Genomic DNA, 72,089 nt, shown 5'->3' with positions numbered 1-72,089 from the left:
TGCTGCCTGGTGGAAGAAGACTGGTCGTCTTCAGAAGATGAAGACGAAGGACTCTCAAACCTTCGTACTTGCTGCCTGGTGGAAGAAGGCTGGTCATCTTCAGAAGATGAAGACGAAGGGCTCTCACCCCTCCATGCTTGCTGCCGCCTTGGAGTAGAAGGCTGCTTGTCTTCAGAGGATGAAGAAGAAGGGCTCTCACCCCTTTGTACTTGCTGCCTGGTGGAAGAAGGCTGGTCATCTTCAGAAGATGAAGACGAAGGGCTCTCACCCCTCCATGCTTGCTGCCGCCTTGGAGTACAAGGCTGCTTGTCTTCAGAGGATGAAGAGGAAGCGCTCTCACCCCTTTGTACTTGCTGCCTGGTGGTAGAGGGCTTGTTTTCTTCACAAGACAAAGAGATCTCACCCTTTTGCCTGCGCTCCTTCATGTTGGTGCCTACGTAGAACAAAGAGCTCACATCCTTTCGCCTGCGCTCCTTCATGTTGGTGCCCACGAGGAACAAAGAGTACACATCCTTTCGTTCTTGCTGCCTGGTGGAAGAAGGCTGGTCGTCTTCAGAAGATGAAGACGGAGGGCTCTCAAACCTTCGTACTCGCTGCCTGGTGGAAGAAGGCTGGTCGTCTTCAGAAGATGAAGACGAAGGGCTCTCACTCCTCCATGTTTGCTTCCGCCTTGGAGTAGAATGATGATTGTCTTCAGAGGATGAAGAGGAAGGGCTCTCACCCCTTTGTACTTGCTGCCTGGTGTTAGGAGGCTGGTCGTCTTCAGAAGAGGAAGACGAAGGGCTCTCACCTTTCCATGCTTGCTGCCGCCTTGGAGTAGAAGGCTGGTCGTCTTCAGAAGATGAAGACGAAGGGCTCTCAAACCTTCGTACTCGCTGCCTGGTGGAAGAAGGCTGGTCGTCTTCAGAAGATGAAGATGAAGGACTCTCACCCCTCCATGCTTGCTTCCGCCTTGGAGTAGAAGGCTGCTTGTCTTCAGAGGATGAAGAGGAAGGGCTCTCACCCCTTTGTACTTGCTGCCTGGTGTTAGGAGGCTGGTCATCTTCAGAAGAGGAAGACGAAGGGCTCTCACCCCTCCATGCTTGCTGCCGTCTCGGAGTAGAAGGCTGCTTGTCTTCAGAGGATGAAGAGGAAGCGCTCTCACCCCTTTGTACTTGCTGCCTGGTGGTAGAGGGCTTGTTTTCTTCACAAGACAAAGAGATCTCACCCTTTTGCCTGCGCTCCTTCATGTTGGTGCCTACGTAGAACAAAGAGCTCACATCCTTTCGCCTGCGCTCCTTCATGTTGGTGCCCACGAGGAACAAAGAGTACACATCCTTTCGTTCTTGCTGCCTGGTGGAAGAAGGCTGGTCGTCTTCAGAAGATGAAGACGAAGGGCTCTCACCCCTTCGTATTTGCTGCCTGGTGGTAGAGGGCTTGTTTTCTGCACAAGACAAAGGGCTCTCACTCTTTTGCCTGTGCTCTTTCAAGATGGTAGAAGGGTTGGTGCCCACGATGAACAAAGAGCTCACATCCCTTCGTTCTTGCTGCCTGGTGATAGAGGGCTGGTTTTCTGCACAAGACAAAGGGCTCTCACCACTTTGCCTGTGCTCCTTCATGATGGTAGAAGGGTTGGTGCCTCCACTAGACGAAGGTCTCTCACCCCTTCGTCCGTGCTCCCTCAAGATGGTGGGAGGGTTGAGGTCTTCAGGAGACGAAGGTCTCTCGCTCCTTCGTTTGGACTCTCCTGAAGACCGAAGTCTTGCAAAGAATTTTAGTCCAAAAATGGATCTAAACATTTTCTCGATGATTTCTCGTTTGTATACTGGCGTTGTGAAACTGCAAGTACAAACACACAAGCACACACAGCAATTACTTCACTGATCACATTATTGTTTCAATCAGCACACTAAGCAGGTTATTTCACTTAACTAAACCTTCTAACTGAACTTAAATAAACTGAGAAATATGCATCTGGTCACACATCATTATTGCACTGTGCTTGATAAAAAAAATGCAAAAGGTCTGCCACTAATATCACTTAGAATAATAATAATTATACTTATATAGACTTCAGACTACAGTATAATGTACTTTCAAATAAATCAATCAAGTATGAATGTATGTCAGACACATATACAGTACATATATCCATTGACATACTATAGCTGCAACTAGTAGGCTACAGCAGTGACGGACTGGGATCAAAAAACGGCCCTGGCATTTGCAACACACAGGCCCTATTATCAAACTACACCAACCCATAAAAATAAAAATGGATAGAAAGGCCATTTCCAATCAAATCAACGTAGCAGAAAGGTGTACCATTGCCATGGTAACTATAAACTTCAACAAACCGACGTTACGAGGCAGAGAACCAGCCGCTAAATGAGTCAAATTAACTTCATGCCATTTTATTTCTATGCACCAACGTCACACAAATGTTATAAAACATACAAAAAAAACAAAAATAAAAAAGCAAAAAATTGTTAACAAAGTTAAACATGTTAAAGCATCTGCAGACCACTAGGTGGCGGTGCTACGACATGATCCGCTCCACTAAAGGCACATCCACCACAAATACACCGGCTCGACGTTAAAGCACAGTAGCTAGCTAGCTAGCTACATCATACAACAGCTCCACCAAAACACGGAAAGAGCAATGCACGGCCTCAGTTCAAATTACAACAGTTTCACCAAAATATGCAGCTGCTAACGTTAATAGAAGCTGAAGCAACACACTATTTTTGTTTGGAAAATAAATCACTTAATTTAGCATATTTTTCACCAGAAGCCAACCGTGCTCTCTTTGTTTTCTCTCTCTTTTTCTCGGCTCCCCCTTTGGTCGTTTTCGTGCCGCGATTCATTTTCTTTTATCTTGGTTGTTGTCAGTGATAATGGATTCGGCGTTAAAAAAAACATTTTGAAACTATCATAGACTTCTATTGTAGTTGCTCGCTCTCGCCGTTTCCATGGCAACAGCTACTTGTACCAAACAATGACGTCGTTGTAACGCTTAGCATTGTGGGTAGTGTCGTTTTTCTCCATATGATCGCGAATAAAAATAACTTTTTGAAAAATAACAAGACAAATTATTGTTATTATTTGATTATTATTTATATATATATATATATATATATATATATATATATATATATTATTTTTTTTATTTTATTTTTTATCAGTAGCGGCCCATAGAGGATGGCCAGTCCGTCACTGGGCTACAGTGAGAATGATAATATTAGACAATATTTCTACTGTTAGTCAGAATAATAAAAATAATAAAAACACTACAATGAAAACGGTGTTTTCTACAACTAGCTCAAAAGACACCTTCACTGTAACACAACAAGACATGTTTGTTTTAGATCATCATTGTAAAACAGGGCGTATTTAGTCATACGTTTGAGAAATAATCTTTAATTCACATGTGATCTGTGATAGAAGCTGCAAATGTCACAAGTGCAGGGACTGCAAACCTCTTAGTCAATTTAAAGTGTCCTCGAGGGCAAGGAAACACTACACATGCAGTCAATGTTGTGCACATGCAATTTAGGCAACAGGTAACGCAACATTTAATAATTAAAATTGTTTTGTGCAAGAGACAAAGTGCATTTGCATTTCGTGATCACAGACAGCACATCTCATAGCTGGAATATAACTGATAAAAAAAGATATTTATTTGACAGAAACATGTGAGTAAAGTAAATGTACTCCTTCCCCAACACAATACGTCTCTACTAAACAGAAAGAGTTGAGTAAAAAAGTAGTTTGAGCTCTGCTGTGAAGTGCGACTTACCTTTCCAAAGGATTGTGTGGAAATGTACTGGAACTCTGTGTGCCACTGTAGAAGAGACTATCAGTGTTCTAGTTCTGTTGTTTTGTTTTGTTTTTGATTTTAAATAAAAGCAGAGGTTGAGTCTACCGTTGTGCAAAGTCTACGTTCAGTTACGCGTTCTGATTCGTCGACTGACCGTAGACTCCCCCAATTAAATCGCTCCGTTTGACTGCAGACTACCAATTGGAAACGTAGGATTCGCCGACCGCAGACTAACAATCACACGCCGACATTCAAAGCTGAACCTGCCGCTGCGGTCAACGGAGGTCTCCGGTGATCGTAGCCTACAGTATTTCTGGTAAAAGCTAATGCTATCAACTAAAGCTAGCTATAGCTAAGTTAACTAAAAGTCCCGTTGACAGGTAACGTTAAAGTTACCGCTAATCTTTCATTAAAATATTCTCAGCCGAGTCATTTTAAATTATACATTCAATTTTATTTGTTTATTTGTTACGCCGGTTACTTTAACGTTACTGCTAACGTCAGTTAGCTAGCTAAATGTCAGTGTCTCGGTAAAATCTCCGTCCTCGACCTACGTTAACGTTACTACTAGCCTAGCCTAATTTTAAACGGCCTTTTAAATTAGGCTATTGTGTTTGTTAAACATTAACGTTACAATATTTCTATCGAATAACGTTACAGTAGACCAGGGCGACCCTCCTCAGATACCTTCAGATTTCATTCATCATTCATTACCGTTATAGTAACGTTAACGTTACTAACTTCTCATGACAAACCATTGTCTGCATAGTTTTCATTAATGCCATAACCACCGGTGTAAAAATCATGTTGTAGATTAAAGTTGTTGTTGCTGTCACAACACTATTTACTAAACTTGGATAGTGGCCCAGGACGTCTTCCTCTCCAAATAAATGCTGCCTTCAGATGACTCTAAAGACAGTCACCAGAGTGAAAGAATCCCTCATTATAGTACTGTCATGACAGACAAAGCTGTAGTCAGCTTAGTTGTCATTAAATTCCATGACTACTGGTTGAAAAATCATGTTGTAGAATAAAGTTATTGTTGCTGTAATTATTCTTATTGTTGCTGTCACAAAACATGAACTTTTTACATATTACTAACCTAATTCATGTTTCTGTTCCTGCTGTAACCGCATGTGCCATCTCAGGAATGCATTTCATCGAATAGAAATTGTCAGACATGTTTTACTGGCAACTTTTGGGGCAAAGGATTTTTAACTGATTTTGAGTGTAAAGATGGCATACAAACGATGCCAGAGGGAAATGGGCTGACAAGTGGATAAAATGTCAACTTCAGAAGTTATATGAACTCTACCTCAAAGTTATCTTCATCTGAAGAGCTGTAATCAGGGTTGAGCAGTTGTCATCCTGCTCTGACACTTCTTCCTCGCTGTGTGATAAAAGGGTATCAATGACCTTTTGTACACTAACATGCATTGTTCTAATAGAAACTGAATACATAATATAAAAATGTTAAAATTAAAATAATGTGCCGTTACTGTGTTTAAGTGTATTTCAGTATCTCTAAGTGAAAATGGCAACCCCAGTAATCCGCATCGTCAATTAAAGAGGCCTGTTGCTGTCGGGAGAAAAAGATGGTCTTCCCAACCTCCACAGGAGCTGCTCTTCCAGGACAGCGCCCTGACACACGCAGAGAAGCTCCTTCGAGCAGAGGGCATCCCTGCACTGTTGCGTAAGCTGTGCCTGGGAAAGCTCCTAGTCCCTTTTGGCGAGTATGACAATGCACCCTTCCACTGGCAGCAAATTATGTGGGACACATGTAGTAGTATATTATATTCAATACCATTGTTGGCTGTGCATTTTTTTGATTGCATGTTTAAAATATATCTGTTTACACAAAACTACTTTATTCAGTGTTTATTATTTATCTATGCAAAGTTCTCTTTACTCATCTTAATTGCAGTATAACTCATGATGGTACTAAGTTGAAGTAGGGTATAAATACCATATAAACCCAGAAATAACTATTCATTCTACTATACTACTGTTTTTTACGGTGTGATGTTTAACCTACTTGTCACATAAGGACATTTTAATGTAAGCCAATCAGATTTGTCAATATTAAGTTATTGAAGCACATGTATTATGAACGTAAACCAAGATACAGATCCGGAAATTAACAATTTAGAAAATTGCAATTATTTCTCTGTAGATCAATTTAATAATATTAAAGTAGAAAACATTTCAATTGTCGTAGCCTAAATAAGAACTTCCAGGACATAGTTGATTACCTAAGTGAATTTAAGAGGCCTTTCAGTGTTATAGCAATTTCTGAAACTTGGATTGGTAATGGTAGGAGTGAGGAATATGAAATTCCAGGATATGGTTCATAACACATAAGCAGAACAAACAGCAGGAGGAGGAACAGCACTATATGTAGATAGATTAAACTATAGTGTAGTAGACAGGTTGACAGGGGCTGTGGAAAATGTTTGTGAATGCATAATTATAGAGATTGTTATGAGCAGGAACAGAAATATGATAAGCTTGTTTATCGAGCTCCGAGTTATGACATAACTATGTTCAAGGATTGGATGGAAAAAGTGTATGCAAAGACTGAACAGAAGGTCATGTTTATATGTGGGACTTCAATTTAGACTTACTGAACCCAAACAAGCAATCAGCAATAGATGATTTCATGGAAACTATTTATGCAATGAGTCAATATCCCACAATAACAAAACCAAGTAGAATTACATCACATTCAGCCACAATTATAGAGAATATATTTGTAAATAGTACGTGTTCTTGTGAAGGACATTACTGACCATCTACCAGTCTTTGCCATATACGACTAATCATAAATTAATGGAGAGCAACATTAGATACAGAAGAATATGAACTGTTGAAGCCGTGAATGCATTCAGAGCAGATCTCCTGTCTCACGATTGGAGTGATGTTTTACAGGCCAAGGACACAGGATACATTTCTTGACTCCTTCCTAGCACTTAACAAAAGCTGTCCAGTCATGCAAAGCAAATGGAAAACCAAAAGTAGGGATAAGTCTTGGCTCACCAGGAGTATATTGAATGCATGTTTTAAAAAAAAAAACAAAAAAAACAAACCCTTATGTACAAAGAATTTATTGAATATAGATCCACAGACAAAGAAATCAAATATAAAAGATACAAAAAAAAAAACTAAAAACCATAAGAAAAAGTAAAAGTATTTTGATAAACTTGAAATCAGTAACACTAAGGGAACATGGGATATACTAAATTAAAAAAAAAAAAAAAAAACACCCCACCAACAACTGGTACCACATATTCCAGTCATTTTATTAACAGAAAAGTTGTCCATGACATGAATGCAGTGGCAGAAGGTTTTAATAAGTTTTTTGTAACAGTAGGCCCCAATCTGGCAGGGGAAATTATACTGCCAGATGGGGGCAGTGTAGAACAATTTTATGGAGCCAGAAATTCTGAATCAATGTTCCTGAGAAAAGTGGGAGAGAATAAATTGGAAAAACAAAAATCAACTGGAATGGGGTAGACATGACAATAGTAAAAGAAGTCATTTCAGACATAGTGCATTTGTAACCCATCATTCCAATTGGGCTGTTTCCCTGACAAAATGAAAACAGGGAAAGTAATTCCACTGTTCAAGGCTGGAGATAAAAAATTATATACAAATTATAGACCGGTCTCACTCTTATCTCAAATTTTCAAAAATACTTGAAAAACTGTTGCAAAACTGGACTGCTTTGTAGAAAAACAATTTGCTTGTCAATATGGATTTAGAGAAAGATCAACATCGATGGCCTTGATGAACTTATGGAAAAACTTACAGGTTCAGTTGATAAGTTTACAGTGGGTGTGTTAATAGACCTCAGGAAAGCATTTGATACCATAGACCATATTATTAGGTTGGAAAAAACGGAAAGGTTTGGAATCAGAGGTGTAGGTCTGGAATGGCTGAAGAGCTACATCAAAAATAGGAGACAGTATGTACGTAAGTGGGAAATGCAATGTCCAAGTTAGTTATCACGTGTGGCGTGCCACAGGGTTCAATAATTGGACCAAAATTATTCATTATGTATATAAATGATATTTGTAACGTGTCCAATATATTGAAATGTTATTTTTGCAGATGATACTAACATTTGCTGTACAGACAACAGTTTACAAAAGCTAATGGACAAGGTGACAGTAGAAATTGAAACTGTGGTTTGATGTAAACAAGTTCTCTAAAATTTGAAAAAAAAAAACTAAGTTTGATTTTTGGAAATCGCAAAACACAACAACTCATGTAAGCTTAAGGATAGAAAGTGAAGAGTTAGAGTTTATGAACACACCTTTCTAGGGGTAATAATTGACCATAAAAATCAGTTGGAAATCACAAGTAAACCATGTAAGATCCAAAATTTCCAGAAGTATTGGGGTGTTGAGTAAAGTCAGACACTTCCTAAATTATAGATCTATGAACACTCTACAGCACGCCGATACTACCATATTTAACGTACTTGTCACGGTCTGTCAGGAATGGCTTGGACCCAAATGCAGTTTAGATGATTTATTAAACAAAAATGAAGTACATACCAAAAGTGTCCAGAAAGCAACAGGCAAAAACTAATTCCAGAACAAATAGAACAGGATCTCAAAAACCAGAACTCAGAAACAAAAGGTAAACTCCAGACACAGAACACACAGCAACAGAATACACAGCAACCATAATGCCCAGAAACATAAACATAATGCTCCCACACAAGACAAAGACAACACAGATACTAAATACACAGGTTAACAAGGACTAACAAGAAACAGGTGACATAACAGGTGAAACAAATCAGGGCAGAATAATCAAACAGGCGGGTAAACAAAAGACAGGAAGTAAACTAGATAGGACAAGGGAGACAAGACAGACTTCAAAATAAAACAGGAAACAGAACATCACAATCATGACAGTACTGTGTTGAGATTTGGGGCAATGCCTGTAAAACCACTCCACAGACAGTGTGCACAGTTCAGAAAAGAGCTATACGAATTGTGAATAATGTTGGCTTCAATTATCATACTAATTCTTTATTTCTTAAGTCAAACACACTGAAATTCATGGACCTGGTGAACCAAAATACTACGTTAGTTCTGTATAAGACCCGAAATAATCTACTTCCCCCCAACATTCAAACCATGTTTAGAGAAAGAGAAGGGGGTTACGCCCTCACAGGCGACCTAAATTGGAAACAACCTACCTGTAACACAATAATGAAAAGCAGGTGCATTTCTGTCTGTGGCGTAAAGTTATGGAACGCATTGCCACGGGAATTAAAACATATCGGGAATGTTTTTAAATTTAAAAAAGGGTTCAAAGATATGATACAAGATAAGTATAGAAATTGAGTAATATTATTGTGTGCGAAGGTGGATAATCATGTTGATGATGATAAGCATCATTACCATTATGGTTGTCATCATTAATTATGATATTATTTACCTTAAGGTGGCAATTGCAATGTATATAAGCACTGACACTAAATGGGTATATGTAGGTGTGTGTGTATGTATGTATGTATGTCTGTGGGTATGTATGTAGGTATGTATGTACGTAGGTATGATGTAGGCATGTTTTGATTCGTCTTTTATCTTTTTTGTCTTGTCGATTTTATTTCCTTGAAAATGAGTTTGTTATTTTAAAAATGTGACAAGGGGGGGCCTTATATAAGTTGAATCTTCCGACCCTACCCTTTGGTTACGACCAATAAAAAAATGAATTCATTCATTCATTCATTCATGGATGACATGTGCCTGCTGATCCCAAGGTGCAATAAAACTGAAGATATATCTTAAAATATTACTTAAGAACTACTTTTTCTTTTCAAATCAAACAGCATCATTACAGTAGCTGCACAGTGTGGTTCATACAGGGAGTGTTTACAGGGAGGGAACAATGTGAAATCTCTCATTTCTACAATGTTCACACACTACAAATGAGTGAGCACAACATCAATTAATTACATATATATATATATATATATATATATATATATATATATATATATATATATATATATATATATATATAACAGACAATACAATTTCAAATCACGCCACGATTATACCAACAACAAAAAGAAGACTCAGGTATTTGAATCCTAGATCACACAGGGGCAAATAGCTCAGTCAAAGCATTTACAACCTGATGTACCCTTCAACCTACTTTTGAAAACATTTAAAGAGACCAGCTCCACTAGACCAAGATCAGTGTTCAGCAGCAAATTCCAAGTCCCAGGAGCAGCATACATAGAAGCCTTTCTTTTGCATTTCAAGACGGACATTGAGGACAGAGAGATAGAGTAAGTCTTGCGAATTTGTCACAGAGTGGAGACAGGAGTCTCCAGCATTTTTCAGATGGATAAATGTACATAGATATGAAGGAAGCAAGAATTGGCAAGGCCAGTGATTAAGTTTCCTGATTGACAAAGCCGGCCAACCAGCACCAGCACACAGGGAGCAATGGTGAGTTAGGGCCTGAGATTTGAAATAAACCATAGTGCTCCATGGTGTCTAAGGAGTGAAGCCATTAATAAGATGCATACATATGTTAAAACATCGCCATAGTCAATCATAGACAAAAAGTAGCAGCAACAAGCTTAGAAACAAAAGCATGACTATTTCTGCAATAAAAACCAAGCCTCACATTACAAGACATGTTGGAAGTTTACCTTTTTTCTGCATTAATAAAGCAAAAAAGCTGGTCACTTTTTCAAATTCCATTTATGAAATAAAAGTGAAAACAGATATAAATTGGTTATAAACACCGAGACATTAGACTTTCATTTTACCTAAAATGGTCTCACTTTAATTGGAGCAGTATAAATTAAACATCTAAAAAGCGATGTTGGTGGGCTTAATAAGCACGTTTACCCTATATAATTTCAGCATGCTTGACAAGCACCAGTCAGAGGTCACAAACCCACATCGGAAGGGAGAGGTGGGGAACTGGTGGGTGAAAGACCTCCTCGCTGAATACGCTGAGAGCTTCCCACAAATCTCCTGTCACCTCGAAGCCAACATCAACGGGTGCATCTACGGCCAAAGAGGGTTAGAGGATCGCACCTTCCAGGAGATGTGGGAGCTCTACAGTCAGTACAATAAACAAAAAGACAGGCCAGGCGACTACAGCGAGGAGCAGAGGGAGGTAATACCTCCAATTCTGTGAGGAGATGGCTCAACACACCAGTCACCCACATCACCAGCGTGCCGATGAAGAGGTTCCAGAAATATATCAGTGACAAAGAACAAGTGTTGATTTGACTATTTATTTGTCATGAAAGAAGAAGAGCGGAATAGCTAATGACTACAATTTGGTTAATTTTTTTTAATGATATTTTATTCTGTTTGGATAAATGTGTATGTTTGCTTTTGGTATTTAAAAACTAGTAAATCATAAAATGTAGATAGTTACATTACATTTGTGGTCTAGCAACCGCAGGCAAGCCTCTCCAAGAAGGATCATTCCTTATGGCCAGGTGATGAGACTGAACTGTTAGCTGTAAGCCAGGCTGTGGAAGTTAAGTGAAATTGTTTAATATAAATCATTACGCATATCACAATTGCTTGGCATGGGGTACTTTCCATAAAATCATCTCTCTATCATCTCTTTATCAGGATCCTGATAAAGTTCCCTTGGCCTTTGGAATTAAAATAGCCCCACATCATCACATAACCTTCACCATACCTAGAGGTTGGCATGGTTTTATTTCAGTTAGCCTAATAGCTCTGATATATAGAAATAACTGGCCTTTAAAAATAAAAACCTGCCTGCCTCTATGGGTATTTAACATAGGGGTGTACTTACTTATGCCCCCTGTATTTTAAGGAAGAACATTTATTTATTTACGATACATTATTCATTCACAAAGAAAATTGGTGTCCTTAAAGGTTGGATTTTTTTTTAATTAAGGCATTAAGATCAATTTCCAAAAGATGATTTTTTTATTCCTCCTTTTAGTCAACTTTAGCATGGTTTCATAAACTTATGAGCACCACTGTATATCACAAAATATATATATTTTTTATAATATTAGATATTAAATATGAAGTGATAAGCATAATAGTGCAATATTGTAATGTGTGAGGTAATGAGATAGTTATTTCACACTAAGCTGTGAATTGTTGAATGATTTCTTGTAGCGGTCCGTGCAACATCGAAGCCTCTTGGAGAAGGTGCTCAGCTGGTGGACCAGTGTGGGGTGGAGAGGGTGGTCGGAGTTATCCATGATGGATAACAGTTTGTTCAGTGACCTCCTCTCCACCACAGCTTCACGTCGCCAATAACGGAGCCAGCCTTCCTGATCAGTTTGTTCAGTCTGTTTGTGTCGCTGGCTCCGATGCTGCTTCCATAGCAGAGGACTGAGGAGAACAGAGCGCTTGGCCACTACAGACAGGTACAATTTCTCGAACATTCTGCTGCACACGTTGAAGAATCTCAGCTTCCTCAGGAAATAGAGTGCTCATCCCTTTCTTGTGTACATACAGCCGTGCTGTTGGTTCTCCAGTTCAGCCTGTTGTCGATGTTAACACCTAAACACCCAGGTAACTGTAGCTACTCCGCAACGATATCCACATCTCCACCCAGAATGCAAAGGGGCTGCATTCTGGGTGTTTGAGTGCAAAGGGGCTGCATCCCTTATACACCCAACAACTGCAGAGTCATCAGAAAACTTCTGTAGGTGACATGACTCTGAGTTGTACTGAAAGTCTGTGGTGTATAAGGTCAACAGAAAAGGAGACAGCACAGTCCCCTGTGGAGACCCTATACCACTCACCACCATATCACGTCAGAGGGACAAACTGTGGTCTGCCTGTCAGGTAGTCAGTGATCCAGTAAACTGTGGACGCACCGACACCCATCATCTGCAGCTGAATGCACTGGAGAAATCAAAAAATGTGATTCTCACATTGCCGCCACAGCCATCCAGGTGCAAATGAGTTCGCTGCAGCAGATAAACGACAGCATCGTCCACTCCCAGACGAGGCTGTTAGGCAAACTGTAGAGGGTCCAGAGAAGATCTCACCTGCGGCCTCAGGTAGGCCAAGACCAGCCTCTCCAGCACCTTCATCACCTTCATCACATGGGATGTGAGAGCTACCGGGCGGTAGTCCTTGAGGCCAGATGGAATCGACCGGGACAAGGCAGGACGTCTTCCATAGCAGCGGCACCCTCTGCAGGCTCAGGATCAGGTTGAAGAGATGCTGGAAAACAGCAGACAGCTGGCTTGCGCAGGTGTTCAGGACCCTGGGGCTGATGCCGTCTCTGTGGGGGGAGATGAAATGTGCTGCAGTAGTGGGGGGATTGGGATAGGTGGGCAGTGCACACCACAGTTGAGTGAGGGGGGAGGTGTGGGAGCAAGGGAAGGAGGGGAGGAGGCAGTGAGGAGGTGTGGGGGGTTGAGAGTGTGGTAGAGGAGGCAGGGGATAGCTGCAAGCACCTGTTAGTAAAGTAACAGTTTATCTCATTTGCTCTATGACGGATGCCTGGTGTCTGTCTTCTTCTACCCCCACACCCGGTGATCTCTTTCATCCCCGTCCACACCTCTCTCACATTTATTGTTCTCTGTGGGATTTCCCTGCAGCATGCATATCATGATAGCCCAGGTTCTCCTGAAATAAATGATGTATATAACTTGATTGTGCATAAAAGGGTTGTATTTTCTTCTCATGTCACTTCCTACATCTCCTCAACCAAATTAAAAAAATATAAATTGTAATTTTTACCCTACTTTTTTAACTAATCAGAAGATCCAGAAATCTTACAAATTCAAAATGATGTTTGATGATAATAAAAGTTAAAGGCACCAAAGAATGTTATATAGTGGATACAGTATGTACAGTATTATATATATATATATATATATATATATATATATATATATATATATATATATATATATATATATACAGAATTACACCCTTCCTTCCAGAACACACATCTGCTGTTCATGTAATAAATTACACTAATAATAACTGCATCATTAGCTCTTCAAGGACAATTTAAGAACAATTTAAGCTTTATCACCACTGTGTAGGGAAGTTGATCAGATTTTCATTAGCATAATTTGCACGTCCATCTCGCTGCACTGTGTGCGATTTGAACACAAGATGGAGCTCTGTTCTCAGTAAAGATATGTACATGTACTGATGTTTCAGTACATAAAGCATGATAAATGTACAGAAAAAAACCGCATAGGATCTTTCAGATGCAAAACAAATGTAATCTGTTACAAAGCCTTAACCCTAAACATCCTTTATTAAGAGCCATAGTGAAGTGACTACAATAGTGAAGTAATCTGGAAATTTGGGATGCTTATAAGAAGTTGGGGTCAGTTATCATCAGTGTTGTCTTTGTCACTTATCTTCTGTACTTTTTCTATCACGTGACTCAGTAGTCCTCAGTTGTGTCCTAATATACGTCATAATAAGAACAACGATAAAAAAGAAGTTGTCAGTATGACATTTTCCTTTATTTTAATTAATTTCATATGTAAATTAATGAGTAATGTCAAATAGTTATAGTGATTAGGCTATTGTAATGTTACTAAATGTGAACGTATATGGCATTCTGTCCCATAGAAAACTATTTTCATTTATAATTTGACAGTTCTCAGGAGAACCAGTCAATAGGAGAGCCCCAACAAGCAACATATTGTATTGTATCCTATTATTTCATGTATATTCTGTATGTGTGCTGTGTGTTTGATATTTTGCTGCTGTAACACTGTAATTTCCCAATTTGGGATCAATAAACATCTATCTATCTATCTATCTATCTATCTATCTATCTATCTATCTATCTATCTATCTATCTTTCTATCTATCTAACAAAAGTTTACAATATTTTTTATCAGGTAGACATACAGACCTGGAAATTAATTGAAATAAAGGTAATTGCAATGTAAATGTCAATCTACAATGTCTGGACTGTTGCTAATGAAAATAAGAATGTAAAAAGAGATTATTGTGTATTAGGCTATTATGTGAATTCAGCTGAGTAGGCCTATTGATCAGCCCTCATATATAGTTTAGCTTTTATAAATAAAATATGAAATACATATTAAATAAAGTCCTTGCTATGTCTATGTTGTCAAATCTCCAAAATTGATCCTTAAAAAAAATTCAATCAGTCTGAAAAAGTAAGTTACATTTCTAAAACTCCACGTAGTCCACCTTAACACCAAAAAAAAATAAATAAATAAATATCAGACGACTTTAAAAATGAAAACTGAGGGGGCTCGGTCGAGTGACGTCTCTCCCGCTGATTTGTTGTATTTTCGAGGTATGCGGGTATGCAAATGAGCGAGGTAGACTCGTGGAAACGAGCATGTGACGTCAGTTCCCCTATTCGCAGAGAGCGAAACAACATGGCGATAGAGTCGAGTGGACGGAGGTTTACGCTAACTTTATTATTATTTTTTGGTGTTTTTGCAGGCAGGCAGGCTAAGGAGGCGGTGGCGGAGTCAAGAGTCGCGCCCCGGATACTCGGCATGAGACTGGAAAGGAGCGAGACGCCGGCCAAGACCACAGAGACAGGGGTAATTCAGGTGACCGAGGGCAGCGATACCTTATTTAGGTTCTACGGGCTTCACTTGCTCCCAAACAGCTCGGCGCTCATTAAGTTCACGGAACTTTACTCCAGCGATAAAGTGGATGATACTTTCGGCCATAACATGACCCCCTCAAATAGGACTTGTCCCAAACTCACAGAGGATATAGAAGTGAAGGGGTCCATGGTGGTAACGAACCAAAACACCTCCGGGGTGGTCAGCCTCCGGATCAAGCAGCTCCGCAAAAGCGAGGCGGTGAAGGTGTTCGGCTTGTGCGTCCGCGACACCCAGGAGAAAGATGAGACGTGGTACATGCTGGACGATAAAGACGGCAGAGTGCGTGTGGTGGAGGTGGCGAAGTCCATGCTGCCCATCTGGCTGCAGGTGATCCTCATCGCCTTCCTGCTAGTGTTGTCCGGCATGTTCAGCGGGCTCAACCTGGGGCTGATGGCGCTGGACCCGATGGAGCTCCGCATCGTGCAGAGCTGCGGCACCGAGAAGGAGAAGAAGTACGCGCGGAAGATCGAGCCCATCCGCAGGAAGGGTAACTACTTGCTGTGCTCGCTGCTCCTCGGAAACGTCCTGGTCAACACCACCCTCACCATCCTCCTGGACGACCTCACCAAGTCCGGGATCGGCGCTGTGGTTTCCTCCACAATCGGCATCGTTATTTTCGGCGAGATCGTCCCGCAGGCGCTTTGCTCCAGGCACGGTCTGGCAGTCGGGGCGAACACAATCCTTGTTACCAAGTTATTCATGCTGTTAACTTTCCCACTGTCGTGGCCCATCAGCAAGCTCCTGGACTTCGTCCTGGGTCAGGAGATCGGCACTGTGTACAACCGGGAGAAGCTGGTTGGGATGCTGAAAGTCACCGAGCCATACAATGACCTGGTGAAAGAGGAGCTAAACATGATCCAAGGCGCACTGGAGCTCAGGACCAAAACAGTGGAGGATGTCATGACGCCGGTCAGCAACTGCTTCATGATCCACAGTGACACCGTGTTGGACTTCAACACCATGTCAGAGATCATGGAGAGCGGATACACGAGGATACCTGTGTATGAGCAGGAGCGGTCCAACATCGTGGACATCCTGTATGTCAAGGACCTGGCTTTCGTTGACCCGGACGACTGCACCACACTCAAGACCATCACCAAGTTCTACAACCATCCTGTCCACTTTGTCTTCCACGACACCAAGCTGGACTCGATGCTGGAGGAGTTCAAGAAAGGTTTGTGGAAATAATTTGATGCTTTAACGGTGTGATGATAAATAGACCTATTCATTTTGTGGTTACTCCAAGACAGGTAGCAGGGATTTGTATCATGTGTGAATATTTTTCTTACCTGGAAAATAGAGGAGTGACAGAAATATTGACACCATACAGTAACCTGCAGTTCATTTTGACTACGCTCATAGTATTTGCTTGTTTATGAGACTGTCAGAGGTTATGGTTGAACCTGATGCTTATTTTTAAGGCTTTAGTTTGTAGTAGTGTGTTACGATTACTGCTCCTCTTTCCTACTACGATTTTCTTGTGTTTGGCAAATGTCACCGGCAGATTACCTAATTTTGCGGTGAAGGATAAAACACAAAAAGCAGCTGCATAGGTCTTCGATATCACAGTGAGTTCAGTCTGGCGAAGTGATCTACCAGGCTGTGTTTAAACAAGGAGGTTATAGCTGAGCTTGACCTTTGCCCTCTTTGTGGAGTAGGGCGAGCAATGAGCAAAAGTTTCCATCTTGGGGATCAGTATTATGTGGATTTATTCTGCCTCCAACACAGCATAACATTTTTTATATATTCATATATCCAATACATGGTTTTTATTTTAGGCATTTTGCTGATGCTCTCATCCAAGGATGTCAGGATAAACTTCAGCCTCTTGCAATGAAACGGACAAGAAACGGCCATGGTTACAATGTGCATCGAGCATTCTATTATAAGAAGACAGTCTCTGTTCACCAGACTCTTTTGGGTTTTGAGTATTTGATGTCAAAGGCATATTAGTTTCAAATTTAAAACTGCTAGTATTTACTCTGAGTTTCAGGCGGGATACTAAATTGAGCTGCCATCTTTATCAGTTACTACATTCAGTCTGTAGACATTCTCGGTAGGATTCCAAAAAGACAACGTAGGTTTATTTCTTACAATCCAAACCAATAAAGGTAAGCAAACACAGCGTTATTAGTCTAAAGCTGTGTTTCTGACTAAAATGACTCAGCTGAGAAGCGGCGTTGAGGCTTTGTAAGCAATCTAAAGTAACCTCAGGGGCGTTTTTGCGATTGGTGATATCAAAAACACGTTCCCGTTTGGCTTTGCTGCTTTTCCTCTTTCAAATCACTCACACAAATACACACATGTGCACACTCCCTCTCTCAGGAGGACATACACACACTGACGCCATACCCCACTGGGATATATTTTTCCTCTTTCAGGCATCTCCCATCAAGGTCACAGACAGTAGACATCCTTGCTGTCTAGCACAGTAAGGAATTAGACTTTCTTTCTCCGTAGTAGCAACAGTATCCGAATGTAAGACGTAGTAACGAAGGTAAAACATCACTAAACTTTGTCGGCAGCATCTTAACTAACTGTCTCTTAATTCACATGTTTCAGCGTCACTTATCTCAGATCAGCAGCTGTGGATTGACCTTTGAGTTGCTGTAGTGGTGCATGGTGTTGTTGTGTGACATTTAGCCAAGAAAAGGGCTCTGCGGCTCATCTAGTAATGCTGGCGAGGTGGGAGGGTTTGGCAACAAGTCTGGCTTCACAGAGAGTTGAAAACAATCTATGTTGGCTCAAAGCTCGACAGGGAGATTTACTGCAAGTAATTATGAGAATACACTCAGTTGTTGTGTATAAAGTGTGGAGAAAAGTGTTAAGTATTGAAATGTAGAAAAAACCAGCGGCAGAACTGCATTACAGCAATATTTACCTCGTTTGGACGATGATGAATTGAGAAAGGAGAAGAATACTTATGATTCGTCAAGTACTTAATTCACACAAGTGTACAAAAAAAGGTTTGCCATGCTGTTATTTTCATAAAACAATTTACTTTGGGCAATGCAACTGTTTGATCCCTTCAAGCTGTACTGTGAAATAAATCAGAACAGCTTGAAACCCTAATGTTTTGGAATATTTGCAAAAAGACAGCCAGATAGATAGAGCATGACAGAAATATTAGAGTTAGATATTATGGGAAAAGTCATGAAATGATGTGACATTGTGTGTTTGGGGCATCTGTAGAAGGTACCAGTGCATATGGGCAGCTCCAATCTCAGCTCATTTAAACAGCATATTGTTTTAGTTGGATCAGTGCAGTCCATCTAAATGTAGTCAATGTTTTCACTTATAGTCAGTTAACCAACATTTTAGTCCCGTTTTTGTTAACCCAGTGTGTCTAGTAGCTTAACAAACAATGAGTACAGCCAGAGAGATGGTCCGATACCATTTTTTGCTTCCCGATACCGATTCCGATACCTGAACTTGCGTATCGGCCGATACCGAGTACCGATCCAATACCTGTGTGTCATATATTTTATTATGTTTTAAGAACTGTATACTACTATCCCTGTATGGATGTGATATTATTTCTATCTTTGTTGTCGGTCTGGCTCAGGATAAACTCTTTGTGAAACATGAATGTCACAGAACGTTCTTTTAATATGCAGTTTGACAGTCCGTTATAACGGAAAAAGAACATAAATAAACTACTTTAACGTATTTTTTCTTTAGGGCTTTATTATGTGGTATCGGATCGGTGCATAAACTCCAGTACTTCCCGATACCAGCGTTTTTAGGCAGTATCGGAGCCGGTATCGGAACATCTCTAAGCCAGACATAGAGCCAGTACCATATTGTTTATGTAAAGGGGGCTTTTACTCCAAAGAGATCTGACACCTTAAAGGTAAAAATCTGCAGGTAAATAAACTAGGAACTGTTAACAGTAACAACAACCTGTCATTTCCTTTTAAAGCAGCATACATTCTTCTAATATTAAGTGTACTAAAGCCTTCTTTGTATGAGAGACTAACATTGGGTGGGGATATCTGTGAGTCAACTGTGTAAAATGTAGGCCTACTTCTATGAAGCTTATAATGGGATGAGGGAAAAGGTCCCGAATCTTGAGATGAGTATGAGAAATACAGGGTTGAAATGTATCCTTCTAAGCTTGTTGCATGTGAGAGCAGATCTGTGTACAAAAACACAGCGACGAGTACTTTATTCCAAAGAAGTTGCAAAAATGTATTTTATGTTACCACAGCAGCCTCCACGCTGCGGCCACGTTGACGTGGTAACGACGCCCCCCTCCCCTGACTCTCCCCTGACCTGACACCCCGCCTACATCTCAAGTTCCTCTCACTTGCCGCTTGGCATCAGTTACCACGGTGATGGCGGCATCCAACAGCGTCAGTATGTGTACACAAACTGTTTCTTTAGGTTGTGCTCTTTATAATCAAATCTGCTCTGTCAGCGCACAACTGTTTACTTTTGAAGTTCAGTTCTGTATTGATAGCTGTAGAAGTCATCAATACTTTATATTCTGACATTTCTCCTTCTGTGTGTGTGTGTGTGTGTGTGTGTGTGTGCACTCAACAGCTTTTTCAGTCAACATGATGTGACCTTTTTAGATGATATGAAATTTTAATGACACACTGGCTGTCATTGCAGGAAATAGTAACCGCAGATAGAAAACAATAACGTATGTAAGAAAAATAAACTTTATATATGTTATGTAATAATATAACAGGGTGTGGATTATATAAAATAGCTGTACAAGTTGTAGAGCATTTGAGATTTACTAAAATTACTAATAAAATATTGACAGCACCTATTTGTGCCTTCCCTGTACTTATCATTACTTGCAGGGGGGTTTAAATTCATGCAATCTGGACATAATTTAGAAAACACACAAACACAAGTGAACCATGAATTCACTGTAGGCACATCGCACTCTGTCAACAGACCGTCACATGTTTTACCCTCAAGCAGCGTGTTATATTAGTCTACATTTTGGCCTCAGGGACTTTAAATAATAGGCTACTACTATAGGATCAAGGAAACACATGCAAGACAATCGTTCCTTTGTATCTTTTTATACTAATTCTACCGATTTTCTTTCTTATTGATGGTAATATTGAGGAAGGCACAGCCCAAACTGTAGTAAAAAAACAATGAATTTTCATCAATTAGTTGATTTACAGAACATTTTAAAGTGCTCATAGTGTGCTTTTTGGCTTTTCCCCTTTCCTTTATTGTGTTATATATCTTTTTGTGCACGTTATAGGTTTACAAAGTGAAAAAGCCCAAAGTCCACCCCAAAGGGACTTACCATCTCCAACAGAAAACACTGCTCACAAACTGCTCCAGACAGCTCTATTGTAGTCCAGCCTTTACTTCAGAGACAAATGCTCGTCACTTTGTAACACACGTTATAATGCTCACCTAGCTGCTAGCGTGGCACGCCCTCATACTCTGCTTCTGACTGGCTAGCAGTGCTTACGTAGCTACTGCGCATGTGCGACTCCGAACAAAGATGGAACAGAAGTGAGATGCCTCACTCTGTAGCTAAAACGGAGAGCTCAACACACAGGGTGAAAAGAGGAGCTGCAGCAATGTGCAGTACAACAAAATATGGTGTTATTTGAAAATGAAACCACATAAACCTATTCTGGTAGAACCTCTAAATACAATTATGAACCTGAAAATCAGGAACATAATCAACAGATCTATCGCTAACGAAAATTATTGTTAGTTTCAGCCCTAGGGAAACACACAGCCAATGGTTATCCATAAAGATAACAATGTTACCGTTAACAACAGCTCTCAAGTGCTAGCACTAACTGCTGTACATGTGTACATCAAGTAAGCATGCTGTTTATCCTTGTTGTCCCTATAAAGTCACTGATTCAAAAATCAGTTTTGCAAACATTAGTTTTTTGCCTACCACCATTAGATTTTAAATCAAGTAAACAATTAGTTTTTCTTGCATTGGAGAAATTAGAATATTTATCTGCCAAAACTTTAATGTGTTGTTTAAAATGCAACATCACAAGACACAACACATATTATCAAGTGTTGTTTAGGCCTCCTGGTTATTTTTGTATACATTTCAGTTGTAATAACTGGACTTCTTTGCACTATTTATTTTGATTTGTGACACTACATTAGATAGGATGTGAGTAAGTATACAGGTCTTAGACTAGACTAAACACAACATTGCTATTGGAATGTGCCTCTCAGGAAATTAACTGCCTTGTGTTTCGTTTGCGATTGTCAGGACCGTCTGCATTGTCTGCTGTTTATCAGTTTTTTGGCACTTATCTGGCCACCCTGCCTAGCCTTTAGGACCCTGTTAGGTGTGCCACGGTTAAAAGAGCGTTTGTTAGGTAGCACATCTCAAGAAGTTGTCAGCAAGTTTCCCCCCCCCCCACACACACACACACACACACACACACACACAGGTAGACCTGAATCTCCACTCCTCCTTTTGTATAATGGGTGGGCCTCACTCACTCTTCCCTCTATCTCTCCCTCCAATTATCTTGTTTCTCTCTGCCCATGCCCATCTGTCCTTATTCTTCTGTTTCTTTTTGTTTTATCTAGCTGAAAAGAGCAGTTGTAAGTCACTTATAGCAGCGATTTGAATGTGATCAAATACCTGAAATCTTTATTGCTGCAAGAAAAAAACAATTTGTACAAAGCAGTTATCAGGTTATGTAACACACCACTATGTTCACATTAGCGCTGGATGTATGTGTGACTCGCAAAACGAGAATCTTCCAGATAATGCAAAACATCCTGGAAAACATTGTCAAATCCCTCCTAAATTATTCACTAAAAGCTGTTTATGGATCAATTTGAGGCCTGAAATAGACCATGCAGTTGATGCATCATGCTGTGTTTATTAATTGTTAAAGGTTCAGGAGTTTGGAGGGAACCTTTGAGCTCCTAACTCCCCATATTTGCTCATTTATTCACTATGTATGTGTATCTGATGGTGAAAACCCGTCCCCCTGGCATAACCCTGCCCATTTTTTCCACAAAATTCTTTTTTTTGGTTGTTTTCTCTATTATTTCGGACATTTTGTAACCAACGTTTGAACCATAAAAAAGATATATGGAGTCAATTTCTTCAGCTTTTTAAAAAAATCTGAAACTCATTACATTTGTGGGAGAAATTCAGATCTGAACACTTAAACTGGAATGTTTAGATGCTTTGTTAAGGATTATGTCGTAATTGTGGCTTCCACAACACAGTGTTTAGAGTAGGGTTAGCATTCAAAGTGTGTTAGACACAAACAAAGATGAAGAAGTGTAGAAATGTATTTTTTGTTTTTATGCGCTTCTCTTTGTCTTTTCAACATCAGCTTCAATATCACATAAGCATGAGAAAAGTGTGGCATCCTCGAAAAAGAGACATCATTCAAATGAAGCATTATTTAAGAAGTGGATCGGTCTAACATCCCCAAAGAGATGATGGATGCGTTTCTTAAAAAAGAGAAATACGATTTTTTTGTCTTCTTCATGTAGAGGCCATAAAGACTATCTGCTGTTCCTGTCAAACAAATTAGGAACACTACCGCAAGAGGGGTTAGCTGCAGATTTTTATTTTTTATTTTACAAAATACCTACCAACTATCTGGCCAGCCAGATCTCAAAAGCAGTCGCTGCCACTAGCATTTTTCCGCAGGTAGTAGTGCTCTGGTTTCATTTATGGAAGATAAAAGCTGAATGATTGATTCAGGTCTGCAACCAACGTTTTACTTTCACTGTTACGTGTGGCAGCTTCTAAAACACACACATAATCTAAAAGACAGACAGATAATTCTTTTATCTCTTAAATAGGTTCAGTGCCAGCTAAGAAAGTATATTCTTGCATTGGCTGCTGCTATTTTTAGGCCATAAAGTACGTTTTGTTTGACAAGAAGCACATCTTTGTCATTGATTGTCTCACCGTCTTCCTTAGCAGATGAAGTTTGCACATAGACAGAATTGTAAATTGTTTTGTTGAATTGTAAGTTTCCATTTTTCTGAGCATGTTCAGGACTTTATGTCCATCTGGCTTAAAAATCGAGATTGAAAGTTTCATGCTTGACCTTGGGAATTATTCACACCACTATTGGTGGCCCTAGACTGCACAAACCTTTACTCTGCCTCATCAAGACTCATACAATCAGCAGCTGGAAACCAGTGCCAGACAGTTTTCTCTCTCATTCTCTCACTTCTTATCAGCCGCCTGCTGCTTCTCTCTCATTTCCTGTCATGTCGTTGTAGCTCGAAGTGCTGACTGTGCAGTCGCAGTCCTCTCAACTTCAACTTTTAGTGTGTGATTTTTGTGTGTGTGTCACACACACCAACACTTCCAGACTTGTGTGCCATAATCAGTCAGCATGAAGAAAAAGCAGCTCAGCCCGAATTTCTTGATCTCTTAAACACAAGCACACAGAGCCGTCTTGTCTATTTGTTTGAACTGAACGGAGGTTTACACATCATATTGCAACGAAATATAAACGTAGTAGCGGGATCCCTCACATGTTAAAAACTATTTTGGATAAGCGTATCGGGCTCGAGGCGTTTTCGTTTCAGATTGTTTTGGCAACTGGGCCAGTTTGGTATCCAAGTTTTGGTGCCATAACCAAATAGATATCAATGGATTAAGTGATGCAAAGATAATTCATTGCCAACTCTTTTAAAAATGTATGAGTCGTTGAAGTTGTTAGAAATATGCCAAGCATTTTACAGCTTTGACAATGTGAGGATTAGCTGCTCTACTATGTTTTATATCATTTTAAACTGACCATCTTCAGGTTTTGGGGGCTGTAGGTCGGACAAAATGAGACATTTGAAGAAGTCACTGTGGGACGATAAATCAAATAATTGAGAAAATTATAGACAGATTTTTGATAATGAAAATAATTTTCAGTTGCTTGCAACCCTAGATTGGTTCTTTAATAACCTCTTAGAGTTGTAAAATCCTGACTCATAGGTGAATAAACTGCTCTGCACTATCTTGGTGTCTGATAAACCTTCAAACCTGGTTTATATTTCATCTCCTCACTGATACTCTTTGGCAGCATGTCAAACTATTTGATTTTTCTTTTTTTAATGCAATGCTATTCTAAGTCTGAATTCAGCCTTAAACTTAACCCGTCACCGCCTCTGCTGTAGCCAAAAGTGGTGAGCATGTCGACATGAGATGCAGGAAAGTAGTTTTGTTTCTAAAACAATCAGTAATAAAATGTAATCTGCTAAGCAAAATATAGCCATTTCTTTACAGCTCTACTGTCCCTTCAGGCCAAACCAGAGTAGATTTATCCTCAAAGGGCTTCAGTTTTAGCTGGAAAAACAGGTTAGAAGAGCTTGACCTGTCCCGCACAATAAGAGAGTGTGTGTGTGTGTGTGTGCGTGTGTGCGTGCGTGTGTGTGTGCGTGCGTGCGCTATTTACCCAAGTGTGTGTACATGTATGAGCATGCATATTTGTAGCGGTGCGTTTTGTTTTATCGCCGCACAGCGCGCATGTTTTGCAGTCGGCAGAAGTGGTCAGTGCTGCTGACATGTAGCCGGCTGGTTGGGTTTTTGTGCGTGGGCGGTATGCGTGTGGCATTCCTTTCCCATACAGTCCCATCGCTTACGCCCTTTTGTCGCTGATGTTTCAAGTCAACAAACTGCCCGGCTCGCATGCTTTTGACGGACGAGCCAGAGGGCAGAGAAACAAACTGGAGGGTCACCCGACCTGCTGGGAATATCTGTGTGTTCAATATGATGAAAGGAAACTGAGAAAAGCAAACAAATCTTCACATATTAAAAGCTGTCAACGGGTAATCAACTACAGAAACAGACTCAACACTCCTTCCTTAACTAAAACCACTACATCACACAGAAAACTGCAACCTGAAATAATGTGTGAAAATGGGTTATTCATTTCCTTGGTAATGTTATGGTGTGTTCAGTCAAAAAGAGAAGCTCCATCTTAAAGCTTAGCAGAGTTTAGTGTTCGTAACAAAGGTCAACGCGTTTCTCGGTTTCCCTTTCAGCAAATTGTTCTCCTCTGCTCTCACATAGTCTTCTGTGTCCTAGTTTTTAATTAAATCTGTGGGTGATTTTCTTAGCACAAAATGTCTGCATTGGCGTTGCATAGTTTGAAGTAGAATTGACTGTACATAAAAAATATATATTGTCTTTCCCATTTGTAGTTTCAGTAGACCTGTTTTTGAGTCTGAAATTACCTGATTCTGTCAACATTGGTAGGTAGAGCGTTGTCCATTGATAGCAGGATTGGTGGTTTGATCCCTGGCTCCTGAGCCATACACTGATGCGGTAAACACCCCCTTGAGGTCGAATTACCCACTCGGAAAGTCGGGAGAACGACACCAACCACCACCTCACAATCCAACATGGCCGCTACACGCATCAACAGTAGTGAAAGCTGTATGAATATACTGTTTTTAGCACTTCTGTAGTACTTTTGTCTCATTTAATTAGCCGTACACTCAGTACTGCCCATCTTCTATCTGTAGACATGTTGCTACAGTGTTTGCACGTCCAAAATACCTCAGCTGGCATTGTTTACAATGGTTAATCTGGCTAGAGTCCCTCTACACCCATTTTTCCGACTTGTAACTGGAAAGCGATCAACTCTGGTATGACGTCATACCCAGTTCCGATCTCCGACTTCCGTGGTAAACGCAGCATGAACCCCAGTTGCTCCTGATTGTTAAGCCAGCACTCAGCATGATAGCTTTCTGCCATTTCCCTGTGGTTGTGTGTGTAAATGAGTGAATGAAAGGCCCATTGTAAAACAGCTATATAAATGCAGTTCATTGTAACTTTGTGACTTTATTTTGACTTTCAAATTCCCCTGCACTGAAAATCCAAGGCGAAATTAAAGCTTGAAAACATGCACATATAATAAAAAGCTGAGAGCAGTTAATAAAGGATTAGTACACTAATTGATATGGTTTATATGAAAAAGTGACATGAGTGACGTCCAAGGTGACAAGTTACAAAGTCAAGGAGCACTGACGGCAATCACTGTCACCTCAGTAGAACGGGTGAGGGATGGATTTTATACAAAAACAAAAAAAGTCTCCTGTCATGTAAGATTCTCAGTTTGATAAGTGACATCTGTTTGTATTTCTGTGTGAGCCTGAGGTGAGCGTGCTGCTTTAAAACACACACATCTCAGCAGCTACAGACACACAGGAGCTGGGTGACTTTGTGGTTTTTTAAATTGTAGACTCAGCTGACACAGGTCAAACACTGAATGCATGAGGCAGCCTGTACTTGGCTGAACCTCTCTCTCTCTGTGTGTGTGTGTGTGTGTGTGTGTGTGTGTGTGTGTCTGCGCGCGCCTGCCTTCTCTGAGGGACTCAATAGACTCTCAAGTGACTCTCCAGTAACTGGGGGAGAGTATGTCCCCCGGGGTCCTACTTCCTCTGAAATATTGACTCAGCACCACAGGGAGAACACACATACACACACAGACTGTCTTTTCCATTACACCATATCTAAGGCACTTGCAGACCAGTTAATGTGTGGCCATCCAAGTGCTTGTCACAATTAGGGATGTCTTGATTTAATATTTGGTATCTGTAGACACTAAGTCCGATCTAATACCTTTTTTTTGGGACATTTATGCTCAGTAAAGTCTATATTAAAAATAATTATATCCACATTAGCAGAAGATATGCAGTGTTGATTACATAAGTATCTGGCACATTGAAATAATTTCACACACAACCAAATTCATCCAAATACTGAAGGTCCTGATCAAAACTATTAAGTTGATCAGCTTCAATTAGTTATATGATACCGTATGAAGTTTAACTGGGAGAATGTGACGTGAAGCAGTCAGCTGATTGTTTTATTAGCGAAGGCATATCACTCTGTTGAAGATTTTGTAATTATAAACACTTTGGTTGTGCATTAGTCAATCTGATATAATCTGCTGCCGCCACACATTTGTCATGGTAACCGGTGAAAGTGGTGGTCAGCAGCAGCTAAAAATGAGAAGCTGTTACCTGATTACCTGATCTTTTGTACACTGCTCTTAATAAGTAAGAAAGAGGAGCGATAACAGATTTGTAGACGTTGGAGTTTAGTAAATCTGTGTATTTTGTCAGTCTGGCTGGTGTGCAATCACTGGCATAACCAAATGTTCACACTTTGATCTGGTTGATTTTAACCAATACAGATCCATTTAAAATATGCCTGGATTGGCATAATACTGGTCCTTAGGATTCTTTTTGACAAGGGGGTGTCAATATGTGTTTAAAAATGCAAACAGACACTTGTTTTCCACCTAGCCCTGACTCGATTGGTGGTTTTGAACATGCATTTCTGAAGTCCATAACTAAGTTCACATTAGCTACGTCTGCGGCACATGGTCACTGGATAATAAATATGTATTAAAACAGTGTGAGGGGACGACTGAATCTGTTTGACGTCATCGGGATGTATGACGGTTTAACATGACTGTCAGTGTAATGAGAGTAACTGTGTCTCCGAGTGTGTCGGCCATTAATCGTAGGGTTGGCGGTGCGAACTTCGACTCCTCTCTACGTGCCGAAGTGTCCTTCAGGATGAAACTAAACCCTGTGTTGAGCTTGAACAATGAGTTGATTAATTCATCGATTAACTTACACACCACTATTTAGTAAAACTACCAAACTTTTGCAGTTCACAGCTTCTCAACCTCAATGGTTGGTTTGCTTTCTCTCTTCCTTTTCTTATAAAATACTTTTTGTCAGACAAAATAAGCTGCTTGAAAAGATCAGTCTGTGATGGTTAGTGTGAAAACTTTCACTATTTCAGACATGTTAAAGGCCAAATGATGAATGGATTTTTCAAAAAGAAAAATCCTTGAATTGAACTTAGAATTAAAATGAACAGTAAGAAGTGTTTGGGCCATTTGTAACTTAGCCAACGATAAATGTCCTGCCTTGTTGCTTCCTCTCATGACTCGAGCATCCAGAGCAAATATACAATACATCATCTGCCAACCCCCACATCTCACGCCGTGACATCACAGACTCCCCCAGTAAAGCCGGCCTTGTTGGAAATGGATTCCTCAAAGTCCCTCTGCGCTATTCATGTAGTAAAACCAAGCAAGGTCAAAGCTGAGAATATGTGTTTGTGTCATAGTGCCAGCAGCGCCCACTTTGCCAGGACACAGGCAGACATCAAGGACACACACACACACACACACACACACACACACACACACACACACACACACACACACACAACAAAGATAAAACACTTATAGCCTTTGGTCTTCTTTTAATTGCTGGTCATATGAGCTCTTTGTAAATCCCATTGATATGCTGCTCTCTTTTTGGAAACAAAGGCAGTCAATGGATCTTTCATTATTTCCTGCTCTCCCGTTTTCTTTTCTCTTGTTTTATGCTTTATCGCGACTTACATGGCTTGTGGTTATTGGGAGAGAATGAGAATAAAAAGTGTCTGTGTGGTACAACGGATGCTTTTTTAGATACGGTTTTGACTGACAGTGAAGACTGCTCCTCCTATATTTAGGAATCAAAGCGTCCTGCTGTTTAAATCTAATCTCTTAATTGTGTGTGTGCATGTGTGTAATTTAAACCAGTTGCTTGCATGTGTATTACCATATGTTTGTCTCGTTGGAGGGGAGGAAATTATCCACTTGGGGGACCAGAGCCCTATATTTCCTCTTCTGAGTGCGTTACTCTGGCGCCATCATTAATAAAGGGCATCAGTGGGGACAATCTCTGCACCTGTTTGGACACGAGTCTGCAGCCGGCCAGTGTCCATCTGCACTGTCATGGGAAGAGTTCAGCAGGATGTGTCTTAGTGTAAATGTGTGGGTTTTTTGTGTTGTACAGTAACACCCAACTGTAATGACCTGTAACACATTAACAGGCTATTTGTGGTGCAAGCAGGGGACTAGGCAGATGGGTTATTGTTAGAACAGAGCTGCTATCAGATGGGAATCCATATTGATATGATTATTTGTAATGATGGAGGGGCTCTGCCAGGTTTGTATGTTGGAGTGGATACCTGGCCTGAATCATATCAGCTTTTTGAAGCCTGTAATCTGTGGCCCTGATCAAGAGCTTTCTTTGATATGATGAAATAGCAATTGTACGAATATTCCACAATAACAAGAATGCAAAAGGACAGTAAACAATAATATTTTGAACAACCGACACAGCTTTGCATTACATGATCTCGTTATGCACGACTATAAAAATTCATCATGTTATACTGTTTTATTTTGAAGGACAATGTAGAATAAAGCTGAGACAATGTGACTATATGTAACTTTCAGTTTCTGTTGATTCAAGCGGTAGTGTTTTTACCACACCTGCTCCTCGTAAAGGTCTTTACTTTTCGGTGCTTTATTGCCCAATGTATAACTGAGTTTCAATGTTAGGGAGGTCATATACTGTAGTTGCAATGAATGTTTTGCTCAGACAGAAAATCATTCATTTACAATAAGTTAAGGCATTACAGATGCGTCATTGCATTTCAAGTTTTGGATATGGTAACTTAGCCTACATTGGATGTATCGTGAGTAGGGATATAACAATGCATCGTGAATCGGTTAAAATCAATTTAAATGGTGGCCGGGTTGGCTCAGTGGTAGAGCAGGCACACATATACTGAGAGGTTTATACCTTGACGCAGAGGTCCAGGTTTCGAATCCGACCTGTGACAAATTTCCTGCATGTCTTCCCCCTCTCTCTCCCCTTTCTCACCTAGCTGTCCTGTCAAAAATTAAAGGCGGAAAAGCCCAAAAAAATAATCTTAAAAATAAAAGAAAATCAGTTTAAATGTGTAAAGACTACAACCGGTTGAGATAAAGTGGATCGCGTTGCAATTTTTAAACAGCCCAGGGTGTGACGCTAGCTAACATTGCACAGCAGGTAACGTTAGCCTGCCGTTAGCTAGTAACGTTAGCTGGCTTGAACACGGTTAAAATGCTGACAGCTAAACAGTGTAAAGTGTGACTGTATTCACTGGAAAGGATTCTAGCACCCAGACATAGGAGCAGCTAAAGAAACAGAGGGAAATAGCAGCACTTTTAGACAGCAAGGACATTGCCGCTGTAAACAACAGAGATGGGACATAGTGTTGTAATACGGCTCCGTAAGCTTGTGTTGCATTCAATGATTGATGTAAAACCCTTCTGCCATCTAGTTTGTTCTTATAAGTTATTTAAAATAAATAACTCATTTAAATTTAACCATATGGCCTTAGCAATAAACAAGCCTTTCTTTAATCTTTAATTTTGTTTTTGTTTTTGTTACTTAAGATTAAATACTATTTTAGTTGCACTTTTGATACGAGGACACATCTGCTGTTTTGCACACTTTATATAAATAAAGGAATTCTTTTTTCACTCTGTTGAAAAAAAATCGTGAGAAAATCGTAGTGTAAACTTAAAATTGTGAATCGTATTGAATCGTAAATTGAGTTTATTGTTACATCCCTAGTCGTGAGCTGAACCGGTTATCACTGTCACTGTGTCACGAGCCACAGCAATAAGAGTTTGTTGTAGCAACCAACGTAATAATAACTTAGATTTATATAGCACAGTTCATGAAACCCAAGGACGCTTTACACGAGTACAGGGGGACAAGGGAAAAGAAAATAGTAGGCCAACACGGACTAAAAATAATTAAAAACTGGGCGCTGAATGGAACGGGGACGTCATTTAATGTTGGCTACTGGCGTACAACCACATTGCGCATTGTAAAGTTATTTTATGAATGAAATAGACATATTACATACCTTAGGGCCAATTCGGGGTTGGTTTTGAATCATTTACAATCCCGTAATTGTTTCCATCTGTTGAAAGCCAGACCGAGATCGACTCAGGTTTTTGCGCCTGCACTTTTAGTTGTTCTCCGTTTAATTTCCTTCTTTTCTGTGATGGTCCTGCCCCAGTATCAACTATAACTACAGCAGATAACTTCTAAAATAAAATTTAAATACAATTAGGAGTATATGAAAAAAAAATCTCCTGCTACCCTTTACCTGGCTGGATACACTAACATAGGCTTTTCCGGTGTTGCGCCGAAGTCTGTGACCCATCAGAATGTGTGACTGTAGCTCTGTCTACCTGCCGTAAATCATTTTTTGACTTGGCAGGAAAAATCGGACCCGGGCAAAGTTATAATAAAAACTATATAAAAAATAGCATTCTTTTCACTGTTAGTCTTCTTTGCTGTTACAGGTCACTTATGATTATCAGATGAAAAATTACACAGTTTCGGAAACATTTAAAAGTTATCTTCATCTATCTATTCAGCTATCTTCATTACATTTTCACTTTGTTATCTAGCTATGCTTTGAGCAGCAATTTATCAGAAGCAAAATCAAACCATCCAGCCTTACCTGGGTCTTAATCTGTTCATAAACAAAAAACATTGGAGGATCACCTGTTATCGTAAGAAAAGCATCTATAATCACATTTCTCCGTTTTAGTTTACAGTGTTAATAGTAATAGAATAGAGACAACATTTAATGTCCGCTGTATGGTTTTCATAGTTTACATTGAATGTTTCTCACCAAATTGTACTGTAGGCGTTCATAATCCAGTTCATTGCATTCCTTCTCTCATGCAACATTTGCCAAAACGTATTTGAAAGCCGTGAAACCTGCATTGTAAGAAAAATCAACACAGATAAAATCCTCTATCAAATTTTATTGCAATATTGAAATAGGCTGTCCAATCCAGAAACTTAAGCAAGTGAATTAAATAGTTTACAAATCAAGGTTTTATTTAAAAAGGTTGGGTTTTGATCCAAGTTAATCAGTTCTGCTCATTCACGTGCAGCGTTGCCCCAAATGACCCAATGGAACAAGAAACAATGAAGTGATCGCTACAACAATACAGAATGGCAAAATCTCTGATGGGTCCTGCATTGTTTACATCTGCGTGTGCTCTTCTTCTGCTTTTTATTTATGCATTGCTTACGTTTATGGTGTGTTACTTAGGGCTGGGCAATATATCGATACTGTGTAAATATTTTGTGAAAGCACCAATAGTCAACCCAACAATATCGCCACAATATTGATATTGATGTATTTGGTCAAAAATATTGTGAAATTTGATTTTTTTCCATATCGCCCAGCTCTAGTGTTACTTCCACCAACGTTTGCAACTGTTGTCAAACGTCAGTGGCATAAATGCACATCACATCACTCATGCTCGTCGTGTGTTGATTGATTTCTCTGCAAGCTTACACACTGTTAACACACAATACTCACAAAAGCATGTCTCCTGTATCCATTCTATGTACATGTAGGGTAGATTTAAATAGTCCAGATGCTGATATATTTAGCTTCTCTGATTGTTGGTACAAATTACCTGGATCACAACATGTAGAAGAATAATCAGGGCAAACCTTTTGGTCCTATTCTTGCAACCCTACTTCTCGTGTACTTAATTGGAAGGCCTTGAGTATTGGATGGATTAATCAGATGAAAATCCCACTAATGATTCTCTTTGTCCCACTTTAGGAAAATCTCACCTGGCCATTGTCCAGAAGGTGAACAACGAGGGGGAAGGAGATCCCTTCTACGAGGTGTTGGGGTTGGTCACCCTCGAAGACGTCATCGAGGAGATAATTAAATCAGAGATTCTGGATGAATCGGACCTATACAGTGAGTTTGGCTTTTGTATGTCACGTCTTATCACTAAGCATGTCTTTACCGTCAGTGCAGACATGGCTATTTTCATTTCAATCTTAGTTACACTACCGTTCAAAAGTTTGGAATTAGCTGTTATATTCATGTTTTTCTTCTTTCCTTCAATAGTAACTATTTTTTATATATAAAAAGTATAATGCAGACACCAAATGTATTATTCACATTTGAAATAGTCTTTGCCCCACTTCCATTTAGTCAATGTCCCCACAGTGTTGCATGACAGAGGAAAATGCTCTTGGAACTTGGATTTTGAATTTGTTTTACAGTCCAAAAAGGCGCAAGTGGCCCTCGATCATTTCGTTCATTATTGAACCACAACGGTGCAATTGGGTTTTAAATATTATGGGTCCCTCTGCTATTTTGGGCCCTCTGCAGTCTACTCAGTGTTTAGATTGAACAGGTTTAAACTGATTTGTCAGTCCATATGTACAGTATGTTCAGCTGATATTACCTCATTCATTTCCAAAAGGGCTTACCCTAGAATAACTTTCTATTTCTATTTTGAAGTTTGAAGAACAGCTTTGCTAAAGCAACACACATGAACATAAACAATGACTGTTGACTCTTATATATTCTTATTGAGCTGTTGCTCAGAGGTGTCTTTGTCTCTTTCTAAGCCTTTTAATGTCAGTCTGGTTAAACCATTGGACAGGGTTTTGTTCTCCATGTACAAAAAATACAAAACACTGTCTATTAGTTTACAACCTAAAAGCGCGAAAGACCATTCAAACATATAGAGTAGTCCTCTCAGACATCTGACTGGATCCAATTAAGCTTTTGTGGCAGGTGAATCCAAACTTTTGAACAGTTATTACAATTTTCATATCTAAACTGTTGTTCTATCTTTGAGATAAACGTAAACAGACTACATTGAGGTATTCATGTTTACAAGATTATGCAGTAAGCGGCTCCTGTTGTTGCTTTACAGAGTAGCTAAGATGATTTCTACAATGCTGGTGCAAAATCACTGTACCCATAGCCTCATCTGCTAATTGAATAAACATTTTTGAGCTTTTAACTGTAAAGTTTTTAATGTATAACTTTGTTGGCTGTGTGTGTCACTTTTCAGCTGATAACCGCAACAGGAAAAAGGTGGCGCCCAATAAGAATAAGAGAGACTTCTCTGCCTTTAAACACGAGAGTGAATCAAAAGTGAAGATCTCTCCTCAGCTGCTGCTGGCCGCTCATCGCTTCCTGGCTACAGGTGAGGGATGAACTGATGCAAGCATGCACACACTAGGGCTGCACAATATATCGTTTTTTATGGCTATTGTGATATCAACTGGCGCAATAAACCCATCGCGAAAGGCTGCAACATATCGCGAAAGACACTCAGAGGTTGTTTGAGTTAGTTGAAAGAAAATAGCAGTAGAAAGCTGCTCTTTAAAATGTAACTGTTATTTTAGTGGTGCCTTTTATATTCAATTTAAAGTTCAATGTGTTAAATAAAAAATGATTTCCTTTCATTTGTTTTAAATTCAACAAGCAATTTGTTGTATTTTAGCAGAATACTGAAAGCAGCAGAAAGGCAGAACTGAGTACACTTTAATATCTGTTTATTTATCGCAAGTAATATTGTTATCACGAATATTCAACAACATTATCACATATTGCATATTTTCCTCATATCGTGCAGCCCTAGCACACACGCAGACATACACAGTCACTCATCACAGTATTACTAACACACAGCCATTAGGTAATTTATAACTTGTAAATCAACTGTACATTTGAACATTTGTCTTCGATATGTAGCCACAATATGAATATTCTGTCATCTTGCCACAAGCAAAGCAGGTCCATACATGCAGGGAGGTTTAAATGTGTTTATTTACTTGGAAGGTCTATTTACGATCCAAGCAGTATGCCTGTCTGTGGTTACCACCACAAGAAGACTCTGGACTTTTGCCAGCTGGATGCGCTGCCTCGACACTAGTACCAATCACTTGAAAACGTGTTGCAATCTGTCTGCTTAGCGAGCAGGTAACACTAGCCACTGCTAGCATGACGTAGCACTTTATTGTCTCACAGACACTGTGGTGGAGGAGCATGCCAGAGTCTTAAAACCTCTGCAGGAATAACATCAGTGTCTGTAGACTTATGTTTCTTTTTTTCCTTCTCAGGATGATGGTTTCATTTTTCTTTCTTTTATCATTACGCAAGCCTGGCATTTTTCTGTTAGCAAGGAAGTTACTGTTTGCCTGTTTCTTTTCCTTTTTTTTCATTGTTCACAGCAATGATCATTACCCAGCTCTATTTATCTAGTGTCTGATCTCGGTTGCCATTGATATCTGCAGTGTCAGTTATCAGTGAACAGAGAAAGTCCGGGAATATCAGGAATTATTTTCATAATGTAATGCTTCTTTACATTAGTTTAAGGACTTATGTGTTTTGCAACAGCTAGCTCCGTAAGTCTGTAAACTTTTGGAGCTGAAAAAAAGCATTACCAAAGCAGGAAGATATAATATTTACAGGCTATGAAAGTGATTTGAAAAACATTGAAAAGTCCCAGCAGTCCCAGCAGAAGTTCAAAGTTCTTTTCTCTTTGAGTGAAGCAGGTGAACTCATTGACTTAAAATGTAAACCAAACTGAAGGAGTTTGTTTGCCTTTTTATATGATTGGTCGTGTGTGCCTCACTTCTCACTGTGTGTTGCATAGGGTTTTGTTTGCAGGGTGGACTGTTTCTTTGTTCTCAGTTTGGGTGGGGGTTGAATTGCAACAACCTAGCCTGGGACAGTTGAGAAATGCATGAAAACCAACATTTCACCAGTCGTTTAACAGTGATGCTGCTTATTTATCTTCTGAAATAATTCTGTTTGTTAAAGCAAAATGAATGGCTAAAATGTTACGCTCCTTTGTTAAGTATAGGATCACCTGTTGTAAAACTGGTGTACTTGGCACACCGGTTTATGTAATTGTTTTGTACCACAGATAAAGGGATGAATGTCTAATTTAACAGGCCACTGTATATCTGATGCCTGCAGATTGGTTTACAGTAAGAAAGTACTTGGCACTCAAGTCTGTTCTGAAAAGAAAATGCTGTTGGTGCATCTCTAGAATTTAGATTTCTTTTAAGATGGTAAAATTTGATAGTATTCAGTATATCAACCTTTGTCTACTGTGGGGCAGTAAAAAAAGTCTAAATTTATGTCCTCACCTAAAAGTAAAATTCTCTTCCTCTTCTCTTTCTGCAGAGGTGAACTTGTTCAGCCCGTCTCAGATCTCAGACAAGGTTCTGCTGCGAATCCTGCGCCACCCTGATGTGATCCAGGAGATCAAGTTCAACGACAGCGACAAGCGCTCGCCCCATCACTACGTCTACCAGAGGGGCAAGCCTGTCGACTACTTTGTTCTCATCCTACAGGTACACAATGATTTAGGGAAGAGGGTGGTGAAGCATGATTTTGGTCTGTGACTGCTTGTTGCTTTAGTGTGGGTGGATTGCACCGCTGAATGCAAAAGCAGGAGTTGCTCACACTGTTGTCTGATCTTCAAAAGCAGATTGAAGGAGATTTTAAAACAGACTGGTAGATTGAAACACCCTCCCACACACTCATGTATACTCCAACACATGTGCAAAGTGAAGAGAATATCTAGTTTAGTTTTAGTATTGCAGCTCTCACATAACGTAGTCTCTGTTTTATAGTCACATTCAACTTCAGCAATTCTTTTGCATTTCAGTTGGCTTCGTTGTTTTGTCTCCAGTGTGCAAATATCTTAACTTAACTTAACTTAACTTGATGTTGAATGTACCTCGCTTGAGAGAAGTTTATCCATCACCTAGCAGCTGACAAATCTGAACACAGGGTCCATTTAGTAGCTGTTCTGGAGCTGTCAATCCTATCGCATGATCTTCAGTTTGCCGAGTTGTCGTGGAAATGTAGATATTCAAATATGCATTGTTACTGATCGCTTCAGGGACTTCTCGTCCATGTTGGCTGTACGGTTGAGTTTGATATTATAAGGTTTTTATTTTGAATAAAAAAGGGATTTCAATAGCTTTGTAACAAGCCAGTGCAGAAAAAGGAGTAAAAGTCAGTGAAAAGTTGAATAAAACAGGAAAGACTAATGGCTGGCGTTGATGTAATCTTGCCAAATTTGACCATGAAAATCAAGTTTGAATAATGACCTACTAACATGCTTTACTCTGTCTGACGTCAGAATACTTTTGAAAGACCAGTTACATACATATAACAGCCCTCTGTGTCACCAACACATCCGGCCCTCTAAAAGTCATATTCTCATTGCTGCAGCCTGTATAAAAGCTGTGCAGTTTGGATTATGAGACTGACTTTTCCTCTTTCTTTCTTTCTCCTCCTCCTCTTCTTCTCTCCACCTGTCAACTCATCCCCTCACCAAGTGCATCTGGAGCTTAGCAGCACTGATCGGCCTGCCTTGTAGTTTAACACGGCTAAGGGCTACAGTTTGTGACAGATGGCGGTAGGCGCCGCACACAGCGTTGACCCAACAGGAGTACCGAAACTGTTGATAAAGCAAAGTGTGTTGGTGTTTGCTTGTTGTTTTTTTTTGATTGCATGTTTAAAGCATTCAAAATTAAGTTGAGTCACTAAACAAAAACAAAATTATCTTCCAAAAGTGCTGGTAATTGCCAATAATGCTTAACTTCCAAAATAGAATCAAATGTGGTGTTTGAAATGTGAAGTGATTAAAGGGAAGGCTCAATACTCCCTCAATGCCTTTGTGGTTGCTTAAAAGTCAGTCAGTCACAACACAGTGCTTTCTCTTTGTTAGTTTTTCTGATTTAAGACAGAAAGTTGGAGTACACAAAAGTATTTTTAAGAAAATAAAGGGTTCAAAGTTTTGGAAACATATAATTCTTCTAATTAGTGTTTGGATTATGGAGAAGCCAGGCAGGGAGGGCTTAGCTCCCCTTAAAGAAGACCTGGAAACCGTTTCAGTTTATGCTTCTTAAAATAGCCTTTGAGAAGTTACCAAAATCTATCTAAACACTTATGTGGCTATAAACATACAGTATGTCTGTAACACATATGACACGATTGGTCTGGACACGTGCAGGGTGGCTTTTATGTATCATGACTCGTGCTTTAAATTAGGGACGCAAATATTGATTATATGCATTGTCCGTTAAATCTGTAGAATATTTTCTCGATTAGTTGTTTGGTCTATAAAATGTTAGAACATGGTGAAAAATTTCGATCAGCGTTTTCCAAAGCCCAAGATGACGTGCTCCAATGTCTTGTTTTGTCCACAACTCAAAGAGTTGGAGAGGAGCGATGAAAGTAAACTAGAAAATGTTCATAAAAAAATGACTCAAACCGATTAGTCGATTATCAAAATAGGCGATTAATTTAATAGTTGACAACTAACCAATTAATCGATTGATCGCTACAGCTCTACTTTGAATTGACGCGATTGAATAACTACGATAAATGCGCACAACAAAGTTCGCTCTCCTTAATGCCACTCGATCGAAAACTTTTTCTGGGACTATAGAGAACCTAGGGAGGTGAGCACTATATACAATTTATATTGTTTAAGGGAGCTATTCTTTTAAGATGAAAGTCACCTATATCTGAATGAGAAAAACGCCATCCATTTAACAGGTAGATGAAGCCAGCAATGATATGTGCTCCATGCCTGAAAAGGGCTTCAGTAAATGGAGGAAGAAGTTAGAAATGGGAGAGGAGATGGGCCAGTGAGGTTTCAGACAGCCGTGACCTTGGTCAGACAGACAGAGATGGGAGGAGAGCTGTGTGTGTGTTGCTGGTCCTAAAGGACATGCTCTTCACTAATTGATCCCCATTATATAAGATGTTAGAGGGAGGGAGGGACAGCATACTTGCCTGCTGTCAGTCAGCTGTCAATACATTTAACCCAACACACACACACACACACACACACACACACACACACACACACACACACACACACACACACACACACACACACACACACACACACACACACACTTCAAGCTGAGCTTCTCTACCGCCCTCTGCATGCTTACACACTGTTAACACACAATACTCACAAAAGCATGTCTCCTGTATCCATTCTATGTACATGTACATTTGCACTTGAATCCAGGGTGGGAAAATTACAATCATTGTCTTAATCTCACTCTTTAACACACATTTATTTCCCACACTTCGGTTATGTCGCTGTCCCCAAACAGTCATCAGCTGGGTCCAGTAATCCGGGGATCATTTCGACTTTCTCCCCGCTGCTCGTTCTCGGTGAGATTTTCACCGTGGGAGGCCGGATATTGTCGAGGATGTTGTGGAGACCCCACATGTGGAATAATCCTCTGAGCTCTTTTTTGGAGAGGGAGGCATTTAGTGTCAGCATGCCAGGGAGGGAATTTTCCACCCGAGGGAAAGCTGCTGTCAGAGCCAGTAGTTGTGAATAGTTCTGGATAGTGAGTGTGACTGCAGAAAATCCTTTGGGTTTTATTTGAATTTTAAAAGTAGTACATGGACTGATATCCTGTCTTTACTCAGTCTCTGTCTGTTAAGGGTCTCAGATTGTGTCTAATTCAGGGAAAACAAGGTTAAGTTTAAGGTTTTAGACAACTACATAATAACTCAAGATCCAAGTGGAAGCACTTTCCATTCTGGATTTCTGTATAGATACTCATGTAGAATAGAAGGAGTATTTTCATTAGATCCTGTGCTCATAATTATTTTATTTCAGTAATTACAGATATACTGCAGACCACTCAATCATTTATTGATTTCTAGTTTCTCTGAAGAGACTTGCACGAGCCTGTGTGTAGAAAACTTGCCGAAAATTGGGAGTTTGTGTGCTACTCATATTTGTCCTGTTAACAAGATTATACTCTCACATTCCAGGAGAGCATGGTGTTAGTGCTAGTGTGGAGGGAGTACTTGCAACCTTTTGCATGTTTGAGAACTGAAAAAAAAGAGTCTTGTTGTCTGGAAATCAAACCTCATGTTGATGTGGAACTTTACTTCAACTTTATTTTCATTTTTTAACATATCCTAATTTAAGGGGGAAACTGGACGACACATATCTCACATCCCAGCTGTCAGATGCGTTTGTGTGATGGGTACAGGGCAGAGGTTGCATTAGACTTTCTCCAGACTGATCTCATGAAATGGTGTATGTATGACATGCCAATTCGTATTCGCCATTATTGGCGTGTTATCAAGACGCATACTTGCTTTTTGGCATGCTTATCAACGCCTCCATTGACTTACATTACCTTGCGATTGCGTGTGAATTGACGCCGTAGGGAGTAGTATGAAAAGGCGAAAAGCCGCGTAGGGAGGAGGTTGGTTGGGGTGGTGGATTGGTTAAACCGAAAGACTTTGCCATGTTGCTTTCTCGTTGTTAGGGTTGTAAAAATTCTGTCATAATATATTATATTGTTTATGTTTTAATGATAAGACTTTAATAGCCTTTAATTTTCAATCATTCATTTAAATGATAATCTTAGATTATGCATTTATAAGTGCACAGAGAGAAAAGATGAACAGAGACACCGACCGTGCGGCCACTCTTCATGTCAACACCGCAAGAAGCAATTAATTATTTCCCCCCCGCAGTGACAGCCACTAGAAATGCTGCGGCTCAAATATTGGCCTTTTTTTTTTTTTTTTAAGATTATTTATTGGCCGTTTTTGGCCTTTATTTCAACAGGACAGCTGAAGACATGAATACCGCTGCGGTAAGGACTGATGCTTTGTACATGGGGCACATGCTCTACAAGGTGAGCTACCCAGGTGCCCATTTAAAAAAAAAACTCTTTAGACACTCAGCTGCCATGACATTTTGCAGCAATGCTAAATTTATGGAGTACTCTTTCAAACAGAAACCATGAATGCTCCTGCTGTGACAATACAGTTTAAATACTGGGAACACATTGACTGCTGGTAAATACTGTCAATAAGGCTTAGAAGTTTGCTTTGGCACTTAAAAATCATACCTGGCAGACTGACAGAGGTGAATCAATGTAGGAAAACTACTGCACTGTGTGTACATTTACATGTTTGTTTGTATTATTTGCATCATGTATGTCTAAAGTGTGGGAGTCCGGTAGATTCATGAGAACTAAAAACCTCAGATACAGATAAAACAGTGTACTTGTTCCACTCCTTTTATAGTGTGTGTGTGTGTGTGTGTGTGTGTTCACTGTCTGCAGACAGGCGGTTTGTTTATGACCAGCGTGATTCATGCATCTATAAAGATGCTCTGTTACTCTCACATAACAGAGTCAGTCTACTCGGGCAGAGTTAGATCACTGTTATGTTTTCAGCTTCTGGAAATGTATGAATGTTTAAGAAGCCATTTCAAGAATTTGAAAAATGTTTTGATTAGATCTAGTCTGGATGAAAGGAAGGAATGATGTTTAGCCCATATATTAAATTAGCTGTGTTATAGTTGCTTTGTCATGAACGGGAAAAAACATTCGGGATTCTAGAAGGCTCAAACGTTTATCATACCACTATTTTGTAGCATTTTTCCTTTATTTGTATGTTGCTGTAAGTGTCCTGGTCATACTACATTCCCTATTTAGTACCAAGCATCAAATAGTGAAGACAATACAAATGTACATATTAAAGGCCTGAAGAAAATACAAAATTGTATGTTGCCTTTCTCAAGGTTAAAATCAGGTTAATATCACTGCCCATTTGCTTTTTTATCACTGGATCGTGTGCTAGGCTCCAGCTAAGGAAAAACAATTTCTTTTTTTTTACCAGTTAATGATCAAATGATAAAATGTGTTTATTTTGTGTAACCAAAACAAAACACAGTTTATTTCAATAATATGAAACTTAGAAACTCACATTAGAGAAGCTGCAGCCAAACAATTATCTACATTATTACTGATTATTAATGTTCTGTATGTGGTTGATCATTGTAACTCTGTTGTAGTTGCATTCCAGGATAATTACATCACAACATATTTGTGAGCAATTCTTCCTGTTGTGGACAAGAGCTGGAAAAATGTCAGTCCTGTGAGAATAAGAAATATTCCTGGACTTAAAAGGAGTGTGTGTGTGTGTGTGTGTGTGTGTGTGTGTGTGTGTGTGTGTGTTTATATGTTCACACCATTGTTACTTGAGACCGGGCTTTAGATTGATGTATGTTAACACTGACTCACACTGTTACATCTCACTGAAGAAATCTGTGTGTAACTGACTATGACTGACTCAATGACTTTGCACAAACTGTTCAGTTTGACACCAACCATTAACTGAAGTCAGTGGCTCATTTTATGACAAACACATTGTCACAAGTCACTACACTGAGACTGGTAGCACATGCATGCACACACACACACACACACACACACACACACACACACACACACACACACACACACACACACACACTCCTGGTTTTTATAAGTTATTAATAAACCTGTGACTGTATTTTCCTTCTCAGACCCATGCAGGATATGTCACAGCTTCTCTCTCTCTCTCTCTCACACACACACACACACACACACACACACACACACACACACACACACACACACACACAGTAAGTATTATGGCTTCATGTTGCCTAATTTTATCTCTGAACTGTATTTTCCAGTCAGTTAATATACAAACTGATCTGCCTTTCCCTTTCCCATGGAGGCCCTGTTCCAATACTTGCATCTTCCGTCCTTGTTCAGTGTCTGTTAGAGGCCCAGTTCCACTACTTTACTGATCCAAGATTCCACTACAAAGTGTCTTCTCCTATTAAAGTCCCCGTGAAGCAAAAACAAATGTTTTCTAAAGCTGCTTACACACCAACCAGACGGCTCTCCGAGTTGGGCAAAAAAATGCCTCAGAACACACCAAAGAGACGAGGCGTAATACGTCTCCATAACAGCAGGCGGCGCTAATCTGTATTGTCGGTCTTATTTGTCCAGAAATTCAAAGACAGACTGTCATGGCGGCTTGTTCAGAATACGATCTCATATTGTACTAATATAGTTCACCTAAACGTGTTTCTGAAAACATTTTAAGCAAGAAATAGACCATGCAGTTGCTGAATCTGTCTTCATTTCAGATCAACAAAGGTCAGTTTAAAAGATTTTCGTCAGATTTTGAGAGACTCTAATCACGCTCATTCCGCTCCCTGTTTCCGGGTTAGCATTCTACCAATCAGATGGGTCATTTGAGTCTGACTGCCGGCAGTGCCCGCCCCGCCGATTATACATGTCAAATCGGCCAAAATGAAGGACGACGGCCCCTCGGACAAACAACGGCACCGAACAGACTCGAGTCACTGACCTCGCATATGCAGTATGCAAACTACCCGGATGTCGTACTGATTAGGAAAAAATCTCCAGTATGCATCAGACCAGTCTTCCTCTCTTACCGGAACATCAAAATGCAAACTGCTGGAATGGTCACAACAAATGTGGCTTACCGCTAGGGATGGGCGATATGGCCTAAAATCCATATTGCGATATACATTGCAGCCTCTTGCGATAACGATATATAAATTATAATAGAACCATTTCAGGTTACATAGACCCTAAGGAAAACCAAACTGCTAAATGTATTTTTATTTTTTTTTAAAGAGAAAGAAACGTAGTATGTAGTTTTGAGAACATTTATTGTTCAAAACTGTAATTATACAACATAATGTTGCAGATAAATAAAATTCAAGTACACTAGTTGCAGAGACTTTGACAAAGAAAAAGCTTAAAGTATTGGGTGTCTTCTCTTTAGTGCAAACCATTCTAAAAGGCACTACACTTAGTTAGTTTAAGTCCTTGGTTCTTAAACCGAAACTGGTGTCTGTTTAGTTAAGGAACAGACACTGTACTGAAAATACTTTCAGTATTAGGCAAAGATGCACAGATACTTTAAATAAAAACATATTTCAAACAAAGTTTCTTACCTGTAGCCTAATGTAACGCATTTGAACACACACACACACACACACACACACACACACACACACACACACACACACACACACACACACACACAAAAGACAGTCAGGACCTTTCCCGGTGGGCCGGTCTGATAATAGTTATACATTGCAAGTTGTTAGCAACACCATCCGTCGGCCTGGCGCCGCTGCCTGCTGGTCAAACTGTGCAGCCTCTGCTCAACCCGTACGGCGGGGGCGGTAAACTTCCCGGTACATTTTTTGGTCCCACTCCGCCGCTGCACACACACACATACACACACGGCCGTATGTTCAGCGGGAAAGTATGACGTCTGCAAACACCGGCTGCCAATATTCCAATCATCCGTTATATAGTGAATTGTCAGGCTGGTGAAAGGCTCCATGGTACGGCTCGACCACAGGTCCGTTGTAGCAGCTTAAATCCAAACCAAGTCCAAATAATGGATGTTGCACCGGTCTTTTTCACCAGCTCCTGGTTTCGCTTTCAGCCAGGTTTACTCAAGATGACGATGACGCGTTGCAGCCGGTTGCAGCTCGTGGCTCTAAACTTCGCGGGTAGATTGCGTCATCAACATGAATTATCGCGATAGTGCAATATAATTAAAATCTCTATCGTAGGCCAATTTTGTATCGTTTATATTGCATATCGTTTCTATCGCCCATCCCTACTTACCGCTGTGGGAAACTGGAAGCTTTTTACAGTTTTCCTCTGCTAATTCATCACTAATTCACTTCTGAAATTTTTTTAGGCAAGAAATCAACTCTGTAGATTTCAAATATAGGCATTTTTATGAAAATTGATGGTGAATCACAAATTGCACCGACGTTTTCACAGTTGAGAAACTGATGCGACAGCCCATTAGTGCCTGCCGGGGTAGCAAGCTAGCTGGCCAGTCATGCTCAAAGACCCCGCTGTGAGCTGTTAGCTGTTAGCTGATATCAAACTTGGAGAGGAGGAAACACAAGTTAACCTGATTACTGTTCCTGCATTTTACTTCCATGGTGTGTTTTTTCTCTTTTTGTGACCGGAAAGTTCGGCTTCGTCCTCTCATAGAAGTTGTAAACATTGACAGACGAGGGGGAAGCAGGGCTTACGCAAGTTGCGTATAGAGTTTATGGACCGCTCGGCTATGTTATACAGTAAGCTCTCTTGTGGGACATTTAAGCACTTTTGGGGGCCCTCTGGTGCCCTAAGCAGCCACTTAGTTCGCTTATGCATCGGGCCGGCTCTGTAGAAATTTCCTCTGAGTCCTCCGTCTAGTATAAATGATCACTCAGGGTAACAAAGAGGGCTGATCTGACCTCTCTGAAGTAAATTAAGAAAGAGTTTGGTTTTTTAACATTATTGTGTGTGCAGCAGTGCCCCTTTTTGGCTAATCAGCAGCAGTAGCTTTAGTTTAAGTTTCACCTTCAGTTGTAAATTTCCATCAGAAGTCAATAGGACTATGTCACACTTCCTGCTTCCGGAACGCAGAGTTGGGAATCAGAACTTCTGGTCAACAGTCCCTTTCTCCATAAGGATTTAGATTATCAGCCATAATGTCTAAACCATCCGAGGTAGACTGACCACGAGCTACATGGTTGTGAAACGAAAGATTCTGCTCCTTTAGAAGCTAGAAGTCTGTATGAAATCAAACTTGTTTTAAGAAAATACATGTTTTATCCGCAATCTTATGGGAAAAAACTACACTACCCACAATCCGCTGTTACCATAGAAACGTTTACCGTACCCGCAAAACCGCGAACGGATAGACCGAGCTTCTACCACTGAAGTCTGATAGAGTGTTCATTTACAATTCAAACCACATCGTCGTAGGTGACTTCAGGCAGGTTGCGGAGAGACTTGGTCCAGCAGTATCTATCGGGCTCCGCCATTGTAAAAAGCTAACCGGAAGAGCCGGATCCCCACTCAGATGTTCTTCCGGTCGTCAGTTGTTGCGTGACATAGGCCTATTGATTGTGCTGCAGAGCAGAGTGCCAGTGCTGTTTTCTCCTGCTGCATTTTTCTTCCTACATTGTTGCCTTGGTCACAATTTATCTGTAAGTACTGTATATATTACAAAAAAAATGTTGGAATTGTACTTGGCATATCTTTGGTTTATTGGAGTTTCCTAATGTCAAATCACTAAATTGATAGCATGGATATTAGAGTATGACTCAGCATTTTCTGTTGCTATAAGTTGTGGGTTTGCACTATACTGCATCTGTATTGGTTTCATTTCATTTATGTTTGTCTTTTGCTCTTTGTTACAGTATTAAACAATAAGGAAAGTAAAGTTTCTTCGTCAAACCCCAAGAAAAGTTATGCCTTGTGTTTTTTGGAGAACTTTACACTGTTAGCTAACTGTCGAGCTTTGAAGAAGCAACTCATTGCAAGGACAGTATAAGGGCTGTGTTTGAAAGTTGTTGGAATGACACATCAGCACCTTGTTGTCTGTCAGTTTGATGGATGGAAACTTCAGCGGGGACATAAAGTTCGTGCTCAAGTTTTATGAGTTCTAACGACTTGAACCTCGGCCAAGAACTCATTAAACACGAAATGTTGGACCCCATTGGTCATTATAAGAAGCTGAAGCTTTAAGGAGTTGAAATGCAGAGAGTTTATGCTCTATGTGATGTCATATTCATAGTAAGATATCAAAAAGTTGAAAGAATTAGTTAGTTATTAGTAGTTTAACTCTTACAGGGTGAGTCAGTTAGCTTAATTTAAGACCCATTTTAAACTTAACTGGGTTTTGAAAAGTGCTCATATAGATAAAAGGATATTATAATTGCACATACTGGATTTTGCATACTAAGGTGGTGTGTGTTTTTCTAGTCATAATGAATAGAAATGACATCATAATATACATATATGTGTTGCTACTGTTATAGATAACAGTAGTAGTTTTGCTACTATTCAGCATGTGTGTCTCAATCCACTCTGGTCTGCAACCGCCTGCCAGAACACACTTGTTCATCGTCTTACATCATTAAATGTGTGACAGGCTGCAGCTTTATTCATTCAAGTTTGAAGCAGATTTTATTGCAATTGTTAGCGGCTGAGACTGCAGAGGCTGTGAAGAAAAATGATCCTGCATATTCCAGTTGTTTTTCATATGAGACATAAGAAATAAAAATGATTAAAGCTTGTGACCAGGGTTGATTCTGTGTAATACTGTGTCAGTGGTGGACCACAATGACCCACCCATGGCCTGTTTTTTGAAATAAAAGCCCAATGTTGGCACAGTATATTGCTCCAAGTGTTGGCCAGCTGTACTGCAGATCTGGGAAAACAGGTCTGACCAGAGCAATGGCAGGCTTTACACCTCTCACTCCTGTCCTCGTCCTCCCCCTGTTTCTATTCTTTCTCTTCTCCCTCCCCCGTGCCTCCCTTTTTTAATTAAACACCAGCCCCACTGCAGCGTGCACGGCTGTGAATTGCCCAGAGTCGGCCTTCTGCATCCTCGTGAAGCATGTATGTGTTTTTTTGTGTAGGTGCACGTGTTACAGGCAAGTTACAGTGTTTAGTAAAGTATTTGACCCTGGCCGACGCTTACATACACACAGAGTTTGACCATATGTTGAAAGGGGATTATCATCTTTCCAAATCTGCTGATAGACTTTAAGTGGAATAAAGCTGGTGACAGAGCCAAGGAGATTTAACCTATGCATTAGGTGTCAAATTAAAAAGTTGTGCTGCTGTAAACCTTACATACTTTTGGGGGGCACCAGTGGAGTAGACGGACAGATGTAGGATTATGAAATAAACATCAGAAGGCCAAATTACTGGAAAGACAAACCCTGCGTTCCAATACCCATACTACAATACTATATACTATACCAGAAAAAGATGTACTATGTCCCAATACATAGTATGTCAAATACAGTAAGCCAAAAATACCAGGAATACATCTGGTCAGATTTTGCAGTATGCAAGCCAGCATGATTTTCTGGCTATTCTAACCAACAATCCTTTGTGCAGCATATATGAGCCAGATGGGCCAAAGTTCAAGGCGCAATGTTATGAAGAAATAGTATGTCTACTATATGTATTGTATGCATACTGCATGCAACAGTAAGTACTTTGTAAGGGCAGCTGCAGTACACACTAAAAGTAAAAAGTATGTGATTTGGAGATTAGCCTTTTAGTTTCCATTGTTGATTTTTTTTAAAGCAAGAAAGCCAGAGGAACTTTGCAGTGAATGTCTGCTCCCCTTTCAGCAGCAAGTTGTCCTGTGATTACTCAACAGCCGAAGGTAGATGCCTGTGGTTCCACTGAGCAGTGTGTAACTGGATGAATTTGGACCAGTGCCTTCCGGCGAAGGCATTCATGTCCAGTGAATTTACCTGCAAAAATAAAGACAGGTTGCTACAGTTAGCAAGGTGCTAAGTGATAAGTCAATTAGTTTTTTAGTCAAGATAATTTTTTGGGCATTTTCGGCCTTTATTTTTGACAGGACAGATGAAGACATGAAAGGGGGGAGAGAGAGGGGGGAATGACCTGCAGCAAAGGCGGAGTCGAACCCCGCTTTACCAACTGAGCTATCTGGGCGCCCGAGTCAGTTAGTTGATTGTAATAATCAGTAATTTATTAAGCAAAGACTGCAAACATTTATTGATCTATTGAAAATGTAATGGATAGATTGATCAAGAATATAAAAAATTGTAGGTGGCAAAAGTAGTACTATCAGTAAGCATCAAAATGGTGGAGGAAATTACTTTAAATCATGTTCACTGATTGTTGGGATGTTAGTGGGATGATATCAGACAAACAGAATTGTTGGTGTGAGAAACATGAAGCATTAAAATAGTCAGACTTTGTACTTTAAATGTATCAGCAGTGTCAGAGTAGTGTTGGTGTGGATTAGACTTTAGTTCTGATCAGTGTTGGCATCGGTTGAGAAGCGCTCGCTGTTGAGCCGCGGAGACATGTGAGCTTAATTCAGCACAGCGTCTGTGATGGGTGCAGCCTACTTTGTAACTTCAGTGACGGATACATCTGCACCCCCCTTCTACCCCCCCATCCATCCATCCCTCCCTCCCCTCCCTGTAATATCCAGGCCAGGTTTCTAAACTAAATTTGGTCGAGAGGATGGTTATATTAGATTGTTTATGTTTGTAAATCTCTCGACCAGTTCATTCCAGTAGTAGTAAGAGAAACGTACATTGAACTTAATGGTGGTTAATTGATCGACCCGTTTATGTAAAATATAATGTCTTGTTATTGAGTAGTAGTACAAGGAAGGACCTTGTTTGTTAATGATCTGTGAGTCTGGAATTATAAACCTCTGTCAGATGGCTTTACATACAGTACAGAGCAAAACAAATACAATCCATTTGCATATAAATCCTTCATTTCTACCTTTAACTTTACTACAAAATTCTTTACATTTCATCACACATGTATTCTGTTTCTGCTTGTTCCAACACTTGTTATTGCTATATCAGTGAAATATTGACCTGCGGTGTGATGGATTTTATGGTTATATCAAAAGAAAGTAGTGTAAATGTTTTGAGCATCATTTTAAGTACATATCCCTGCAGCGTGCATTTGCATTTGATTGGATTCTTCAAATCCTGAATTAAAAAACTATGTTGCACAGGTTTAAGCAAGCATGACTTGATGAGCCCCCATGGCAGAGTTTATAGTCCACGAATAAACTTCTGCAGGGGAATTAGTCACATTAAAATTACTCAAATGAAACGTTACTTTGGAATTAAAGCTATAGTGCGTAGGGTCTAGCTCCCCCATGAGGAATTCTAAGTAATGACAACAAAACTGTCGGCGCATCCACATGACACAAGCCTCCAGTGATCGCGCACCACCCCCACCCCTCCTCCACACAGTTGCTAGTAACCAAGGTAGCAAAAGTCGTCGGATGACACCATTTTCTAAACATAGCTATACTGAGAAATACAGAGAGTGTTTTGTGGAGCTGAAAGTCTTAAAGGTGCTCTAAGCGATGTTGGGTAACGTCACTTCTTGTTGACGTTCAAAGTATTTTCAAACAAAATGGGGGGGGGTTAGGAGGAAGAAGGGATGACAGTGTGGATTAACTGTGCTGTGTTGTTGCTGCTGTTCACACATTCCAGCAGTCCAATTCAGGCCAACTCACTCTACTAACACAGAGGCCTCCTTAACCCTCTTCTGTCCTCTCCTCTGTCCTCTCATCCACCCCATCTGCCTCTCTGACTCTAATGTTTCCATCCCTCTGCTCTTTAATTTTACAAAGAACCTCTAGCAGGTCCGCCTCCCTCCTCTCGTCATTTGCATCACATCATCCCACATCTCTATTTAAATGTGTGAATCCGGAGTGCTTAATATTGACTAATACAGGCCAAAGTAAACATGTTTCCTACCACAAATGATCCAGAGCCTCTCCAGAGAACAATCCATATTACACAAATACTGTATGCCACCTTGTTTTGACCTGTGATTGCACCGCACTCTAGAGGCCAAACTGTGTAATTTCATACAAACTAAAAGTCAGGGTTTCAAGGCGGTATTAGACTTTTTTTTATAAGAATTAGTAATCAGTGTTGTCTGTAGGTCTGTTTAGAGCTGCAACAATTCGTCGATGAATCGATCAACAGAAGATCTATCGATTTTGACAATCGTTGTAGTCATTTTTAAGTAAATTTACCAAACACTTGCTGGATCTAGTTTCTCAAATGTCAGAATTTAATGTGCCGGAACTAAATATCTTTGGGTTTTGAACTGGTGGTCGGAAAAAATACCGTAATACATTTGAAGACTTGGACTGGATATTTTTTTGGGACATTTTACAGACTATTTATTGATAATAAACAATGCTATTGAAAGTTGTAATTTCTCATACAACAGCCATGTTTGTTTCTGTTGTCTTCTTTTCAGGGACGAGTGGAAGTGGAGGCCGGCAACGAGAACATGAAGTTTGAGACCGGACCTTTCTCATACTACGGTGTCATGGCACTCAATGCTCCCACACTGGGTGAGTCTAAAACCTCTGCTGTCTTCTCCTTTAATTAATTAGTACTTTCAATGTAATATATAAGGTTTAAATGCCTCTACTGCCACATAGTGGGAAAAAGGAGCACAACAGACTATTTTGTTTAATTTTATTTAAAACGACTAAAACATTAGTAGTAACCAGTTACATTTTTGATTGAACATCATTAATGCTGTTAATTCTAAGGAATGAATATTTGATAATCATTTAAGAACATATTGTAGTATACCCCCCAAAAATGAATAGGTTTTTTACCTACTATGGATGATTTGTATATTATTTTACCCTCATTCACAATCCATTACATCAAAATATCGTCCACCAGCATGAGAGGACATGATGTGGCTGTTTTGTTTTTTTACAACTTTGCATCTTAGGATTTCTGTAAGTGCTGCTATGGACCACCTATTAATACAGCAAATACAATATACAGCCCTTAAAGATATCATCTCTCTGCAGGACATTTTATTGCAGTTGATTAAAATGTTGTGGCTATCACTCATAAATATATAAAGCAGGTTGAACAGCTGCAGATTAAATGAGGGACAGTAAGGAGAAATGCTGATAAGGCCAACTGCAGATCCAGTTAAGCAGCCCCATCTGGTGGCCACTTATACACATCTATACCCACATTACATCAACTTACATGAAACAGTGTGTACCCATGGTTAAGTCTTGCTCATTTGTTTTGTTAATTAACAGAGATGGTCCTCATTAATCAAAAGAGAGATACATGTTAATTTGTATCCGTTGTTCTTTGCCAAAAAAGGCACCCTTGGTTGTTTTTGTTGTTGTTTTCTTTATTTTACCAGAGTAGTTTATTGAGATCAAGGTATTGCTTTTTTTAAAGAGAATAGCAGCACAGTTTACAGACCATAGAAGCAAAAATGCAGCACAAAACAGCAAATCATAAGTTATTTGCAACTTTAAATTATTGTACATCATATGACTTTCAGTGAGTACCGGAAGTTTGAGAAAATGTACGACAACGATATGCTTTCATCTGCTAAACTAGTGGTAAACATGGGGCAACCGGTCCACGTAATTAAAAACAAAAGCAGGGATTTAGTTTTGAATATATCAAATTGAACACGCAAACACAGACACACACTTCTCTAACACCATCGTCTTGTGGTTGATCTCGACTTGCTTGTGAACGTTTGACAACAGTGAATTATCAATCACTCAGTTGTACTAGAATTTAAAAAGTCCCATTAGGAATGATGTAGCAAACAGAGCTTTTTATCTTATTTAGCAGGGGGTTTGACTTTACTGAGGGATTCGTGAGGGTTCATGTGTTGCAAGTGGATTTTGTTGATGACCTTTGAACTCCTCCCCTCACTACAATACACTCCTTTAAAATACAAAAAGTAACACTTTTTTTTCCCCCTCTGTGACAGTTTTCTTCTATTTTGTGTTGCTGGGTTCAGCTGTCAGCTTGTCTGTCTGTCTTGTCTCGGTCTACTTTTCAAGCTCTTTCCCTCTCTTTTATTCCAAATCTCTGTCTGCTACAGTTTATCCTGTGTCATGCGTCCTCATGACAGAAAGACTAGCACGTCAAACGATTTTGGCCTTCTCCTCCTATCTTTGACAACACCTATGACATGCTTTGTGAAGCTGACCAAAATGACTGGAAGCTAGCACTGAATGCCTGGTCAAATGTGTATATATTTGTATAGATATCTACTGATTTAAATCAAACATTTGCCCAATTTTTAAGACAAAGTTATTGTACAACAGTTGTTTTTAGACATTTAAGAAGTTTAGAGGTTTTTTTTTTTCAAATAAAAAAAATTCTTTTTTTGCTACAGAAACTCAGATATTGTATTGGTACTTGAACAGAAAAAAAGAATTCAAATTATACTAATAAATAAAAGCACGAGTGATACTGTAGTTGGTGCACAATTTTAAACATGGAAAAAAGAAAGGGGCTCTTCCTGCCTGATTACCTTTTCATGTCATGTAGTTTGTGAAAAACCCAACACAATGATGGGTTGGGATTCAGTGCGTTTGGCTTATGGCAGCAGTTTAAGGCCTTGAACACCTAATTTGACACGACGACGACCTGGAAAGACACAAATGTTGTCTTTCCTTTCTTTTTCTTCTCAACACTGAACAGCTCATCATTGCAGGTGCTTCAGGTAGAGAGCAAAAAGATTTGTGAATCATAGTCCGTCCTTCCTTCCTTCTCAACATCATCAGCCTTATTCACCCATTTCATCAAACTTTGTCATTTTCTACAGTGCAATCTGTGTGATGTTGCTGTTGGAGAATTTCTCCATGGTTTTGCATGTCCTTGTCCAGTCTGGAAGCAGATCTGTCTTTGTGTCTCCCAGTGTCTCACTCTCCCTCCCTCCCCTTCAACCCCCTCCTCCCTCTGTCCCATCGATTACCTTCTCCTGCCTCCTTCCTTTTCTCCTCTCAGTGGCTGCACCTCGTCCTCGCCACTGCTCCTTTAAAAGGTTTTCTCTGTTCTCTCGGTGGCCAGGTAAACTCCGGCATGTCTGGGTCCTTTTTAACACCAAGGATGGGCTGGTGCTCCGGGGAGGGTGGGTGGTGCTTGAGTGGGCAGGCGGGCCTGGCTCTTGATTCGCCAGGTGTGGCTTTGAAGTTTTTGTTGCCTTAGAAATCTGTCAAAAGGCAAATTGGCGCCTGATCACAGAGGGCAGAAGATAGTTTTGCACTGCTCTTTATGGGTTGAAACAGTGGATTATGGATTGCACTTCCATATACACCCAAATCAGTGATAAAATGCCTGCAGTGATATCACCAATTGTGGCCAAAGATTTAACCTTACAGACAGCAGCGTAGCAGTAGTTTCCTTTTCCATGTGATTCAATGTAGATTGACCCTTTTACGGACAGCAAAGAGTTCCAAGACGACAGCTAATTTTTGCCAAATAAGCTCTTTGTTCAACCAAACAAATCTGTTTTACGCCTGCAGAGCAGGTAGGTAGGAGGCAGTGAGAAGGCGGAAAGTCCATCTATTCTTAGCAAACACTTGTAGGTGTAGGTCAGCGTTCATGTTACTGCATGATGTGAATTCAAATTTTCTTTGTCCCGAAGAGGTTTGTCTGCTTAAACTCTGGTAGAAGGCAGAGTGATGACAATCTGCTTTTTGGTTTCTACCGCTTATCATAGTAGTGTTTATATAGTATAGTAACAACAAACTGCAGTACTGAAATATCCAAGCTATGTTGCCAGTGTTGCAGTACATCTTTTGTCCAACAGAGAGCACTCACAATTTATTTTTTTAACTGTAAAATGTTGCTTGTAGTAAAACAATTTGAGCTACAAGGTTCAGTCAATTAATCAAGTAATAATTTTTTTGAAAACCAAAAAGTCTAAAATTCTCTGGTTTTAGCTTCTGAAATGTGAATATTTGCTGGTTTTAATAGTCTTTTATGATAGTAAACTGAGTATATTTGGGTTTTGAACTGTTGATGGGACAAAACGAGCAATTTGAAGTCGACACCTCGGGCTCTGTGAATTTGTGATGGCCAGTTTTGACTGTTTTATGTCAGTATTCAGGTGTAAGATCACTAACTGTTAAATCAATAAAATGAATGAAGGAGAGAATGTGGAGCTATTGAGATGCAGCCTAGGAGTTTTGGTTATTGTTGTCCTGTCCGTCACTCTCATGGTGCAGTGTAAACTTTAGTTTTCAAGGCTAAAAGTGATAGTTCTGATATTTTGAAGTGGGGTTGTATGAGGTACTTATCAATTATCAGTGTATTACAGATGGTGGTTGGCCCGCTTCCAGTTTGGAGAAGCAGGCAAAAGTACCAACACAGAAGCTAAGCAATGTACTGCTGTGGACAGGGCAGCACGGGCAGCAGCAAAATGAAAATGTATTTTTGCCACTTAGAAAAATCAATATTAGTACGCTATACACCAAATATTTTCATCGATTTACCTTGCCCTCAGACAGCCCTTTCCAACAGTGAACTGAAGCCGTTATATCCATCTATGATCTCTTAAAAGCCACCAGACTCCTTTGACTAAAACAGTCATTTTACTTTTACAGAACACAGAGTTGCTGGTCTACTGCTGCCTCGATCGGTTTCTCTGTTTGTGTTTATTGTGTGACTTTGGTGTTTTAAAGGGTTAGTTCGGATTCACCAAAGTAACACAAACTAACCGATCGAGGCAACAGTAGACCAGCTACTCCTGAGTTCTGCAAGGTAATATTACTCTTTTTGTCAAAAGAGTCTGGTGGATTTAAAGAGAGCATAGACGGTAAGCTTCAGTTCCCTATTGGAAAGGGCTGTCTGACAAAAAAGGTAAAGCTGTTAAATTATTCTAAATATAGCGTAAACCGATAATGATCTTTTTAGATGGCTAAAATACATTTAGCTGCTGCCCCTGTCCACAGCAGTACATTGCTCAGCTTCCATGACGAGACTCCTGTCTGCTTCTCTAAACTAGGGGTGTGCCGACCGACCATCTGCTGTAGGTAATACACTGACTATGGATAAGTACCTCATACAACCCCTCTTCAAAATATCTGAACTATCCCTTTAAATGGCATTACTTTCTGAACTAGATTGTAGTCTTTTAGAGCACAGGAAATAATTAAAAAAACAAACAATATCTTTCCTTTTCTTAATCACAAATGCCCAGTTCCAAATGTGATCCCTGTATCGACTCAATCTTGTAATTATGAATGGAAATGTTGAGATAATTGTCTTTTCATTATAAAATGTGGGATTAGGGTAGAAGTGTTTGGAATTGAGTCCACTTTGATTTTTAAAAACACTAACTCACTCTGCGTGCACCAGGTCACAAGTACAAGTTTGGTTGCTTTAAAACCTTCACTGATTTTTTTTTTTTAAGTTTTAAAGATCCAGTGGGTAACTTTTCTAACGTTAATCAAATATATTATATACACATTTTATATACATCTTATTTTTTTTAAATAAAAAGGGGTGTACAGGATTTGTTAACCTCTTTGAGCACAGCCATAATATTATATGTTCTTAAAACTTAATCATCAAAATAAAAACTGGAATATGTTCTTTTCATGTTAGGTCATAGTATGTATGTTAGTATTAAACTTTTAGCTACGTCAGTTTGTGTTGAGTAATGTGACTGAAGATGGAAGAGCAAGAAACCTCATGTCATGCTTAAAGTAAACAACTTTGCACTCTGCTTTCAGAGTGACGTAAACAGCGAATTGCACTCTGATTCAGTAATACAAATATTTATATATGTTGTTTAGACAATCTCATTTTTCTTAAGTTTACACGTCAAATTTGTAGTCACTGTTCCATTATCTTTGTGACTATTATTGCCACTGCTCACATCACATCCCAAACCGGCACCGTCAGACACCGCCTACCAAGAGCCTGGGTATCCCGAGTTTTTCCTCGCCACTGTCGCATTAGCCACTGCTAATGGTTGCTCTTGGGGGAATTACTGGAATTGTTGGGGCTTTGTAAATTATAGAGTGTGGTCTAGACCTACTCTATCTGTAAAGTGTCTCGAGATAACTCTTGTTATGATTTGATACTATAAATAAAATTGAATTGAATTGAAATTGAAACAGGACTCACATGAGTGCTAATTGTAGCTGGAAAAGCTACTTTGGTTTTAAGTTGTACATCTAAATAAAAGAAAAGTTGCCAACTAGATCTTAAGAATGACTGTATTGAATATCAACATAGTAAATATTGTCTCATAGCGAAGTGAATCTAACCACTAACTAGGACATTAGCCGTAGATAACCAGGACTAACTAGCTAGCTTAATTCTTTGAAAGCTAATGCAGTTGACATGTCCAGGTAAAACAGTTTCCTATGACTCACTGAGGCCCCCAGCTGGAAGACTCACAGCTACTGGTAATAACGCAAGGCAGCTGGTAAAGAGCATGAGTGTGAAGTGCGTTATTTATTTTTTAAAATTTTTTTTTGGTGAAACAAGCATTCTCCTCTTTTTACAAGTTGACACTTGCCAATCTTGTCCTAACCTGAATACAGTGAATTTACTTTTGAGGTATTACAGTATTTAATCCATTTAAATTTCACCTATTTTATTAAGCCATAGCTTGGTTTGCATCATTACGAATACAAAATTCTACTTAAGTAAGTATGTGAGTAGATGACAAGTTTGGGTGGCGTTGGTCATCCTTATAAACACAATCTGAATCACTGCTTGTTATGCTATTGGAAAATTGTATGTGTCACCGCCTTTGGGTGTTAGAGGCACCAGTTTGCTGATGTAATAGTGAAACAAAGGGTATCTACGGTATAGATGGTCATGAGTTTGTTTGAAATAACTAAACATTAACCCCCTTTTTAGTGCCCTCTGTCTCTCTTGCTCTCATAGATTTAACTTCTTTTAGATGTTATTTTGTGCATTCATTATACCTTGTGTGTCACATTAGTCATCCATATCATTAATATTAACCTCCATTCGATCCTACGCTGCATCTTGTGCTCTCGAGGTCCTCTATTGATTTGCATCATAGAGCCATTAATTCATGAATGGCTTTAAAACAGTAGTATAAAGCCCACGCCACAGCTTCCTGTAGTGATAAACAGTGTTATGTATGTAGTTATGTATGTAGGATGGCCTGATAGATCCTTACCACATGATTTTGTCTTTTAGAAGCGGTTATAACCTTTTTTCTGTGTGTGTGTGTGTGTGTGTGTGTGTGTGTGTGTGTGTGTGTGTGTGCATGTGCGTGTGCAGAGTTTCGTTCGCCATCTAACGTCAGCGGGTTGAACCGCACAACCTCTCTGAGCGGAGCCGACCGAACAGAGTCACTGTCCATCAGCGGCAGCAACAGCCAGCTCAACAACAGCATCCCCTTGCAGCAGTACACGCCCGACTTCTATGTCCGAGCTCTCACCGACCTGCAGTTTGTCAAGGTTGGTTATACATTTTAATCTTTGATAGAATTAGTAAGTGTAAACCCGATATAGTAGAGGTACCCAAACATTCTCCAAGAAGGGATATCAAACTGTATTGTATTGTATGGGCATTTATACCACAGCCATAGAAAATACTAGAAAAGAAAAAGTTCTGTTCTCTCACCATCTGTATAGGCTGTCCCAAAGTTGCTTTCTCCATCAACTGCCATGACAATGTCGGTATTTACCAGCAGCAGATTTAAGTGCCCTCTCTTCCAATACCAGGAAAAAAACCATCTTACCAGCATGTACAGTGTTAATTTAAACATAAAGTTTACCTGCTTAGTCATTATATATGAAGCTTATCTATATTCAACTACAATTTTCAACCAAATATAGACACATTTTAACCTAGATGCCTAGACCTTTATTTACCTGCAAATTAGCCAATTAGCTAAGTCAGTGCTTACTGGTATAAAGTGTTGTAGTATAGCATAGTTATTTTTCCTGGGATAGATTATGTCAGAAACCCTTTACCTCTTAAGGTACAGGTTGACATTTTAGAGATTTAGCTTTCTTCTTTCCTTTTGCTGAGAGTTGGAAGATGGATATAACATCTCATATCTGTCCATTCAGTATAAGGCTGTAGCTTGATATTTTTTTTTGTACAGACAAAAGAGTGGCATTGACCGTATCTAATTCATCAGCAAGAAAGCAAAAAATCGAATCTCCCAAAATTTCAAACTTTTAAGCTTTACCTCTGGTAGACCAAAGACAACAACAGTTCTCAGATTTGATCTCCCCTCTTTCCTTCAGGTCACACGGGCCCAGTACCAGAACGGTCTGATGGCGTCCCTTCTGGACAGCACGCCCCAGTCCCCAGAGAGCAGCCACAACACGATTAACCTGGATCAAACCACTCCCCCTGCCACCGCCAACACCACCATCACCATCACAGACCTGGGAGCAGACTCCACCCCTACTGGGAATGGACCGGACGAGACAACGCTTCTCCTCCTCAACGAGCAGAACTCACCGCACACAGCCAACCACCACAGCCAGCTGGGAAACAGCATTTGACCCCCTACATACTCCTTTTGCACGCATGCACTACTACGCTCAATTGTATGCTGAGGAGGGGAGGAGTGTGTGTGTGTGAATGGGAATGCAGACACACTGACATTAAGAGACAAGCCATGTGCATGCATATTATGTAAATATGCAAGGATTAAACATACACATGCACACACACAGACATGACCCCTTTTTATTGTGGGAACTTCATAACGACTCACCGCAAACACTCATCTGTTGTAGTTCGTCGACAGAAGTTTGTGTTTGTGTGTGTGTGTGTGTGTGTGTGTGTGTGTGTGTGTGTGTGTGTGTGTGTCTGTGTGTGTGTGTGTATCTGTCTGTCTGTGTGTGTGTGTGTGTGTGTGTGTGTGTGTGTTGTGTTTGTGTTTGTGTCTGCACATGCTCCTTAGTGTATTAACTGATGACAAAGATCTGAAGGACCTGCTTGTCTGGACCAGAAAGCTCCCCTCTCTCTCTCACCCATTATCATCAATCAGAGGCCTCACCAATTTGCAAGTTTCTTTCTGTGTGTGTGTGTGTGTGTGTGTGTGTGTTTTGAAATGTGTGTGTTGCTTCCAATTCACTTTCCCTCATGAGAGACTCAGGGAGACTCCGCCCTACTTCTCCCCCTACTCTTGCCGACGTACATACATTTATGCGAGTGCGGTCCAACAGTAAGCCTCAAACCAAACCCACCGCCGCATGTGTAGCAACCTGCATCCCCTTCTCACCATCCATACAGCTAGTAGACAAAGACAACCCGAGCATGTCAGCGGAGTTCAAACAAAGTAATATATGTTCCGTAGAAATTTATAGTTAGATATTTATTGATGAATTATGTGTGAGATGGACACACAAGACTATTTTTTGGGGGGGGGGGTTTGGGTTGGATTTCTATATAATTCTTTTTTCTTTTTTTTTTCCCCTTCTTGTGTCCTGGATAGAATCATTAATAGACCAGAGCCTTTATCCCAGAGTGTAAATTGTAATTTCCCCACTGGGGATCAATAAACAGTATAAATTATTAAATGATAATTATTATTAAGAGATTTAGCAGCAATAGACAGCCAGTCTGTATTGTGACTAAGACAATCAATATGATCAATACGATGCCTCGATTTTTAGTTCCACCAATGACAGATCTATAAAGGGAGGCCGTGTAGGAATCAGTTTTTCCAAAGGTGGTCGATGTTTGAGAGCACTTTGAGTCCTTTCCTACATTTTTCAGAGAGGTGTGTGTGTGTGTGTGTGTGTGTGTGTGTGTGTGTGTGTGTGTGTGTGTGTGTGTGTGTGTGTGTGTGTGTGTGTGTGTGTGTGTGTGTGTGTGTGACCAAAATGGCCATTACCAGACTTGGTGGGAACAGAACCCAAAAGAGGGAAGCATTCACATTCTGACTAGAAAATACTTCTGAGAAATCTGAGACTTTATTTATTGAGTTCGATGTGTATGTACATATTATATTGTCAATAAGGGAAGACGAGAAATGTGATTTTTATTTTGCCTCGTGAGATTTTACATGTTATATGTTCCTTTGCATTCAGTGGTTATGTTTGGGTTTCCTTTTTTGTAAATTCCCCAGCAAACATGTACTGTTTGTTTGTATTTCTGTAGCCAAACACACTGTTCAGCCCCGCCATTGGCCACATTTTGTCAGCTTTATGGGAAACAGTGTTGTATATTTTATGATTATCACAATGCATGTATTTCACAGAACAGCACACACTCCAGTTGTGTTTTACTGTACCTTCTGAGGAGATTTTAAAGGAAATATATTTTCTAAAACTTATATATTTTTTTGTCTTGTGACGGATTTTTCTTCGATTAATTTCTAGCAGAACCACTGTGGTGTTTCATGGATTTTTTTTTTTTTGGGTTGGTGATAAACAACATGAAAAGTGAATAATTCATCTGATTTTATGTTTTTAAAACCCAAGAGAAAGGACTACTTTCTAGTCTTGTCATTCCTGCGAAGATGTTCGGCGTTCACACAACGAGACATCAATGGTAGAGATTGAGTTCCAACTACATCAGTACAGAATGCAAATTCCACTTCTGTCAAGGAGCAAATGGTGTGAAATTCTGTGGAAGGAAAACTACTGAATCACTGTTGTGGTCATACTGAAATATGTGGTCATCTTGTTATTTGTTCGCTGTTCCTCCGAAAATATAATTAATTCTGCAACCGAAACAGGACTCCTCCTGTCCTAAATTATTTTTAGAAAAGTAACTTGCTGTACTTTTGAGTCAGTAGGTTTTTAGGGTTTTGCAGTACGTGAAATATTTTGAATGTTTCCAAAACCCAGATATACACATATTAGCTGAAAAATTAAAATAGAATTTGAAGCAAGCAGACAGTTTGCTAAAGAAGTAATGGATAATTGATTTAATGTGTTGGAGTCAATTTTCTGCCAAAGACACGAGCGGTGATAATCTAAAGAATAATTAGACGGATTATGGAAAGTTGGATTATGGGCTGATGCATTGTGGGTCTGAGCTGTCCTGGTGTTTTGTCTTGTTAACAGGATGCAAACATTTTTATCTACAAGACACAATTATTTGAGCTGAACTCGATGCTTTGTCAGTTAACATGGACATTACTTTGTTAAAGTCACTGCCAGTTTATTTAACCTAAACTCTGGAGGCTTTATGGGACTTTCTGAGCTCGTTTTACACTGCCTTAAAAACACTTTAGTTTGAGTCTGGTGTCCAGTTTACCTGATGCCTCAATACACTGTGCTACTGTCCAATCTATTTTCTTTTTACTGGAAAATGTTCACAATTACATTAATCATATTTCAGTGTGGAGTTCCACAACACTAAAATCACAGCAGATTGGATTTTTAGTAGTATTATTGGTTGAGTAAAACTTCAGTGGGTGAAGCCAAGGATACAGCCAAATATAGCTTACTAGCAAGGAGGACAAATTATGGAATTCTAGGCTAAATATAAAAACTAAAATGACCCTTTTTATGCACTTTATGCATTTTATGACCTATTCATTTTTTTCTGACAAGCGGTTACGTAGGATGTTTTATGATAGAATATAACTAAACTAAACCAATGTAAAATGTACAATAATTATAAAAATAGTCAACTATTGGCTCACATTGTTGTTTAGAGGGCTACAGTAGTTTGCGTACATTAATATATGAGCTAGTTTGAATTTGTAATATCAAGCTAAGCTAGCTCGCTAATGTCCAGAGCCGAAGTCCCTGCACCTCAGTTTATTTTCTCATTAAGGATTTCTTTCATTTTGAAAACCAGCAATATTTCTCCAGGGTTTAATGTCCATAATAGTCATATGTCATAATGTTAATAATGATAAATGGGTATCTGCTGAACTGGACTGTTAGCATTCAAAAACTACAGCTTCCATGAGACTTTGATAGCATGCTAGCGGTTATAGTCCCATTCGTGACTCTATATGTTATTCTGTGATTCGTCATATATCTATCGCCGCACAAATCTTACAGGAAAATAGTTTTAATCTGTTATCCCGATTAAATCTGTTAAATTAAATCTTAAAATGTATTTTTGCTATCTCGTATTTCCCCTCTCTATGGCAGGCTGTGACTTGTGGCCAGTCCAGTGCAGTTGAAATATTGGATTTAAAGATTAGTTTCTGCTCAGGAAAATACCTAGACGATGCATCCTGCTTCTTAATAACAGGTAATAAAAACGTTTCCTCTCAGGTTCGTGTACACATGTGTAACACTGACTCAATCACTGAGAAATGTACGGAGTGCTGAGGCACTGGACAACAATAATGGCATGTATTGTTCTTTAATAATACTGACAAAATAGTCATCTTTTTTATCTTAAATAAAGCCCAAGGAGTATAAAGCTATAGTGATTTTATTTTGAAAGGTCCTGATGTTTAACTCAACCAATGGGGTTTATTCTGCATATAGCAGCTCTGCTTCTGAGAAATGTTACTGTTTATATATTTTAAACAAGAATTCCACATTTATTGTTCTCCATTTTTGGGGATTAAAGGAAGTTGGAACAGTCCGGACTCTTTTGTGATTTAAAAATAAAAGCACTTTAAAGAAAGCAAGTATTTTCCTAAAAAAAGCCACAAAATTGCCAAAGTTGTCGGTTCCGCTTCTGTCGCAATACTGTTAGTAACCAGGATGTCATAATCATCATCATCTACGCTGACTCCTAAGCATGACAAAGCTTTTTCTTTCGTTGTTTAGCTGTCATGTGTCCCCAGAAGCAAAACACTTCTGAAATGAGCTCACTGACTCACCATTCTCTTGCCTTCATTATCTTTTAATGATTTTTGTGTGTGTTCATTCCTGAATTTTATACACACACACACACACACACACACACACACTCCCATTTCAAAGGAACGTTCATTTTGTAGATTTTCTCCCTCACCTGCTTTCAAATCGTACTCTCGGTTCATTGTGTATTTGCGTGAATGCCTGTAAATCTTTATGTTTATTTTATTTACTCTTTTTTTTTTTACATCCGAATACTGTTGGTTATTGTGGTAAACAGAAAGCCTTTTGTCATTAATTTAACTTGGGAACAGAGCGAAAGGAGCGACTTGAGTTTTTTGGGGGGGGGAAATCTCATTGTCCTTCATTCTCTCTGGAATGCTGTAAGTTAAAAACAAACAGAGAAACAAGGTGTAAATACTGTTTTATAATTTCTGTCTTAATGAGTTTTGACGATGAAGAAAGTTATTAATAAAGCTGAGATATATTTCTCTATGGACCTTTGTGATCGATTTGATTTCCTCTCAGGACTTCTACACTTTTCTTTATATTCCACGACACTTGTTGTCACTGTCCAACTGATTTGAGGTTGAAAGAAAGGTATGAAGTTAATTTAGTGTTGGATTATTAGATAAGCCTTTATTGATCTCCAGCCTACAGATAAATAGAGAAATTAAAATAAGAAGAATATAAAACTAAAATAAGAATAAAAGTTTAAAAAAAAATAGAAACTATATATGAGCAATTAAAGACAGAATCACAAGGTCAGCAGTCTGGTGTAGCAGCGTACCAGACTTATATGGTTGTGTAAGGGTTTCAGTCATTTTTGGGATGCCTTTATCATTTATCATTTTAACTCACCATTTTAATTTAACTTACTGCATAATTGATTGATGTGTCCAGTTATATCTTTGACTCATATTACCTTTTACTCTGTTTTGTTGGTTACAGGCCTCCATAGGTTTTGGTCAAGTCCTCCAAAACCATACAACCATGGTTGCATGTTCCTACCATAGACCGTATAAAAAAGGTTACTACCCTTTAATACGACCTAGGAGCGTTTCATAAATTAGAGCCCCTAGCGGTGGCAGGAAGTCTCTCCTCATAATAACGGTCACGGTTTTAAACACATCGTTACCTTTGTGAAGCGTTTGCAGTTGGTTATGTTTATGCACCAAAACTAGTTAGGTTTAGAAAAAGATCGTGGTTTGGGTTAAAACTAGGGCTGTCAAACGATTTCAATTTTTTAATCGCGATTAATCGCTGAAGTTCTATAGTTAATCGCAATTAATCGCATGTTTTATCACAATTAAAATTCTATTATTTTGCATTTCAGAACTGTTTTTAAGTACATAATAACAATGGAAAGCAATTCTTACCAGTGTATCTTGATTGGGAATCAAATGAATGCAAAGAAAGTGACTTTACGAACTTGACTATTATTTATTTACTGTAAACAAATGTGTGAATCTGTCATTATTGCACAATTCCTCCAAGTACCTAACCTAACTGAGATCTAACACTAACACGTTGCTTATACAGTACAAACAAAATGGTCCAAAAACCAGATGCCACAGCAGGACATTTAACCTTTACATTTTTAACAATGATTGAGAACAATTGACTTAGATGTAACACTAACAACCACCGTTAAGGCAAACGAGTGCAAAGTCCAACCAGAGTCAATATAGTGTTTAGTAACTCCTAAATAATTGTGATTACTCACTGATGTCCAGTGATCACCGGTTAATGAGACAGCGTTTGCACTTGGCAGCAGGTCCAGTTTAGCTGCTTTCTCTGTATTATACAGGCTGTACATGGTGAAACTACTGTCCCCCTCGATGGCAGTGTATAAGACGGGTCAGAACATGCCAACCGTAGTACGTCTTTAAGACCCGAGTCCTCTACGATGCTGACAGGTCTGCAGTTAGTTGCCACCCATTTTGCAAGAGCTGTAGTCATTTTTTTGGATTTGGTTTCATCCACAGGTCGGCAAGTAGCACTCTCCAAAATACTGCTTTGCCTGAGCCCGCTAGCATCAAACTGCGTCACGTTAATATTAACTCCCGAGTGAAAGACCTGTCATTGTTTGGCTCTCTTATTCTTCATCACCTTACTTTCTACTTTGCTCTCATCATACTTATTAAGGCCACTATAGAGGGCGTCTCCTAACAATAAACGTAATATAGCCTATGGGGCATAATTGCTGCTTGTAACACTGACCTATGGGGTACTTTTTCGGGGCAGGACAGTTGCTTCGGTGTTGTTATTGATGAGCTTAATGAAATATTCAAACACTTAATGTTTAGATATATAAAACCATATTTTGATTTATTTCTTGCTTAATATGAGAAGGAATTCACCAGTATGTTTTCCTTCTTCTTTCCTCATTGGTGTGTAATATTATTTGAAGCAGTATTTTACTCACCTGAGGGCCATCAAACCAGGTAACATTAACTGCTTTTCTATCATACAAACAGTAACATTAATGACACACAGTGATGAAATGTCCGCTCATTGTTTATTACTGCCAGTACGGCAGGTTAGTAGCACTGACGTTGGTAGCACACATGTGGACTAGGTGTGGGTGAAGAAGTGAGATTCAGCCGTTTTAGGAAGTGGTTTTGATTTTGCACTTGAGAAATCCCAGAGCTGCTCCTGTCCTCTTGCATCACTGGGAAATTTGTTTGTCAAACTGGTTTTGCAGGATGTTAGCGAGTCATCAACAAGTGATACGGCAAGAGAAAAATATGGACGTAACAATTTAGTATTAATTACACCGGATCTGATGAAACTTCCTTTTGTTTATGTATCTAGGGCCAGCACAATGTAGAAACCTGCTGTTAGAAAACAGAGAAGGTTTTATCTTGGGGTTCATTACTGTAATTCGACATCTCTCATCATATTGTTCTTATTGTATTAAATTACATTCACCCCAATGACAACCTACAATAATTGGGCTCATGCTTGTGCATATGTTCTTATTCTGTATACTCAGATGCTCATTCAATTCTATACATAGGTCACTTGTCATCTTCAAGAAATCCACAATATGACATGTAAAATTAGCCATAATAAGAAATTATATATTATATAATAAGTTTTCACACAAAAATGTCCCTGAATAAATTAAAGTTTGAACAGTCCAATCTAACTCAGAGATTCTCAATTTTCTTTCAGCTAAGGCCTCCTTACAACATCATGTATGTTCCTTGGAATAATATACCATATAATCTAATACCCAGATTCTAAGAGGGTTAGATTTGTTGGGTTTGAACATTATCTAGGTAGGAATTTAAACTCTAACGTGTCTAGATTATCATTGAAATTATCATAATATAGTTTTTATTTTATCTATCTATTTTATCTATGTTTCATAGTTGAACGGATAATATTTTAAGTTTTGAATCTAGAATAGTTCCTAGATAATGTTCTAATCCAACAAATCTATAACTCTTAGAATCTGCAAAAATGTTTAATACATCTAATGTCTTTAATATCTTTCTAACAGGGTATTAGATTATATGGTGTATTAATCCAAGGGATATACATGAGGGTGTCACAGGTACATTCTCTATCTTGTAAGGAGGCCTTGGCTGAAAGAAAATTGACAATCTCTGAGTTAGATTGTACTGTTCAAACTTTAGTCTATTCAGGGACATTTTTGTGTAAAAACTGTACAATAAAACAGTTCAAAGTGTTTCCAAAGAGAGGTGAAACCTCCAACCAACAGGAGAGTGCTTGGTTGGGGTAATTGATTTTTTTTCTTTACTAGACATTTGCTCGTTAGTTGTTTTCATTGATGATTCTGTTTTATTTCTTTTGTACATACATTGCAAATACATATTGCAAACACTGCACTGGATGAAGCAGATTGCCCAAACAAAGGCACACATTTGCCCTGTTCTGAAGATTTGAGTGTTAATGTACTGTATGGTTATCGTAGCGTACATTTGTAATTTACTTAGCGTAGTTATCACTGTAAAAAGAACACACGCACATGTAGGTTGCCTAATCTGAACACAACTGAATTTGTCTGTCATTCCCTGAAGGACTTTGTGTGACGTGAAGTCACAAAACAAAGAGGAACTCATTGATGAGACATTTTGGATGACCACATTCACCAGAGAGGCCTGCAACAACTATGCCCATCAACAATTTGAACAAATTGATACTGCAGGTCATTGCGCTGAATGGAGGTGCTACTTGAAAGCTTTAGTGCATAACTTTTTTATATTAATGAACGTCCGTTACATTCAAGCCATTGCCAAATGAGTTGATACAAAGCTAATTAAGACTATCAGCTCCACACAACTCCTGTCATCTCTGCAATTGGGTTCAACCTTCTCCACCATCCATAACAGAATGATCTGACCAACATGGACCCAGCGGAAAGGCGTTTGTTTGAGAAGAAGGTTTCGGAGTTTGACCAGACTGTTGTTAAATTGGTAAACTCCAGACCAATCCAGCAGTCTTCAATCCTGGAAAAGATTGCAACACAGCAGTATTGGTTCAAGGAGAGACTATGGGTGAGTCATTTTGTTCCATGCCTGGATGAAATCAAGAAAAAACTGGAATGTTTTCTTCAGACTTGTTCCAATGACTCACCCACCTGCCTGCCTACTTCCCGGTCTGCTAACACCGTGGCTACTGGATTTATGTCAGTCACCCAGCCAGCTCCCTTGCCTATTATTCCTAGTGCTGTCGTTTCTCCACCTGGAGGAGAGCCAGTGTCTTATCTGACTTTGTTCCAGTATATTGCTAAGTGTGCTAGACGGACTGAGGAGGCCAAAGCAGCCAGCTTTCAAGCTGGAAAACAAAGGTCCAGTATGCTTTCTAGCAGCTCCCCTGGACTCCTTTCTGTCAGGTCAGCAGCTGCCGTTTCTGCAGAAATCCCGGACTGCAAGCAATCCTTTGAGGGTACTCGCCTAGCCATATTCCCTGGTAACCGTGGAGGCCGTGGAGGCCGTAGATGGGATAGAAGACAACATGGCTCCCGACGCCATGCCCTGCTTCACCCTCTCTTCAGCCCCGACCCCGTGCTGTCCAGCGAGCTAGAGCGGACCTGTGTTCCAGAGCGGACCAGTGTTACCAGTGTTCCTGAGCTGACCTGTGTTCCTGAGCCCGTGCTGTGCAGCGGCCCAGAGTCCATGCTGTGCAGCAAGCCTGATTCTGTGTCTACCAGTGTTCCCGAGTCCGAGTTGACCGTTTTTCCTGAGCTGACGTGCAGCTTTCCAGAGTTCCGGCTGATGTGCAGCCTTCCAGAACCTCCGCTGACATGCAGCCGCCAAAGACCATGTCCACGTTGACTGACCTCCCAGAGTCCACGTCGACTGACCTCCCAGAGTGTTCGCTTACGGGCAAGCCAGTGACTATGCCGGTCTCCGCCGCCCCCGAGACTGTCCCTGAGACCGCCCTTGAGACCGCCCCAGTGACTTTGCCCTTGTCCTGTCCCCCAGAGACCTTGCCTTTGTTTTCGGTCAGACTCACTCCTGCCCCTCGTGTCCTGTCGGCACCCCTGTCGACCTCTGTTCCGGTTGTCTGTTTGGCGGACTCCAGCCCAGCTGACCCGTCGCCTGTCTTCTGCCCAGCTGCCCCTTCTCCTGCTCAGTCTGCCTGTCCTCCTGAGGGGTTTCGCCTTTGCCGCAGACCTGCTCGGCCTTCAGAAGGGATTCGCCTTCGGACGGCCCCCAGAGGGTTTTCGCCTTCGCAGACGGCCTCTAGAGGGGCTTCGCCCTCGACCTCCTGCTTGGCCGCCTGAGGGTCTCTACCTTCGCCGACCTGAGAGGCTTCGCTTTCACAAGCCGCCTCAGAGTCCTCAACGTCCTGCTTGGCCGCCTGAGGGGCTCTACCTTTGCCCACCTGTTCGGCCGCCTGAGGATCTTCGCCGTCCTGCACGACCTCCTGAAGGTCCTTGATGGCCTGTTTGGCCGCCCAAGGGGTTCCTCCTTCGCTGCTGTCCGCAGCCCTGAACCCCAGGACTAGCTGGCTGCAGCACCTTGGTGCCCAGGCCCCTCTGTTCCCTGGGTCCCGCTGTCCTCAATTTCCCTTGCCCCGACTGACTCTTGTGCCTTCCCTCGCCCCTCTGGGGTTTATTTATTTTAACTATTTGGGTCGTCCCTCCTCCGGGCCCCCTCCGCCCTCCCTGGGTTGTTTCTGCCTGGGGGGGGGGTTCCTGTTATATGTTTGGTGTTTTGTGTTATTTTGGTAATCTGTTTTTGTATTTTTGCCCTGTTTTATTTTGACTGTCTTGTTTTCTGTCTTGTTTTACTTCCTGTGTTTCCCTGCCTGTTCTGTGTATTTTCTCGGTTCCTGTTCATCTTGTTTCCTTGTTTTTTGACCTGCCATTTTTGTGGACACCTGTTTTTTTTTTCATGGATTTTTGTTAAAATAAAGACTCAAGCTCAATACTTTGCCTGTCATCGCTGCAATTGGGTTCAACCTTCTCCACCATCCATAACAGGCGCGCAGACTTGGTGTTGTGTGGCAGTGCTTCACACTACCACCTAGCCGCCTGGTGTGCATACTACATCGAATTTCACACACTTTTGCGTCACCATATGCATGCAGATTCCCCCCCCCCAAAACTCTTGTCTAAACGCGTCTATATTGTCTATATATATATATATATATATATATGTATATAAAAATAATAAATAGCCTCAAAAACTACAATCCAAACCTCTGTGTGAGCTACTGTTCAGGAGTTCATGCAGTGTTTTAACCCTAATCCTAGTGCCTTCCAGGCAGCGCTGCCTGGAAGTCGACTTGGGGGCTTAGAACACCAAACACCGACAAACACGCGCCCAATAATTGTAGGTCGCCTCTGAACGCAATTGAACTTGTCTGGCTTGCTATAGCGTAATGATATCGTTTTCTCTTTAATTGTTTCATTTAGGCCAACTTTTGATTTGTAATTTAGAGTTTCCTCAAGAGTGACTTCATTATTCTCCTCAAATTAAAATGGATTCTGGATCCAGCCCTGTTTCAGTCTGAGATGATATGAAACACAATTAACTAAGTTCAATCAATGCTGACCGTTTCAGCTTTTAACGGCTGTTTTCCCGAGCAGTAAAAGTACAAAGTTGTGAGCCATTTCTTTGTAGTAGGATAACAAAACTTCATATATTATACAATTTCAGCAACTCCATTATGGCATTTCTACATTTGATCACTTCCTCCAATTTAATAACTGATGAGATGTGAAAGTGCTGCTGAACACTGAAAGCAACTCAATTTCCTAATGCCAACAGGAGTAAAACATTAGTCAGCAGCTATTAAAGAATGATTCACACAGAGGAAGGGCAATAACATGTCACTGTGGTTAAAGCACACCCTACCTATTATACACAGGGGGTTTATTTGTATGTATAAATTTTCAACAAGGCAGTTCAAGTGTTTTAAATGTAACATAATCATTAAGACAAGATGTAAAAGATACACAAGGATTTTTGAAAAGAATAAAAAGAAATAGTAGACTCAAATAAGCTAAAATTGAACAAATATTCCAAAGAGATAACAAGTACAATGTATAGTTACAGTGTAGTAAAATATATTATATTAAAAATAGCCCCACAGTTAATGCAATAACAAGAAGTGGCTCTCAATTTAAAAAAAAATAGAGTTTTATGGGAGTTTGTAGCAGCAGATTTTAGACCCTAATTAGCTTAGCTTAGCACAAAGACTGGAAAAAAGGGGAAAACAGGTAGCCTGCTGTCAAAAGCTAACAAATTCTGACAAACATCTGCTTGTTTAAGCCTATTCACCTTCTGAGGTATTTCTTTGTCTCTGTACAGGCAGAGTGAGTTCAGACACACTTAAAAGATACTTTGCAAATATATACTTTTACTATGCTTATAGGCCATTGTTTTGTTTAATTTTCATTCAGCACTCTCTGTGTGTAATATGCAAATCACATTACTTTAGCCCTTCCCCTCCAAACAGTGTGAATTCAATTAGGTTGATTCCAGACTGGATGACGCAGCTTCTTCCTGCATCACAGCACACAAGTGAAGAAATATCAGATTCAGCCGCTGTTATGCAACTCTAAACAACGAGCAAGTATACTATAGCTACTGGAATTTCTTTCACACCTCAAAACCACAAAGGGCCTGCTCACAGACGTGAAAACATTAGGTAATAGCAGATAAGAACATTTTGCATTTCATATGATGAACTATTACATATTTATAGAAGGATATGTGTATTTTGTGGTATTTCTCAGGGTTAAAACAACTTTTACCCAGTTGTGACTAATCAAAATGCATTTTCAATCATTTTCAACAATATATTATTATTGGTGTTTTTAGATACTTCACAGTTTAAATATTTAATGCAGGGTCAGTAGATTGGTGGAAGACGCTTCCCTGATGTTGTTTAAACAATCGTCAGCTTGTAACGCTATACAGCCACGTAAAAAAAAAAAAATCTTATCTTATCTTATTTGGCCAGACAGTAGTCTAAAAAAATCTGAATCAGCTTTAAGTATGTGTACATAAAAAAGCAATTTCATTGTGTAGCTCTCAATGTATACACACTAATTGACATTCAGCTAATGCAAAGACAGTGCAAGGACTGCAATGGTGCTGAGTGCAAACTGTGCTGGAATAAAATATAGAATGATAAGTATAAGCAGGTTGTGGCTTAGGTTGCTTATGAGGTAGACCTAGGTGGATGAGACAGTGTAAACAATAAAGCGGCCCATTATAAAATTTGCTGATGACCCAGTGACAGCCTTAGCTGTAGTGGAGCAGGAACAGGGGCATGATGCTGCAGTCAAAGACTTTGTGTCATGGTATCGTCAGTCATTTCTTCACCTTCACCTTATTGCGATGAATCTGTGATATAGTTCAGAACTCTGTGATCACACAAGACACCTAAAAGCATCTTGAAACCTAAATACAATCATTGACTGAAAACTGTGTGTTTGAAATCTAACATTGAATTTGTTTGTGAGAAAACCCAACAACGTCTTTATTTTCTTAGACAAATTCCTGAAACTAATCTATTGTCTATTGTCTTTCAAGAAAATA

General features: G+C 39.8%; 1 protein-coding gene across 1 annotated transcript; it reads left to right on the top strand.

The window, feature by feature from the left end:
• The first annotated feature begins 15,140 nt into the window (after positions 1 to 15,140).
• Positions 15,141 to 63,554, top strand: LOC144518596 (metal transporter CNNM4). The gene is made up of 7 exons (XM_078251387.1): positions 15,141 to 16,593; positions 32,878 to 33,021; positions 34,136 to 34,270; positions 36,262 to 36,431; positions 50,787 to 50,883; positions 57,593 to 57,771; positions 58,570 to 63,554. Exons 1-7 carry the CDS (start codon positions 15,180 to 15,182, stop codon positions 58,831 to 58,833), a joined length of 2,403 nt encoding a protein of 800 aa, XP_078107513.1. The 5' UTR covers positions 15,141 to 15,179; the 3' UTR covers positions 58,834 to 63,554.
• Positions 63,555 to 72,089: the final 8,535 nt, after the last annotated feature.

Source organism: Sander vitreus, chromosome 5 (genome assembly GCF_031162955.1).
Source record: "Sander vitreus isolate 19-12246 chromosome 5, sanVit1, whole genome shotgun sequence".
NCBI lineage: Eukaryota > Metazoa > Chordata > Actinopteri > Perciformes > Percidae > Sander > Sander vitreus.
This window is presented reverse-complemented; position numbering and strand designations above follow the sequence as displayed.

Coding starts and splice junctions, on each gene's coding strand:
- LOC144518596 (XM_078251387.1), top strand. CDS start 15,180: ATGGCGATAGAGTCGAGTGGACGGAGGTTTACGCTAACTTTATTATTA. Junction 33,022..34,135: donor GGATGAATCGGACCTATACA/GTGAGTTTGGCT, acceptor GTCACTTTTCAG/CTGATAACCGCAACAGGAAA. Junction 34,271..36,261: donor TCATCGCTTCCTGGCTACAG/GTGAGGGATGAA, acceptor CTCTTTCTGCAG/AGGTGAACTTGTTCAGCCCG.